The sequence below is a fragment of the Mixophyes fleayi genome, chromosome 1 (genome assembly GCF_038048845.1).
Source record: "Mixophyes fleayi isolate aMixFle1 chromosome 1, aMixFle1.hap1, whole genome shotgun sequence".
Classification (NCBI taxonomy): Eukaryota; Metazoa; Chordata; class Amphibia; order Anura; family Limnodynastidae; genus Mixophyes; species Mixophyes fleayi.
Genome location: NC_134402.1, coordinates 439,291,529 through 439,353,557, shown reverse-complemented (window position 1 = coordinate 439,353,557; position 62,029 = coordinate 439,291,529). Strand labels below are relative to the sequence as shown.

At 38.5% G+C, this 62,029-nt stretch overlaps 1 protein-coding gene across 2 annotated transcripts; it reads left to right on the top strand.

Annotated features, from left to right (window-relative positions):
• The first annotated feature begins 2,751 nt into the window (after positions 1-2,751).
• Positions 2,752-40,535, top strand: ONECUT2 (one cut homeobox 2). Of its 2 annotated transcripts, XM_075184938.1 has the most exons (3): positions 2,752-4,086; positions 30,352-30,381; positions 38,703-40,535. In XM_075184938.1, exons 1-3 carry the CDS (start codon positions 2,985-2,987, stop codon positions 38,987-38,989), a joined length of 1,419 nt encoding a protein of 472 aa, XP_075041039.1. In that variant the 5' UTR covers positions 2,752-2,984; the 3' UTR covers positions 38,990-40,535. The 2 variants fall into 2 exon arrangements, with proteins under 2 accessions (XP_075041039.1, XP_075041048.1); XM_075184947.1 differs by lacking the exon at positions 30,352-30,381.
• The last annotated feature ends 21,494 nt before the right edge of the window (positions 40,536-62,029 follow it).

The following is a 62,029-nucleotide window of genomic DNA, read 5'->3' as shown; positions in this document are numbered from 1 at the left end:
CCTATATTTAATGTCATTGAATCGCCATTGGCTACATTTTAAGCAGTTGAATCAATATCTCTTCCTGCTAGAGACCTCGCTGTATTATTCTGCATTGCAAATTGCATTCATATCACTGTTTTACCAGCTATTTACTTTTGTGTATAAATGAATGCCTTTTACAATACAATTATAAAAACAAGGTGACTGCTGTTTATTTATTTTCCATCTAGAATAAAATCATTAGATTTATAAAATAAAAAGCGATGTAGGGAAAGCCTGGTGTTTGTGTGTATAGATTTACCATTGCACCTTAACAGTGTATTAAATTATTTAAAGCCCTTTTTCTAAGCACACCGTACCATTTAATTAGCCTCCTAAAAGATACAGTAGTTTACCAGTGTGGATATTGTGCAGTACATTGCAGACAGTAGCAGGGACGAGGGGAAAAAAACGCACATAATATGAAAGAAAATGTCTATATATAGCATATAATGAATGCATTGGGATATTGATTAGGATTGCAATTCACCTTTAAACTCGTCATCACGTGACCCTGGATCCTCCAGCTACACTAGTAGATTATCACTGATTAGGTTAGGGAAGAAGTGACTCTAGTAAGGTGGATCTTGTATTCTGAACATCCATTGGAATAAAATACTCGTTTTACGTTGATAACTACTGGATATAAACGGATACTTCCGAATAAGTAAACAGTAACAATATGAGCAATTTCTGTACAATATATATATTTTTATTTGATTTACTTTTTCGTGAGAGAAGTATGGGCACAATCTGCCATATTATAGATATTTACCTAAATTGTCAGGAAAAAATTCTGTATCCCTAAATTTTATATTACATATACTATATTAATAATATAATAATACATATTTGTGTATCGTACAAATGTGTGTGTATCGTACAGCAGAGTATAATATCGTATTGCAGTGTGTGCATGTGCATTTATATAGTAAATTGCTACCATATGTATTTGCAATATGCATGTGTAAATACGATATATACACACACACACACATATATATATATATATATATATATATATATATATATATATATATATATATATGTATGTATATATGTGTGTGTGTGTGCGTGCGTGTATGTATATATACATGTGTGTGTGCTTTCATGTTCGTTCATATATACATGTGTGTGTGTGTGTTTGTATGTAAGTGTGTGCCTGAATGTTTGTGTGTATGTATGTATGTATGTATGTATGTATGTATGTATGTATCTATCTATCTATCTATCTATCTATCTATCTATCTACCTATTCATCCATCTATATGCCTATCTGATTGTGTGTGTGTCTGTGTGTGTGTATATATTATATATATATATATATATATATATATATATATATATATATATATATGTGTGTGTGTGTGTGTGTACATATATACAGTTTATTGCAGATCAATACAGTTTCACCCATAACACATCGTGTAAACAAAGAATCTCCTGACTGATGACACCATGATCACTGGGATTAAGTTCTACCACTCCACTTGATTTGTTCTGCACTATGGCTATTTGATTTTATAACCAGTTTACCAGTGTAACCCTCCGCCAAGCACACAGCCCAGTTAGAAATGGTAATGCTGATAATGGCGTGTGAGGCTTTGACAGTGGTTTGGAGTCCTACAAGCCAGATTTGGTAGTTTCCTTGTTTTCTTACCAAGTTTTCTCTAACAGCTGGAAGTGGTCGGAGAAGGCTGTCTTAAGGAGACCCCCTGCTCTTCCTTTGACAGCTGATCAAAAGAAAATAGGTCACGCTTTTCAAACTTATGTCCACCCTTTGCTTAATTACTGTGCCTTTAAACAAAGGCAACATCTGCGCAACCTCAGCCAGCCCAAATCTTCAGGATGGGGGACACCAACCTGCTCTTGAAGGGTCTGTCACTTCCCTGCCTTAGATACAGAAAATGCCCTATTGTCTCACAATCCCAAACCATTTGCCTGTTCTCTTGCTAAATACACCAATTGCCTGTATGTCTGCATTTACATCCAGAATGGTTATTTTCTACCAAGTGGCGATATTGTTCTCTGACTGCTGAATCTCAGTATATCTCAATTCCAGAAACAATAGATGTTTAAGACATTTCATATATTGTCAATGGACACCAAGTGCAGCATCCACAATAAATAGATTGTCACTCTCACACCTGGTTATTTTTCAAAATGAACCCATTTCACAATTAAATATGTTTTTTTTTCTTTATTTAAGTAAATACAAGTAGATAAACATGTGTGAGATATAACATCAGTACAGCTATGCTATTGACATCACACACGGTGTTTTCTGAGCAGAACTCTAATTTATGCACAGAGACAACGGGAAATATATCGATATTGCGAGCTCGCAAATCGATACCATTTAGCATAAATTAATTCACCAGTTCATATATTAGATAAAAGTCCTTGTGCCACCTAAAAAAGTGCGTGCAGCTAAGGTAAGATATGTTGTGTTAGAGCTGAGGGCTGCACACTTTAAATCCCTGGCTTCAGAAATAAAGGGCTCCTGCATCTTTAACTATTCTTCCCCCCTTGCACTAAGACTGGAGCAATGTGAGCGGACGCGTCAACCAACCTTGAAACGGGGCAGCCCCGCCCCTGCCTATGCTGATTGGGTGGGTGGTTTTGACAACGGGGCAGCTGCGACCCGTGATTGGTGGAGGCGCCTGTCCACAAAGCGGCTTCAGGTCCCACCGGGCTGGGTTAGGTTGCGCTTTCAGCAAACCCATTCTGGACAGCTCCGGCTGGCTACACAGAAGACGTAAGAGGAGGAGAGGGCTAGGACATGGCGAGGAGCAGCACTGGCCCGTCTGATAGAGCTCACTGAGCAGCACAACACGCACTCTGTCCCCCCCCCTGCCCCCAACCCGCACTCAGCACGCACTCTGACACGCACTCACCCTTACACACACTCACCCCTCTAAGAAACCCAGAGGCCTTATAACTGACCCCCATCCATGGACTGAATGAAGACTGCCTATAACGCCTTTAGATGCCTAACCAAAGATCTGGATGCCTGCGCCATGAACCCGGAGATGACAATGGACAGCCTTGGCAGTTTGCATGGTGGAAGCAGCCATGAGCAGGATCTGATGAGCAGCCACAGCCCTCACCACCACCGGAGGATTCACCAGGATCTCATTGCTCCATCTTCTAGGTCCGCTATGGTTTCCAGCATGGCTTCCATCCTGGATGGGTCTGGGGACTACCGGCCGGAGCTGTCCATCCCCTTGCACCACGCCATGAGTATGCCCTGTGACTCTTCACCCCCAGGGATGGGCATGAGCAGCACCTACACCACCTTAACTCCACTCCAGCCCTTGCCCCCTATCTCTACAGTGTCTGACAAATTCCATCACCCCCATCATCATCCCCATCACCACCACCACCACCACCACCAGCGGCTGTCTGGTAATGTCAGTGGCAGCTTCACCCTCATGAGGGATGACAGGGGGATCCCAGCCATGAACAACCTGTACAGTCCCTACAAGGACATGACTGGAATGGGCCAAAGCTTGTCCCCCTTGACAGGCACCCATCTGGGGAATGGTTTGAGCTCTATCCACAACACTCAGCAGAGTCTCCACAACTATGGACCACCTGGCCACGATAAAATGCTCAGTCCAAACTTTGATGCCCACACTGCCATGCTGGCAAGAGGGGAACAGCACCTCTCCAGGGGTCTGGGTACTCCACCTGCTTCCATGATGTCTCACATCAATGGCATGCATCACCCCGGCCATGCTCAATCTCACGGGCCCGTGTTGGCCTCCAGCCGTGACAGGCCGCCCTCCTCCTCGGGATCTCAGCTAAATAACTCTGGACAGTTAGAAGAAATTAACACCAAAGAAGTGGCGCAAAGGATCACTGCAGAACTGAAACGGTACAGCATCCCGCAGGCTATCTTTGCCCAGAGGGTTCTGTGCCGGTCACAGGGTACCCTTTCAGACCTGCTCAGGAACCCCAAACCTTGGAGTAAACTGAAATCTGGGAGGGAGACCTTCAGGAGAATGTGGAAATGGCTGCAGGAGCCTGAGTTTCAGAGAATGTCAGCTCTCAGGCTTGCAGGTGAGTTATTGGACCCAATGCGCTTCTCATCACCAGAACTGTGTCATTTTGTGTGACCTATAACACTGGAGATATCACGTCTATATGTACCGTCTCTGTGGCAATTCTGAAATAATGGGTTTTGTTACCATGTCCTATGGACACAATCTGTCTTTACTTTATACTGAATGCAAAGCAGAGAGTGTATTGTCATTTGGCCAAAGGTGGTGTGAGATTTCCACCCTTTGTGGACATAGAGCTCTACATAAGGACACTATAGGTACATTGTCCCTTAATCAGAGCTATGCAACCTGTTGCTGTCCAGCTGTTTTGGAACTACAAGTACCAGCAGAACTTGTATTTTCACCAAAGCAGGAGATCCACAGGTCTTAGCTTGAATTGTAAGTTATTAACCGTTGGTAGTAGTATAAATACGACTATGTGCATAGTAGATGTTTGCAAGCTTGAGGTAAATCTGCACAGTATATATATATATATATATATATATATATATATATATATATATATATATATATATTTAAGAATTGTTCCATTTTATATTACTATTTTATACCATTTAACCACCACACACTTCAGTTTAAGCTTACACTAAATATTGAGAATTGGGGGCTTGAAGGCACCTGAAAAATCTCAGTGGTAACAATCCATTTTAGACTACTGTACATTGTTCATGTGCATTCCTTGTGGATTTATGTGCCTCCTCTAGTGGTCAGTTTGTGAACTGCGTCCATCTATTGTTCTGGGGTTTGCATCGAGAGTGCTATGGAAAAAAATATATATGAAAGGCATGTAAACACCATGTATTATTAATAATGCTACTGAAAGCGGTTACATTTTACGAACGATGTTTCCCAAGTGCTGCAATATAATTATATGTTGTGCCTGCGATACACAGGTTTGGGTTGTGGAGTTTGCTAATCTGCATATGCATGTATTTGGATTTTAATTCATGATAGTTTTGGACCACTACACTTTCCCAAATGGCACAAATATATATGTCATTAAATTATAGAATGAGAAGCGAGAGTGCAGAATGGCTTCTAAGCTGAACAAAAGAGCCTTATAGAACAATGCATGGTGACATCGATAGAGAATATCTAACAAACCTCTAGAAAATTACATTAAACCATAATCTTAACAAAATAAACAATCTTCAACATGTGTTAACATTACCATGCCGTCTTACTTTCTCACATCGTTCGGCTGTCTGCGTCTGATATTATTATTGGTTATTGATTGAGTACAAAAAAGGGCAGATCAATGAGTTATTTTTAACTCAAGTTGGTACATGGCTTCAGACTGTGCAAAAATGGCTCTGAAGGGTGTTGAGAACTATTTTTACAATTCACATTTTAATGATATGGTGTTTTTGTTGCAGATATGCTCCTATACACAGCTATAATATGCAATTGCTCAGCTCTGTGTATTGTCTATATTATACTTGCAGCAGGCACCCTATAGCTGTACACTTGACAATTAAACGCACAATGTCTTGCCTTTCCTACTTAATTACTAGACTGTAAATGAGGCCTGAATGGCGAAGGGGAGGGAGAGAGAGGGGTCGACCTGTATTCTGGTCACGTAGTAAAGTGACCACAGTATAAGGACTTATTATGTGCTTGTGATATTAATCATTTGTAGCAAATTGTTATTGATATCATATTAAAACTGCATTTTAGGCACTGCTAATGTGTCCCCTGTACATGGCACCCGAGAGAGATATATATGTAGGATCAGGATAGCCTCAAGACCCAATGAGGTGCTGCTTGTACCTTTGCTGTCAGATAGTAAGAGAGCATTGTGGAGGGGTAACAGAAATGAGAGTTTTTATTTGTAGTCGGCCGTCTATTGTCGTCTAATACCAAAGGATTTGGGAGTATAGTGTGAATTAAGAGCGAGAGAGAGAAAGAATAAAAGCCATTATTATTAATTATTGATATGAATCTCAGCTCTGGAAAGAGCAGTGTCTTTTGCTTTGAGAATGGGTTAAACAGGCGAAATCCTGGAGACTAGGGTCTTATACATCAGGGTCGCTGTCCTATGTCTCCTAAGTAAAAGTGAGAGAGCTGAAGGTGGCCCTGTAGTCCTGTATATTCGGCAATCATGAGAAATCTCCTTTGCTGTATCTTTATATCACAGGGAAGATCCGTGCTGCAAAATGTAAAATAACATTGTCAGATGCAGGACTTGGGGTATATATATATACACATATATATATATATATATATATATATATATATATATATATATATATATTATATATATGTGTATATATTGTGTATATACACACACACACACACACGCACAATTGATTGCATTCCATAAATTCCGCTTAGTAGCGCACAGTTAGTATTTTTTGACTGTGTTGTGATTGATTTTTCGTGGATTGCTATATGATCTGTTGAATATGTATTTTGTATCGAGTGGTCCACTTGTAATAATACAATGATGGCCCCTGTTTCGGTGTTCCCTTCTGAATACATTGCCATGATTATCCCAACAAGCGTTATACACACTGTAGTGGTACATCCTGCCCCCAATCGCGGATCAATCTATCCTGTCCAATTTGAAAGGAGTCCACATACATTGATTCTATAGCAGGCCCCTCCTGGCAGCCCCCCACCCCACCCTGAGCCCACCTCTAAATCATGGGAGGTAGGGTGTAAGTTAGGGGAATTCTGATCGCCTATTTCCACCCAGACCAAAAATTGTTCCTATTAATATAACTCACAGTTTATTTCATGTTGCAAAAAATGAAAATATAAAACTAATGACCCCACTTCTTGGAATTCATATCATATAAACCTGTTATTTGTTTCAGGTTAGGATTAAATGTGTGTTCAGTTTATGTATGAAGGCTATTTAGCATGAATTGGATGATAAAGCTATATATAAATGTATTTATTTTTTAGAGGGATTTGTAGCATTGTAATAACAAAAGTTATTTGTTTGGGAAAACTACATTATGCCGATTTTAGAAGTCTCTAGTTTACTATAATGATTGTTGAGCGTTGTGCTTGTATTTCCATACTCCCCTCCCAATTGTACAATTACATTATAATATAAAATATTTTATGAATTAAAAGTGGAACATGTTAGTAATATTAGTAGTAGTAATAGTAGTATTTGTCTTAGTATTAGTAGCATTATATGTTGTTTTATTATCCATATTTTATTTTTTCATTACACAAAATTAACGTGAATACATTTCACATCACATATTTCTGTATAGACAAAATTGTGAATTATTGACTATATGTTAGAAGCTTTGATTGTTTATAATATAAACAGGCTTCGGATATCTGACACCGTTATTCACACAGTTTGTTTGAAGGAGTGAGGGGTCGACGTCCCCCCCCCCCATTAGATTTCATTTATAGACTTCCTATGTCACTATTTCACACAATCGTGTGTATGGTGCCAATCGATCCCTGGGATGTTTGGAAGATTAAAAGAGCATTATTGCTACTAACAGTACACAAATGTGTGGACCCAGTTTTCATTGATCTGGTAAGTGAGCTGCCTTATTTCCAGTAAAGAGTGGAGCTTGTCTTCCCAGCAGACCTCTCACCCCCTCCCCGTTACTGCTCTCTCTTCCCCCCATACTAGGGCGTCCTTATTTCCCCAGCCAAGAAGCGTCCAATATATCTATATATCTATATACCTAAATGTTACCTTATGCAGGTATGACTGGGCTGGACCACTAACCTGGCGAAATTCGGTTGTATGCATTTATGTATGGGTCCTATCGATTTTGCTGTTAGTGGAATAATTAAAATGTAGAGGATGTAGATTAGCTAAATGTGGCTGTAATGGCGGAACAATGACATATGTATTGTAACTATCTATCTATCTATCTATCTATTTATTCATCATCTATCTATCTATCTATTCATCCTATATCTATCTATCTATCTATATATTTATTCATCATCTATCTATCTATCTATCTATCTATCTATCTATCTATCTATTTATTCATCATCTATCTATCTATCTATTCATCCTATATCTATCTATCTATCTATATATTTATTCATCATCTATCTATCTATCTATCTATTTATTCATTATCTATCTATCTATCTATCTATCTATCTATCTATCTATCTATCTATCTCTATCTCTATCTATCTAATATCTCTCTATCTCATGTCTCTCTCTCTCTCTCTTTATCTCTCTCTCTCTCTCTCTCTCTCTCTCTCTCTCTCTCTCTCTCTCTCTCTCTCTCTTTATCTATCCATCTATCTATCTATCTGGCTGTCATCTATCTATCTATCTATCTATATATCTATCTATCTATCTATCTATATGTATATCTTATGTCTCTCTATCTCATCTCTCTCTCTATCTCTATCTATCTAGCTATCTATCTGGCTGTCCTCTATCTATCTATCTATCTATCTATCTATCTATCTATTCATCCTATATCTATCTATCTATCTATCTATCTATCTATCTATCTATCTATCTATTTATTCATCTATCTATCTATCTATCTATCTATCTATCTATCTATCTATCTATCTATATGTATATCTTATGTCTCTCTATCTCATCTCTCAGTCTATCTCTATCTATCTAGCTATCTATCTGGCTGTCCTCTATCTATCTATCTATCTATCTATCTATCTATCTATCTATCTATCTATCTATTCATCCTATATCTATCTATCTATCTATCTATCTATCTATTTATTCATCTATCTATCTATCTATCTATCTATCTAATATCTCTCTATCTATATCTCTCTCTCTTTATCTATCTATCTAATATCTCTCTATCTCATATCTCTCTCTCTCTCTCTCTCTCTCTCTCTCTCTCTCTCTCTCTCTCTCTCTCTCTCTTTATCTATCTATCTGGCTGTCATCTATCTATCTATCTATCTATCTATCTATCTATCTATATGTATATCTTATGTCTCTCTATCTCATCTCTCTCTCTATCTATCTAGCTGTCCTCTATCTATCTATCTATCTATCTATCTATCTATCTATCTATCTATCTATCTATCTATCTATCATATTATCTCTATCTTGCATTTGTCTCTCTTCCATCTATCTCTCTATATTCCTTATACAGATATCGTGCAATATGGTCATTCTAGGGTAACATAGATATGGTCACATGACGCCTTTATAATGTGTATAATGAATGGAGCCCACTGCAGTGTGTGCTAATGCATTGTGTAACGTAATTGGTTAACTGTTCTGCTGTCTAATTAAGTTTCTCAGTGCTGGAAACCTTTCTGATACCACATGAGATGTGGTGGAAATTGATTGTGTTAATGTCATCATGACATCTGTAACTATCCTGTAACCGTGCGAGTTTCTGCTGGGGTGTATTTGCACACAATTATAATGTTAATATCACATTAAAAGAATTATAACTAAATATATATATATATATATATGCACACACAAACGTGTGTTTTACTTTTTTAAATCTTTAATACTATATAAACACGCGCACATTACTATATATTATGAATTGATGTGTGTTATGACATGCAATGCATATTTGATATTATTTAGTATTCTTGGCATGTAGACACTGATACTTTGTATCAATAAATTGTTACATATTATTGTAGTGTATTATAAACTCTTAAAAAAACCAGTTTCTCTATATGCGTACTCAGTTGTCATGGATTTGTATATTTTATATTTTAAGCTGTATTCACACGTGTAGTTTCTGGTCGTGGACTTGTGAATACAGATAGTCTTTGTGTGGGTTATAAAAGACAAACTCCTAAGATAATTTAATCAGGGCAGTGGACTTTGCCTTTTCTAATCAAATATACGTATTTTCTCCTGGGGTTAAAAAGGGAAGGCTAATAATCCAAGTGTTTGGAGGAGTGATAACATTACACTCTGACACTGGAGATATTAACCCTTTCATCCATCTTAAAAAATACTTGATTTTTTTCGGTTTCTTTTTAGAGTGAAATTGGAGTATTTAATTAAATTGTAGCCGTTCTTAGAGATTGCAGTATTGTATTTTTTTTTCTAGCTGCGGGGTGTAGATGGTAAGCTCTTCGGCACAGCCCACAATACTAATCGGGGTCACCTGCTCGTGGTGAGGAATCTTGTAAACATCCATTGATTTGCATTTGTCAGAAGAGAGAGTTAGACCAGTGCAGCCTCCCCATTCTGTGTACGGCGAGGGAAACCTTTTGTATCGATCATATTGATGTTCTCCAGCCTCTCACCAAACCGCATGAATACAGACCCCTGTACTCAATAGATTTCCCTCTCTGTCACTGGTGTGGTGTGGAGGATTGGAGCTTGTCACTGCATCCCTAACACCAAGACAGAGCTAAATATGAGATTAAACAGCACACGAGGCTCCCAATAGATATCTTTAAAGGTGATCAGCCCAGCTTTTGTGGAACTAAAAGTTCCAGCATGCCCACATCACGCCGCCGAGAGCCACCACAATTTGAACTACACTTTTCAAGTTATATTGTGTATATATATATATATATATATATATATATATATATATATATATATATATATTGATATATATATATATGCACATGTGTACATATATATATATATATATATATATATATATATATATATATATATATATATATATACACCTATATATATATATATATATATATATATATATATATATATATATATGTATATATATATATATATATATATATATATATATGTGTGTATATTATACATGTATATATATATATATATATATATATATATATACATATATATATATATATATATATATATATATATATATATATATATTAGCATAGTGTTATTTCTACAATTGTGCTTTAACCCATAACGCAAAATTAGTTGTTCACTGTGCATGCTGAGATTTGTGGTGCCACAAAAGATTTTGGGGCTGCCTGTTTTGGTACTGCAGGGTAATTTCAAAAGACATGCTGAGACTTGTAGTTCCACAGTGATAACGATGGGATTACCTCCTGTAGAAGAAGTTTATATATGTCATGGTAACTGTATATATGTTATGTAAGATACACAGTTGGCGACACACTGACACCGGTTTATCAGTGGTAACATTAGTCAGTTGAGGGAAATGACTCCACGTTGTACTTTTTACGATCCGGGTTATCTCTCATTAGCAGTTAAGTCATTAGACTATTTTGCTACTATAGAAATATGAATCATTAGGTGAGGTTGGGAGTCTGTTTGTTTTACAAGAGACCAAAGAGCAGAGTTCGGAACAGTTTTGTTTGAAGTGTGAACTCACTTTTCTGTGCCTGAGAGGTGTGTGAGTGCTGATTGCATACAGCTACTATTCACTGATGACTTACAGGGTCAGGGATCCAGAGGGTGTATCTAAATAATTGCATTAGTGTACTCTGCTGCAGCGCAGGGGTTAATAGTCTTACATCGTCACCATGCATGTCTGGGGTGGGCAGTATGAACCCATCAAGGTTTATTTTTTTTTTAACTTTGGGAGGGGGTATCACTAATTAAAAGTATATTACTTTGGCTTTATTTTTATCCATTTTATGTACAGGTATGGGATCTCTTATCCGGAAACCTGGTCTCCAGAATGTTCCGAAAACCAGAAAGAAAAAAAAGTAAATAATCTTTGCTTTTCGGTAATAATGACATGATCATTGAGCGTTTACATTTAGCTTCACCGTGAGGAGCGCTGCTCTACATTGTAACGAGCAGGGAGGGGGGGTGCCTGGGATAGTGTGTAAAATAAAACAGGGGTCATTGTTTGGTATATTCTGTACACTGTGCTCCAGAGTACAGACAAGGGGCACCCTGCGCCCATAAACATTAAGCCTAACTGATCTAATATCTGTATTTACTTATGAAGTAAAGTATTACAATTAGTAGCATTTAACAAAAGAGATCAGCTAATAAATTAAGTTCTAGGTACATAGTATGTATGTGTCATGTGGTGATGTATGTATATGCAGTATACACCAAGACATATAATATAGAGGGTCTGGTCATATATATAAAAAAAATAATATATATATATATATATATATATATATATGTATATATATATATATAAACACCCATATGTGATTAAATCACATGCACACACACTTTCTAGTTTATCATTTGAAAACACAGATTCAGAATGACCTGTTTTAATTTTAATAAAGGATCTGTCATTTGAAACACATAATAGAAGGTAGACATTGGTCACATATAAAACGCCTGTAACGGACTTAATTTCATGTGTTCTTGCAAAACATGAGGGTGGGCTATCAGAAATACTGCACTGTCACTCTATGAATACATGAAGGATGGTGATTAAATGGGGTAATATGGCTGGTTAAATGCTATAGTTTATGTATATCCGACAGATCTCAGGCTGATCACATTCTGCAAAGTTTGGTCACTGAGAGGTCAGCAGCACAAGGTATACTGTACAAACAGCGTCTGCAAGGGGAATGACACTACAACTAATCACACTCTTTGTGCTGTGTCCACCGAAAAGATTGCATCAATTATTTACATTTCCACATTGCTGAATCACATTGAGGGGGAGGGGGGATGATTACGCTTGTTAGCAAATGAAAGACATTCATTTGCAATCTGGGGAAATCAGAGGAAGCATATCACCCATAATATGCATGCTCTAGTAATCCATATGACACATTGCTGGAAAAAAAAAAATATATATATCTGTAGAGATGTATTTTGCTTTGGAGGATTGCTGGCAAAGCATGAATGTATCTAGGGAAATGACAAGATCTATCTGAAAATAATGCCCATAGCTCGGCTTGCAGAATGCCTCAGCCTGTCTGTAAGTGGAAGCTTGCTAACAGCGCCACCTACCGACAGCTCCTGCAACGACAGATAATTTCTTTGTGCTCTATCGATCGGGAAAAAACTGAGAAATAACTAGTACTAAGCAGATGTACACGTTTTAGTACAATACTAAACAATATAAAATGAAAGAGGAAATAAGTCAATACAGCAAAAACAGTTTTTTAAAACTATATGAAATTTACACTGGAATGAACTCATTGTACTAGAGGCCCATAAAGCCTCTTTGTCCTGCCCCAAAAAGCTGACACTACCAGCACAGTTAACAGACCCTTCATAAGCTTTATTTACTGTAGGGCACAGATCATGCTGTTTGCATTCTGCATTCTGCACATGCATTGTAAAACAATCAAACGACCTACTATGCAACAGTAACTAGCTGGAACATGGTTTTATATTAATGCTTTTAATGATTAGTTTAGTAATTGTGAGTCCTTTGCATCTGGGATCTTATTTCATTTTGTGTGTCCACTGTCTGTTTCATGTGTTGTACAAGGACAAGCAGACCCCTGAATGTAATATGATGCAAGTTTGTGCGCTGATAAATTGAATATATATATATATATATATATATATATATATATATATATATATATATAAATATATATATATATACATATATATACATACATATATATATATATATATATATATATATATATATATATATATATATCAGATTTGCACCTATTGTGACGTCCCAACCCCACAACCACTGGACAGACACAGGTTGCCTAGCGCTGATAATGTAGCATTTCATAGAACACTTGAGTTCATTTGCAGTAACACAGAAAGTTAAATGGCATTCAGCACCATGGACAGCGAGAACATAGCTAGTGACTGGAAATACAGTACCGAATTCTTATCTCCTATATATCATTGGAATGCAGTGATACAATTTGATCCACTCATATCTATCACAGTCCGGGATTAAAAGAGGGATCTGTGGGTTTTGGCCTCTCTGCTCCAGTGATAATCAACGGCTAAACGATCAAGTGAACTAAGGAGGCTACATGCATTAGCTCCGTTCCCTTTAAGCAAGTGTGTAGAAACCAAGGGCAGTGGCCCCTCCATACATTTTGTTGGGTGGGCAAAGAGTGTGTTTTGCCCCCCCCCGCCCCCATGAACTTCTACACAAAACCCTTCATGCTACTTTCTGAAGTCATGGTATTTGTTCTAAACTTGTGAAACTTTTTTTAAATGATAGATTGTCTTAGTATATAACCAACAAATGTTCTTTAATATAGACTGCCTTAGTATAGATTTAATACAGATTAATTGATTTGTTTATTTAAATAGCGCTATAAGTGTTCAGTTCATAAACATTTAAAAAATGACCTGTATTGATGATGAACTTTACTTTTACCCTGAATTTCATGCAGTGCGTCCAGTAACAAACATGAGATATAGCAATTGAAATTTTTAGCTCAGACCATAACCAGTGAGGCAGTGATTATAGGTTTAAAAATACTCCCAATCTAATGAGATTAGGCTGTCAATGAAATCTGAATAAAAACTAGGTTAATGTCTATGGAAAAATGTACATTTTTTAAGATGAACAATTGAATGTATCTATCTTTCTAACAGCTATTGTACAACTTGGTAGTTAATATTAATAATAATATTTATTTAATGATGTATAAATACATTTATATAGTAAAATAAACAATGAAACTGGGGTTGGCCAACCCCTGAAACACTGACAGAAATGAACATAGGTTTGGGAGCCTTCTATATCTACAGCCACTGTTACAACTGTCATAAAATGAGATAACAAACACGAAAAAAAGGGGTACCAAGCCATATAGTTGTCCTTGGCCTTTTGCCCCCCCCCCATGAAAATTTTTCGATCATACGCCCCTGCCTTTAAGGTCTGGACATTAAAGGGAGAATGTCATAATCTTATCCAAAGTGCATTGATGATCTCCTTTACGCAATGGAATTTTCATCAGACGCTTGGTTGCCTGCGTTATAGTTTCCCCAGAACACAGTTTAAAAGGAACAGTGATCTGTCCACACAGGTATCTGTGTGTGTAGATACATGCAGCCTAGGATTTGGAAGCTGACATTTGCATTTGTGCAAGTGTCCAGGGATTGTAAGACTGTTGATGACAGACTACTGTCTCAGATAACCTGTGGGTCTTCAGTTATTGTCAAAATACAAGACCCAGCATGCCTTGCAAGCGACAACCTGTAGAGTAATTTAGGTTAGTAGAGCATTCTGTGACTTGTAGTACTATGAAGGCAGATGGTGTATCGTCAGCCACAATGACTGATGATACAGAGACTACAATTCCCTTGCTTTCCAAATAACACTATCATAAGGTTCGTATTTATATCATACTGTATACATATGATATATATATAATATGTAATATTTGTATAACAGGAAGGAGAATCAGTTAAAAAATGGTGAGGGACAGTCATGGTTGTCAGCAAATGACTGTTTTAAGAGTTATACAATGACTCGTTGTTTCATATCTACACGTTCCGCTATCCCTCCGTACCACAACACCAGTAAGTGCACAGAAATGCCAGTCACCAAGGGCTGCGTTATGATTGGTGGCTGATAATGCTTCTACCTTACAGTAGCCACGCCCACTTTCCCCGCAAGCAGCTACAATTGTTACTCTGCTACCTAATGTATCGAGTGTTCCGCACATCTCTTAGATTGTAAGCTTATTTGGGAAGGGTCTGATTTAGAGTCGAACGCAAGTCCTTCTGATCAGCGCAAAAAGCACTTTTGGCCAAAGATCCGTCTCAGTTTGTACCCCGACTGAGATGGATCTCCCCATTGCACCTCTTTGCACTTAGAGAGGTGGAACTGGGGAGGTAGTTGGCGAGCCTAGGAATGTAAAGGCGTGTTCATGCACCTTACATGCTATTTTGAGTTGAAAGCATCCGCAGATAGGTCTCAGTTGCAAGATGTGTATTATAAAACAAAGTAAAAGCAAATAATTTTTTTTTTAAAAAAAAGGTGTGCACCCCCTCCCAAACAGCATAACCAACCCTTGCGCTGTTTGGGGGGAAAAGAACAATTTTTATTTATTTTTTACTTTTTTTTTAAATTAAATTATCTGCTTTACAGGGTGCTGAGCATGATACACTCACACGCCGGTCCATAAGGCAGATAAAGAGGTGTGTTTGTACAATTTGTACAGTATTCTAAGGCGCACGGATTTAAAGGTCCGCGCCTCTCTAAATACTGTGTAAATTACGGGATGCAATGTACACTTACGATTTCAGTGTAAAATGCGTTCGACTCTAAATGAGGCCCTGATTGTGTTTATATGTCTAAGAATCAGTCATGGAAACTGAAGAACATTGCAGGGTGCACTGAGACCTTCAACTCCACGGGAGGTTTCCGTACACCCTGAGCTCGGTGAAAAGTCTTAAATGTAAAAAAAAAAAAAGCTGCAAATATAAAATGGGTAGATTATATCACATTTATTTTAACTGCAAATGACAGTAAATGGTTAATATTTGCGCGGCTTCTTCTATTTTTTCATTATTACATTTTTATTTAGATATTTTGTGTTAATTCAGATGTGCTGCACAATATGGATTGTATGAAGCCTGCATGTCACAGTGTGAAATAAAAGAATTGGAGTCACAGCCTTACGTTCAGTCTCACAGTCCACTTCATAATCAATAATTCAGAGGAACTTCACAGCTCTCTAGAAATGATGTTGTTGCCAGTCTGTAATACAATATCTTATAAATGTTGGCATGATGACCTGTCTAAAATAAATTATTCAAAATACCCCCAGTCCCGGCCCCCTCACTCCTGATTTATATTTATCATTCACTTGATCACATCATTAATTGCGTTTATAAGGAACCAGCTCTGTAGCTCTATCGAGGGATTGTAATGAGTGACAAAGCCGGCTTCATTCTGTCTCGGCTCAATGCTGAAGCTCATTTATGCAGCAAATAACAGGCAATGAAGTCATTAACGGAACTAGCTTGCCGGAACATTATTGAGTTTTTGAAGGTTTTTTTTTTTTTTTTTTGCTGTTGCTATTCGGTCACAAATTTATTGATTGGGATAGAAGTCTGTTTGATGAACTGGTTTGAATCTCTAGCAAATTCAAGAGGTGCCTGGTAAATCTGGCTATGATAGATAGTGGACAAGTTTCGTCAAAACAGCGCAGGGAGAATACAAAGAGTGTGGATATTTTTTTACATAGTTGATGAGGTTCAAGAAAGACACAGGTTTAGCAAGTTCAACCATTCATAAATTTTAATTGTGTTGATCCAGAGAAAGGGATAAGAAAAATTGTAGTGCAACAGTTTAGTCACACTGGGGGGGGGGGTTCTTCCTGAACCCAAAAATGGCAACTAAACACCCTGGCTAAATCAACACATAGGGGTATATTTACTAAACTGCGGGTTTGAAAAAGTGGAGATGTTGCCTATAGCAGCCAATCAGATTCTAGCTGTCATTTTGTAGAATGCACTAAATAAATAAAAGCTAGAATCTGATTGGTTGCTATAAGCAACATCTCCACTTTTCCAAACCCGCAGTTTAGTAAATGTAGCCCATAATGTCCTTCGCTAATTATAGCTACAAATACCATGATTTGTAGGAAAGGCACCCAATCCATTTTTAAGTTCTGTTTCATTTGGAAAGGAATTCCACAGCTTAGACACCCTTACAGTAAAGAACCCTTTCCTATGCTGATATTGAAACATGTTTTCTTCCATTCACAACTGATAGCTCATTGTCTTTGGTAAGAAAAATGTTTATTAGACAAATCTTCATATTAACAACTTATATTTTTATATCTATTAATTAGACACCTGTAAGGAAGCATTTTTGCAAAGTAAATAAAATAATTTTTCTAACCTCTCTTCTATTTTTTTTACATTTTAATTAGAGCTATACTTAATATAAATCTGTCCTTCAGTCCCAATATTCAGATCCACTTCAAAGATATCTTCCACATCTGCCCTTCACTAATGACACTACTAAGACATTAATTCATGCTCTCGTAATTTTGCAACGGCTATAAAAACACCCTACTGATTAGCCTTCCATTAACCACATTGGCTCAATCCATCTTCAATACAGCTGCCAGGATTTCCTTACTAATCATTTTACTAATGCTGCCACCCTCCTCCAGTCATTACACTGGTTGTCTGGTTCTTCCAGGATATAATTTCAGATTCTGATTTACAAATCCTTGCACCATCCTACATCTTTTTCTCTTATATGTCTACTATCCTACCTGTGGTAGGCCAATGCCTATCATCCTCCCTTACCCTTGTCTCCAAGACTTCTCCTGTGCTGCACCTAGACTCTGCAATGCTGTCCCTCGGACAGTCAGCCTAACCTCCAACCTTCAAAGCTTTAATCGTACCTTGACATTACATCTCTTCAGAAAAGCTTCTGAAAGACCTGGGTATTAAATCATTCCGTTTATTAGTAGGTAAACCAATCCCCTATCACCTAAACCGGCCTCCACATCTAGTATACTCTTTATTGACAACAGTTAACATGTATCCCTCCTACCTGTGTTATTTCCTCCCCAGCTTCTGTTCTTCAACACACTTTATCTATGTGTTTGTATAGAAACTATCGGTGATCATACACAGCATTATTTTTTATAATATGTGGCTGGATCACTGAAAAACAAAAAGTTCAATCTGACATATTACTATGTTTATTCAAGAAAACTATTAAATGTTTTGTAAATAATAAAACAAACCAAATCAGAGTTTGGGGATATTCACCCTTTGTGTGTCAGGGTAATTGCATTAGAGGGACTTTGGTAAATATTTTCAGACTTTAAGGAGTGCCTGGTAAACACAATGGACCTCATTTAGAGTCGGATGCAAAGAAGTGTAGGAGTGGGAGTGGGCCGCAGCTTGGTAGGGTATTACCAGTGGCATGCAACCCCAGTTGCGTCCTACTCTTAATACCCGATCGAGCTGTGAGCAGTTCCTGCAGCTAGCTAACCGCTTGTACTACCTAATTCCTGCCGCACAGTTTAGCCCTGTTTTGACGTGTGTTGCGTCTGCGCCTCACTGCGACTAGGATGTATTTACATGGTCACGCCTTCACAATTCTGCATTCCTCCCATTCTCTTGTAGTGAGCCGCAAGCTGTCGCAAGTGTTAATTGCGTCCAAGATGCAGGCGGATTTGGAGCTCTCTGCACATGCGTGGTAGTGTTTTTTCTTAGATGCGCCTAAATCGGACTTTGCATTCGACTCTAAATGAGGTCCAATGTGAGTGAAATCCGATTAGAATTTATTCCATACACAGGGGTGGACAGGTTCTTTCAATTATATTTGTAGAGATGTGATGAACGAAATCAGACTGGTTTGGCAGGACATTATCAATAAAACGTGTTAATGGGAAATGACAGAATACTGAAATTACACTAGGAAGCGCTATTTTGTGAAGGTAACAATGTGTTTAAATTAGGCAGAAATGTGTAATATATCCGGTGAGAACAGTGTCCCTTTAATGCAGCCGGTAACATTGTTGGAAACCTAGAAAGGAAACCAGTTAGTTTGTAAAATCTGTAATTGATACATATGGTTGCACTTTCTGTTGTCTGCTGTGCTGGGCCGCTAGCTCGGTGTGTCAGCTTTCATCCTCATTTTGCATGATGGCTGTTCAGTAATGTAATAGTTTCCATGCTTTATTCTCCCCCCCCAAGAATGGGTGAGCGCAATAAGCTGACGGCGTCCGCACTTTACATACCCCGCAAACCACCACTTCTCTCTCCGGCAGAATATTGCTCTAATTGAGCAATCAGATTAGTTTAATTACTCCTCAGTTTTACACAATGGTTGCTATCTAATTGTAATTCCTTTACTGGAATCAATGCAATTAAAGCTATTTTTTTGTCTTCGAGGCAGATCTGTTTCCAGATACGGTAGACTTATTTGTACCTCGCTTCGGTGAACTGTACTGAGGCAGAAAAAACGGCCACATTGGCAATACGAGAATCTGATCTGCTCAGATTTAATTGAAGTTCAGCATTGGAACACTTAGTTTTATTAACCCTTGTGCTGTGTGTATGTATTAATTCTGTTAAACTGTTCTCTAATAATAATAATAATAATAATAATAATAATACAGGGCGTGTACCTGCTTATGAATTTAATCATCATGGGTATATAGCTGAAAGTCTTATAGTACAAACCTTCTAAAAGAGAAAGTGGAGGTGTTGCCCATAACAACCAATCAGATTCTAGCAATCATTTTCTAGAATGTGCTAGATAAATGATAGCTATAATCTGATTGGTTGCTATGGGCAACACTTCCCCTTTTCCTTTTTTTATAATGTTGGACAAATCAGCTCACATATATCTTTGACAGTAGGGTTGGTTGTTATTTGCCGAAAAGGAGCGCACTCTTTTGGCTCTGTCCATTAAAAGCAACTAATCTGAAATTGACCATCTGATTGGCACAATTCGTAGGAAAGCCTTGCAGCAAGATTTACCTCCTAATAATGCAAACCAGCTCAAGATTGATGGCATGATGAACTATTGACAAGAAATCTAGTGGAGCTGGATATGGTTGCAATTTATTTGCTGACATAATTTTGTTACATACTCATAAGAGTCCAGCGGTCGCCCCAGAACTTGCTCCTCCTGCAGGGCACCCCTCTGTAACTCATTTATATCATTACAAATATCAAGCTTGTTCAGCTAAAGGCGATCTAGTGATGTATAGTGACATTCATGCTAGTCAGTGTGAAAGTGTTAGTTCTTCCTGAAAATCTCATCTGATAAGCTAATTATAAGACACTTTACAGGTATTTCCTTTACTTTTTAAAATATATTATAATACTATTCTGTTATTGGTGCAGCACTTCGGCTTTTGACAATGATTATTTTTATACATTAAGCAATGTGCATTATACTTAGATGGCTTTTTTTACAATGATCAACATCAACGTCTATAGGCAGTATGCTGACGATGATATATCATCAGACCATCATTATCAAAATTCACCTATATTCCCGCATGATATGCACACCTTGTTAAACGGCTTGGCAGATTTATGTTCGGCTTCAGAGCAAGGCTGCTTTGTTAAGTGCTTCATAAATTCATTGACCTTTATAGATGGAGCACAAAGTTTTCTTGGCAATGCATCATGGGAAATACCGCAGAAGCCGTCCCCCAAAAAGATATTTAAAGGACCTTTTAAGCCTCAAAACTATCATGGTGAGATATAAAGTAGGAAGGTAAAACACATTGTGCAGTGCATACTTTTTGTTTCCCCAGGGCCATCTTAACAACATTATGGGCCCCCGGGCAAAGCAGTGCACCGGGGCCTCTAGATATAGATATAGATATATAGATGTATACAGATACAGATATAGATATATAGAGATAGAGATAGATAGATGTACTTGCTCAGTGACCCTTGAAGGTTTTTTTTGCAGGTTTTTTTCTTTTGCAGGATTATTTATTCTCATTAAGAGCCGTGCCCGGGGGCCCCCTTGCCCGTGGGGCCCCCGGGCAGCTGCCCATGGTGCCCAATGAAAAGGATGGCCCTGTTTTTCCCCCCCTCTGGGAGATAGCGGAGGGGAGGTCAGTTGGAAAGTGTGGGAGGGTCCTGGTGGAATGCAATGCTACAATTCGCTGCCTTGTACAGCAGCGTGGGTGGGCGGGGTCATTAAGTATATTATAAAAGCTACATTTATCATTGAGACTGGAAGTGTACAAGAGTGGGCGTGACTTGTTTAGTGAGTACATACAGACAGACGGTGTATTGAATATTTTCTCTGGTGCTTTTTAATCTAGTGATGTTTTTTTGCTATTTCCAATACAGTGGCAATATTTGTGGATTTGTAACCGTTATGAATTTATATGTAAAAATTCCCACACCAAGACAAAAATTATCTGCACGATATAGCTGGCCAATAGCTACAGTCCCTTCCTGTCAGTCATTTTGCTGTTTAGCTCTTGGCTATGCTCTTCTAAAAGCTATGAAACCAGAGGTGTGCCCAGGCTGCACAGAAAGGCGCGGAGGATAAAGTCTTAATGAGACTGTGTTACAATTAGTCCCAAATTTATATTGTTATAATTCTATACATTTTATTGTAAAAATCTTTTCACCAATAATCGTGTCATTGACCAGTGTGTACACACACAAAGGATCCCAATCTGATAGACTTGGTATACTGAGTATGTTTTGAAAACGTATCACTTCATGTTGATGTTTCTATCCACCCACACACAGCGATGCCATTTTTATGTTATTATTTCTGAAAGATCTTTGTCAGTAATATCTTTTCATCTAGATCTGTGGGGTGCAACACATGTAGCCTTAATTGTAAGATCTTATGCAATATTATTGCAATGTGTTGAAAGAAAATAAAAAAACACCATTGTGTACGTTCGGGCATTTTAACCTGCATAAAAAGTATGCTTCACTTCCCGTTAGGCTATTTCTTTTTAAATAATTTTACTCTTAGAACAATTCACCAGCCAGCCATCGTGGCTGAAGTGGTGACTTCTACTCGTCTATTAACTAAGCCAATACACCGGCGACGGGCAAATGGTGACCCTAGGGTGGCTTGTGGTCCTCCGAGCCTTCACCTGCGGTCTCCAGCTTTTTGTAGATGCAGCCACGAAGATTACTGTTACACAAAGGTCATACTTGCCTACTTTTGAAAGCAGCTGTCCGGGAGGGGGACCGTCAAGGGGTCGTGGCCCGCCTGGTGCGCCGCTACGCCCCAGTCAACGATGCCGCGTTTAGCCTCGCCCCCACCCACCAACTTCAACAATGGAGATGGCTGGATCCGGGATGTTTGCCTGCTTTCTCGGGAGTCCGGGAGAACTCCCAAAAATTCATGAGTCTCCCGGACATTCCGGGAGAGTAGACAACTATGACAGAGGGTAGGAGATGAACCAGTACAGTTAGTGTTAGTGATAATGGTTAGCTTTACAGCTGTCAGTCTCACATGTTTCTTGAAATGTGATCTTGTATGAATTGCATACTGTGGATCTGAGGCTGAGTTAGGAACAAAGCAAAAAATAAAAAAAGGAGCAAATTTGCACCTGGGCAAAACCATGTTGCGCTGGAGGGTGGAGGTTACATTTAAAACATGCAGAGATATTTATAGTTGGGGTAGGGCATGTCCTAGATCAACTTTACATTTATGTATAAAAAAAAAGCTGTCAAGTATTTGTGTGGTACGAGGAAAAGCAACCAGTATTTTACTTGCGGGCAAAATATTAAATTCATTTACACCCTTTGCATTGTAACGTGGTTTGTCCAGGAGCAAATTTACTCCATTTATTGTTGCTTTACTCCTAACTCAGCAACGGGCCCTATGTCCTATGCAAATATATTTACCAGTAAAATTTAAGATAAGCCATTGTTGGGAGTTAAGCTGGGTACACACTAAACAGTTTTCGTCCAATAATCGGCTCAATCAGCCGACATACGACCACTCATTCAAAAGCCGGGTCAGTGTGTGCAGTGACACGATGGTCAAAAGTCTGCCCAAATGGACGATTGTCGCCTCATTTGGTTGGTCGTACCGTTCAATATTTTCGTTCCAATCTCGTTTCCGCTGTGTAATGTGTATAAACTTCAGACCGATCCACAACAGTGAGTACGAAATTAGTCATTGCTCACGACAACATGGCTGTAAAAAGTCGCTAAAGGGACGTCCGCTCTTTCCCTTTATCGTCCTAAACAAGGCTAGTGTGTATGCAGTCCATGGACCGAGCGATCGGAACATCGATCGCATGTAAAATGGATCGGCATAAAAAGTTGGTGGAAAATTCTGTAGTGTGTACCCAGCTTTACAGTCACTGTAAGGATGTTGTAATTGTCTTACTGTACCAGGCTTATCCGTGTCAGCTGTGAGGTTTGTCATCCATCTCCCATCATCTGATTTGGTGGTTAAGTGGAGAAATCAATTTGTTAAATATCAGGGATATACAGCATGAATCTTCATAGTATTTACCTACTCCAAGCCAGCTGACCAGGTCACAATTTCCAGTGGAACACTCAACCTAAAATACAACTTGTCTTATAAAACATAGTTACTAATTACATTCATGTAGAGATGATAAAAATAGTGGTGACATTTCACGCTAATCATGTTTTGCCGGTTTACAAAGCGATTTGCAGGTTGGAGACAATTTCCGTTGATAAATCTTCAATGCTTTACAGTTAAGGTCAATTTGTAAACAATGGGAAAGCTGCCAATTTAATATTATGGATGAAAAAAAAAATCAAATTAATTTTCGATCCCAAAAATTGCAACTGAATAAATTCCCTGGATCTATCACCCCTATAATGATCTCTGCTAATTATAGCTACAGATACTATTGTGGGAAAGGCATCTAGACCATTTATTAAATCTCTTAGTGGACTTGTCATCACAACCTGATGTGGGAAGGAATCCCACAACTTAACAACCCTAAACCTTAATACACAAATACAATGGGTCTAGCCAGAACTTGATATTGTCGACATTGTAGTCACTATTTGTTACTCGGCTGAATGAAGACTATTGTTATCATATCATTCATTAGAGACAATAATAAGTTCACTGCTCAATTAGTTCAGCACAGATGACTGCAATAGTAAATTCAGTGGAAGGTTCGGAAGAAGAGATTTTTGCAGGGCCGTAAATAGGGTTGTGTGAGAGGGGTAATACTGAAGGGGGTGCAGTTTATAAATATTTTAGGTTAATTTGATTAAAATTGAAGACTAGTGGAGCGACGGCTTTCCTAAAATTTTAAATTACGGCTCTGGATTTTTGTAGCAGATGGATAGGACTATATAGGAGGGTATGTGATTCGCATGTGTGAATATTGCTGCTAGATTATAACACAACTTAATTTTTAGATTTTGCGTCCTGTTAATATTGCCCCCCAGCTACCCCAGTGTAGGTGGGAATGTCCCGATTTTAAGGGACTGTCCCCCTCTCCCGACAGTCAGGTCTTTTGTCCCAATTGCCGGCACTGTTGGGAGGTCTACCGTCCACATGCACATCAGAGAGGGGGGGGGGGCTTTGAAGCAGAGGAGAGGTTGGGGGCTGCCTAGACATGCAACTGTGGAATGTGGAACACCCTAACATCATGTGACCACGCCCACGTCATAGGCAAACCGAGGGGGGTTCCTAGTGCTGGAAACCCCCCTCCAAGCCTGGGGCACTGTATAAGTGAGGTGGCTGGACCCTGCTCCCGCTTCACACGACTCTGCTTGAAAAGGGAGAGCTGCGTGCACCTAACAGTAGTGCCCCGCAGCATTGCGCATGTATATTATGGGGATAGGAAGAGTTGGAGAGCAACCAATCACTGTCTAATATTATAGCCACGCCCCCATACATGCTGGTCACGCCCACTGGTGGCGTGGTGTGGAAACCCCCCTCTGCAAGTCCTGCGTTTGCCTCTGCTCTTTTCAGCAGAGCGCCCACTGTCCCAAGGAAGAATACAGAACAAAGGAAGAGGCGTTGATTAGGGAACAGAGAAAGACTGTAAGGCTGACAAGCTTGGGAAGAACAGCTGGTCTTTACACAACATTTTACATGTCTGTAACAAAGTCAATTAAAGCGTCACTGTTTATGTGGAGTTACACGGGAGTTCGCCTGGTACGACATAAATACACGTTACATAGCCAGCCTTGACAACGTGTTTATTTGCATCCTCAGTCAAATAGCTCCTCGTTACATAATGGTTTTGTACACAGCGGAGTACTTAACCTTATTTCTATTGATCCAAATTGCTCTCAGTTGTGCATACTTAATTCAGAGAGGTAATCAAATTGATTGCAAGGCCCAGTTTTACAGATCATACCAACATACAAATCCACATGCCTTCCCTAACTAAATTACATAGAAGCGATGCACAGGATCCTTCTACGTCTCCCAGCCGCTGCGTGCGTTGCATTGTGCTACAGTCCAGTTTCCTGCTCTGTTGCCTCCAATCCTGCTGACTGAGCGCTTTCCATGCGGTTCACGTGTTTTCTTGTACACACGCTAAGCACACTGCTATCTTATCACTCACATGAAAACCAAAGAAGCTTCTCTTTCGCTCTATGAATACACAGGATGCTTTGATTAATTACCCATTACAGTAACAAAGCTAAATGCTTCGCTGCAAATTCTCCAGGATCTCACAATTCACCTGCGCAGCAGCAAATTGTCCAGGGACATCAAGCTATGAGATTGTTGGCGGCTATGTACAAGGGGATATGTGTTTATGTATATCTATGTCTATCTGTATAACCAAGTTAATTTATAGATGTAAAATAACCAAAGTGTTTATATTTTTTGGTCCATAAAACGCTCCAGTACATAAAATATACCAGAATGTTTAGTGCAAAAAGAAAACACCTTTATTCTTCATAGATAAACATTTAGGGCCTCGTTTAGAGTCGGACGCAAAGTCCGTTTTAGGCGCATAGACCACAAAACCACTATCACGCATGTACAACAAGCACCGTATCCGCCTGCATCTTGAACGCAATTTACACTTGCCACAGCTTGCGGCTCTCTACGAAGGAAAGGGCGGAACGCGGAATTGTAAAGGTGTGAACTTGTATAATATAGACAGAGGGGGTGTGACCCCGTAAGTAAATCTTGGACGCAGTGAGGCGCAGACGCAACACACGTCAAAAAAGGACTAAAAATGTGCGGACGTAGGTGACGCAAGCAGTTAGCTAGCTGCACGAACTGCTCGCAGCTCGGTAGGGTATTACCATTGGGATGCAACTGGGGTTGCATGCCACTTGTAATACCCTACCAAGCTGCGGCACACTCCCACTCCTACACGTCTTAGACGCACATTGCGTCCGACTCTAAATGAGGCCCTTAAAGTGGATCGGTCATGCAGTTCTGAAAAATCTAACATCAATACTATAGTCCAAGTAAAAGCCTAATTGAAATGTACAGTTCTTAACACTATAGTTGGGGGGTAACTTCAGGACCTCCAAGAGAGGAGGGGATTGTCCCACAAGGGCATTTGCCTGCCTGCAAGGTGGGCAGGGACATGTTGTGATGATGAAAATCTACCCCCATACTCGATGGTTGCCAATTTGTTCTCTTCTTCAAATACCCCTCCTGTTTTACCCCAAATGTGTCCTTTGTAGTTGTGGCAAAAAGTAATAATGTTGTTTCATCAGTCCTCAGTATTCTGCATTGAAATGTTTATTTCTTATCGAAGTATTGTATATGTCAGACCATCACTTTAGTGATGAGGTTGTAGGACAGGTTTTCTTGTGAAACGCGCTGGTCTGTGGACCTGGGGACCACTACACCAGTATCCGCTAAACCTTTCTGCAGGTACATTGCAGTGATATATCAGAGAAGTTTGTGGTCTTCTAGATACTGTATTACATTGATTACAGTTTCCCTTAACTTTCATTTCTTAATGATGTATCAGACAGTGGAAATGACAATCAGACAGAAATTAGATGACGTTGCATAGCCTCTCCCAGTTCAGGTTATATTAATTTTCAAGTCCTCAGTGAGTTGCTAAGAGGAGCCCATGGATGCTGAGCTTAAGCACAATTTCCCGACAGATTATAAGGGTTAGAGCATTTATTAAAATCTGGAATTGTCTTCGCCTGCCTTAATTTAAGGTTTTACTGAGGCATTCAAAACAAGTATTACTGGATATATTGGAAGGGTGCCCAAACATTTGAATATGCCACATTCACAGTATTTTTCAATCTGTTAAAAGCAGCAAATTGTAATTGTGAATTATTTACGTGTCAAGAAATAGGTCCTGTTATATATATGTGTGTGTGTGTATTTATTTTTGTATACTTTTCTTTGTTTTCATTTGGTGATCCTGTTTCATAAGCTAGTAGAATATTCAATAGTTTAGTAACTTTCACTATCGCTTAAATGCTACAAAGATTACCGCTGTTATGGGAAGACTCCGGGGCGGCCATGTATCCAGGCTGTAGTTGTGTAGTTGTACGTGATCAATTGTATGTGTGTTCTGTAGTTTTTGCCTTTGACAATGGCTTGATATTTACTTGGCAGTGAGATTATGAATGTCTCTTTTCCCACAGAAGTTTTGTCTGCATCCAGTGACAGAAGTTAGCTACATATGGGACAGAGTTGAGGAGACATGGTTGTAGGGCATTATGCCAAAAGATTGGATTTATATCTAAGTTAGCCACACATTAACACCCCATTAGCCAATCCTGGTCATTCTTTGATCCTGTTCCTATTTTCAGCTGCAGTCAATGGCAGTCAGGATATCTCTCCTAATGGATCAATTATAATCCAGTTGGGTCACATTTAGATCATCTAGACTGCGAGTTTCTGGCGGGTTTGAAAAGTGGAGATGTTGCCTATAGCAACCAATCAGATTCTAGCTATCATTTTGTAGAATGTATTAAATAAATGATAACTAGGGGCCTGATCCTTGAAGGATCTTAACTTAAGAAACCTCTTATTTCATTCTCCTAGACAAAACCATGTTACAATGCAAGGGGTGCAAATTAGTATTCTGTTTTGCACATAAGTTAAATACTGACTGTTTTTTCATGTAGCACACAAATACTTGATAGCTTATTTGTACACTGAAATTTAAAGTTGATATTTGTGTGCTACATGAAAAAACAGTCAGTATTTAACTTATGTGCAAAACAGAATACTAATTTTCACCCCTTGCATTGTACCATGGTTTTGTCTAGGAGACTGAAATAAGAAGTTTCTTAAGTTAAGATCCTTAATGAATCTGATTGGTTGCTATAGGCAACATCTCCACTTTTCAAACCCACCGGAAACTCGCAGCTTGTTCCATTTTCTCCCATGACTGCACTAAGGAGGACGACAAATAGCAGATTCAAGATCTTCTACATTTAATCCAAGGACAAGTAACATTTCAGTTTCAGATAATACAATGTCTTCCTTTAGTTTGAGATGAAATAACAAAGGATGTCTGTGCAAATGTAGATGTAGACCCTCCAGACATTGGAATACCAACATTTTGATTCCTGATCACACTTCTTAAAATACCCGCTTAACTAACTATTAATATTATTATTATTATTAATAATGTAATTATGATCAAAATCAATTTTAATTACTTAATGAATTTGATGGACTCTTTATGATGCAAGCACCTTAAAGTGACACAATCAATGACCAGAAATCCTTTTACTTAAGTGACCGTGGACCCAGAAATCGTTCGCACAGCAGCGGAATGCACTTTGTGTACGCACCATGTGGTAGAATGCTGAGGCAGTCACTTTGCATTTAGCCATGAAAGGATTAAGCTTTCACAATATTCTAAACAGATGTAATAAAGAGGCGCTTGTAGGCCTGAGAGCATTTGCACCACAATAGAGCACACAGCAAGCATAGTGATTTATTAATAGTAATTGCCATCTTCTAACTTGCTCTTCCTGGAAACAGAGTAGTCACTGACGATACACATATTTGACAGCGTACATGGTGTAACATCCCCACCCTCAGTACTTTCACTGTTCCCTCAAAGCTATATATCAATTGCTCGCCAAGTGAGCACTCTCCTTGAATGCATATAAAATAATATGAAACATTGCACTAAAGAGAGACCACCAATGTTGGGATCAATGAAGGATTGCCTTTGCCTAGTTGCAAACATCTCTAAATTCTGGAGACACTCCCGGGTATTAAAGATTTGTCCCAGCAAAATATCCCTATTTATAAATATTGACTAAACTGCACAATACAATCCCTCTTTTTTTTTTTGCTTGTCGGATGCAATTCTCACCCTCTATTCTTATACTAGTTTAATATTTATTGAGTATTTGAGTATTTAAAATATCCCTAAAATATATTATAATCCAATTCAGTAACCCTGACATGATGGAGGTTGTAGTGCTCTACATGAAAATGTCGGCAGCCGTGACTTTGCCCCTGTGTTTTTGTAAAATGTCACTATCAAAGAGAAAAATATCGTTTTCATTTTGTTTTCCTGTAAATGTTCGATAAAACAAATGGAGAACTTTCTAGATGGGAAAAGTTGAGGTGTTGCCCATAGCAACCAATTGAATCCCAGCTATCATGTTGAAGACTGTACTAGATAAATGACAGCTAGAATCTGATTGGTTGCTATGGCAAACACCTCCACTTTTCCTTTTTATGTATAGATATAATTGTATTCACATATTATAAATATTTTCGGTGAGTCTCAATAAAGGCTGTATCGTCATCATCATCATTTATTTATAGAGCGCCAACATATTCCGTAGCGCTTTATCATTGGTGTATCATTTACATATTTTCTTGTGTGGTGTTATTTGCTCCTGATTATGTGTTGATATGGACTCCACAAAAGAATGTTGTTTTATCTTTTGACTGACAATACTTTAATTGATGTTTAATATTCTATTGGAGGGGGAGTAGAATAAATAAATAATCTGTCCTAAACGTAGAATGTAATATATTTACTAAAACACATTAATACACGTTTTAATTATACTTTTTTTTTTCTTTATTTCATATTTACACTTGATGTTACTGCGCAGCTCCTGAGTTCTCCAGTATCTTGAAATCCTGTAAGTGTTTGTTCTTATATCAGGCTATTTCATTTGGGGACATGTTTGGGGGGGAAGATATGACGGGGCACATTGTGCGTATTAGTGTTTGCGCATAGACCCAGTTTTACGTAGTCTATGACAGATCTTAGTATAAATAAGGTTTAGCAAAAATATTGTTATATTGTCTTATTGTTTTAATGGCATCATCTATGTTTTGTAGTCTTTCAATTTTTTTGCGGTCTTAGGTGTGTCCCCTGTTATGCACGTTTTGTCGCTATCCAATAGCGATTCTCGAATCCCGAAGTGTGGTTCCAAAGCACAAAGTAATTTAAAAGTAGCAGAATAACAATGCGTAATAAAACAAGTACAGCCGTTACTTATCGCAGGCGCTCTGGATCCAGTGTGCAGTCATTCAGGTCTGAAGGCTGTGGTCAAGAAGACTGGTCACTAGGTCCAGAGCCCCTGCTTATATGCAGTCAGTGAATACAGTAAAACAATGCAGATTATTCTTGCTTCTATTGGTCCAGGCTTCAGGAAGGTCCAGGGTACTGCAGGTCCAGGGTACTGCAGGTCAAAGGCCAGTTCAAACCATAATATCCAAAGGTGGGGGTCGACTCTCCAGGGCATGTGCTCCGACTTTTCCGCCAAGAATCCACTTTCAACTAGTCTATTTGCATTATACAGTCGGTATCACTTTAAACATTTATTCCCTAACATCGCTAACTAGAGTATGCAATGTGCGATCTCTTCGGCGAATGAACCGGACAACTGCAGATGAATAGGGGATTAAAATGATACTAAACATGACATAGTTCCTGCAACCTGAACCTTTGATTTCACTAATATACATATAACTTATAATGCTAAACATAAATACTGCTATATTTCGACGTAAATAACTATGTGTTGCAACTACAATTAATGTTTACTAATTACAAATGTGTATGTTCGTGTGAATGTGTATAAAAGTGTAAAACCTGTTATTTCCGCGTGTTGCGGCTGGATACGCCCTTCCACGCCGTAGCGTGCTCTACGCAAAATTTCAGACAAAGACAACCAAGTTTGCTCAATATTAAGTGAAATGACTTTATCCAATTTGCTGACTTCGACACCCCTTTGGAATTCCCTCCTAATCAAACATGCCACCCCCCCTTCCTCCATGGAAAGGGGGGGGTCTTCTTGCGGGAATACTTGCGCCACAGCTATTGACGCTGAAGACTCAGTTCAATGGAGCTCAGTGGAAGCTATTGAAGAGCTAATTACGGCTCAGAGTGCATTCATCTTCCCAGCAGCGTTGGGGGGCATGTTTGCTTAAGGAGGGGTTGTCTAGCTAAAACGTAAGGGTCATACAGACCTCTGTCCTCTTGGCTTATGACTTAGAATGCAAATGAGATGCTCTGTCGGCACTAGTGGACTTTACTGTTGGGCTGTTACCTGATCTAGCAATTAATGAGGGACACTTGGACAAAATTAGAATCAATGCAAATTGAATGCAATCGATGCACCATTGGTAAACGCTTTTTTTTTTTGCGTACGTGTCTCTCGTTTACAAGTTGATCCGGTTAGTCCAACAGGTTGTATTCCCCTTACTGACCAGTAAGATGACAGCTGTCACAGGGAGATCTTAGAGGAAATATGTGTAACCACATCAGATGCACTTTACGTTCATCTCAAGGCAAAACATTTTGCACACACTTGTAGATATGTCGTGTTTATAGCTTCTGATCTGTCATTATTCGATTTATTTAAAAAAGTCTGTTTAGGCATTTATATATTTATTATCTATTTTCTAAGTAGATAGATGATTTTGCAGACGATACGCACAAAATCAGCAGACACGGTCCTTAATGACTCGTCCAATGATGTGTTTATGTGTGTTTTCGTATGTACACAACGTCTGATTTCTGGGGGAGGGGGGTTGTTATAACGCAAAATTAAAATAAAATCTGATAAAAAATGGAGAAGAGACTTCTTAAATATGCCTACGCCCTAAGTCATATTTGCCAACTCTCCCGGAATGTCCGGGAGACTCCCGCATTTTGCGAGAGTCTCACGGACTCCCGGGAGAGTGTGGCAATCTCCCGGATCTGCCCACTTCACTAGGAAGTGCCCACTTGGGCAGAATTATGCGAATCACGGCGTTTGTCCCCGTCCCCGCTGTCAAATGACGCGTTTGCGTCATTACGTCATGGGGGCGGGTCCAAATGATGAGCATTTTGGAGCCCCCCCCCCCTCCCCGTCACGTCCACCTCTTCCGCAGACTCCCGGAATAAAGAAGAATAAAGTTGGTAAGTATGCCCTAAGTTGGTTCACAGGGACCATTTGAAACCTGCAATAGCTCCTTCTCCTAGAAAAATACATATTTTCTTCTTTACCAAATATAGTACAAAAATAATTAATTTTGTCCCCTGCAGCAAATAAGAGAACATCATTCTTATCGATATTCTTCTTTCCTTTAAATTTCCAATGCTGATGAGATCAATGATATGACAGGTGTGATCATTGCTCGGTGTTCTCCCAAGACCTGCGTTCCAAAAGTCTCCTAACTTGCAGAGAAAATATTTCAATAGCACCATGATAAACCGTCATTTCCTTTACTCAAAAAGTTAGAGGATTTTTTTGTACTAAACGTCTTAGCGGTCTATTTATGAGGCTGCAATAGGCTGAAAACCTGGAGAAAATGTTTGTTTTCTCTGGAGAATGGCTGTTGTATCTCTTCTCTCAATTCATCAAGGGGTTAAAACGGGATTGATCGGAGATTTTCTGCTATGCTTTCCATCACCAGCATCTAAAAACTAGCGCCACCTCAGCGCTTACCTTTTTATTGGCGACCAGCACCTCCGGAGAGGCTTGGTTGAATCACTTGTCAGGTCCCATCACTGTGCTATAGCCACGTGTGCACTTACTTCTTTCGCCGTCAATGTTAGGCTGCCAGAAAAAACGTTTTCTGCTATCATTTAGGAGTTTTCTCCAATGAGCCCTGGCTTGATAAATAGTGGCGGTACTACATTTTGTATTGCTACCATATGCAGTGGTACAGAATGATAGATATTGAAGCCCCCAAGCCACCAGTGGTAAATTGACCCCTCATTCTGCTACAAAAGGGAGGGGGGGTATTTTTTGGGTAAACCAATTCATACTTGCCAACTTTTCCTTGTTGGCTTCAGGAAGATCCCGTGGGAGGTGGGCATGCGGGGCCGGTGCTTAATGAATTGTATCATTTTGATCCCACCCCCTGAATGATTGACACAATATTTGCGTCATTAAGCCCCGCCCCCACCACTTATCTATTGCGGGGGGCGAGAAACGGGAGGTTGCCCTGCTCTCCCGGGAGCCCGGAAGCTCTCCCAGAAATGCGGGAGTCTCCTGGACAGTCCGGGAGAGTAGGCAACTATGCGTTAGAAGAAAAAGAAGCTAATGAATCTCTAGAGTCTTTTACATTTCTGTCTCCATTACCGAAGTCATGTTGTCTTACCTGTCAGTCTTTGATTAAATCTTGGTCTCCATGAAAATGGCCACCTCCACAGGCATCAATACATGGACATAGGACACAATTTCTGAACTGTGTCATCCTGCCACAGATGGCGAAGCCAACCACGTCTAGTACTGGCTCAGCATCAGGGAGAATGCCAGACTCTTCAGGGAGTGAGGGAGATCACCCCTATTTCAGGGAGTCTCCCTGACATTCAGGGAGAGTTGGCGAGTATGGCAATGTTTATGGTAATGCAGCCTATTGATTTATTGGGGGGAAAAAAAGCTTTGTCCACTGGCAACAGGTAGACTTTATCATTTTTAAGCCAGCGGTGGGCAACAAGCGGTTGACTGAGCTTTGACCTGTGCCTCCTCCAGCCTTCTGCTCCCGATCTAAAGAATGGGGGCAGCTGACTTCTGCATCACATGACCTCCTCTGCACAGTGCAGGGAGGTCACGCTGCATGCCCAGAAGAGGAGGCAGTGCGATGGGCTCTCCTCCCTCCCCCTGTGCGACCTTCCACCTTTCTCATGTTGCCCCTCAATACTTTATGCCACATAACAGTGGCTCACAGCTGTAGTCCTGGATTGCGGACTAGCAGTGAAAGTATACAGCCAGGACTATGGCAGCAATGACAGTTACCGATTCTCCTTTCATTCCAATGTGAACCTTTTATGGTCAGAAACGAGTCCATTAGTTATTAGATCTCCTTGGTCTATATATATTTATGCTTTATATATCATATATTTCTAGGACGAGAGATCCGCTAAGAGCCTTAAAGAGCATTTGTAAGCAAGTACAGAGACGAGCCTGAAAGCTCTACCGTCTCTGTGTTATAGCTGAATTATAGCAATTCCAGTGAAAAATAAATGTGTACCAAGGTCAACGGGACTGGAAACAGGATTTCCTATGTGCATTTACATTTTCTTGAAAATAGAATATATTGGTATTTTAATGGGCTTAAAATTACTAAATTGATAATGCAGGACCATTTGTAGGACTTTAGAAGCCTTCTGCAAAATATTTTACAGGGGCAACAATAGATTTTGGGAATCCCAATGGTTGAAAGTGACATTTTTTGTGCAATTTGTAATGTTATGTCTACTTTTATTGTATATAACCCCTTGTGACCACACCCATGACATTATCATACCAGCAAATAATCAGCATATCATGCAGACCTAAATGTCCAGCATTTACTAAAACTTCATGTCTTGTGTATAATACGTCCACATCACTAGTATGTATTACAGCCTCTTGCCCAGTATATAATAAAGGTAGATGTCAAACATAGAAATAGCCCTGTTATCAGTCAATACAGTAATTCAACACTATGTGCTGTATACAATACAGCCCCATGCTCAATATAAACACGTCCACATGCCCATTATATGGTATAGCCCCATAACACTATACAATAGATCAGACCCATGCCGGTGTATAGTAAAATACTCATTTCATTATAACAGTATAGCGCCACGTTCAGTACATAATATAACGCAGTATAGCGCCACGTTCAGTACATAATATAACGCAGTATAGCACCACGTTCAGTACATAATATAAAGCAGTATAGCGCCACGTTCAGTACATAATATAACACAGTGTAGCACCACGTTCAGTACATAATATAACGCAGTATAGCGCCACGTTCAGTACATAATATAACGCAGTATAGCGCCACGTTCAGTACATAATATAACGCAGTATAGTGCCACGTTCAGTACATAATATAACGCAGTATAGCGCCACGTTCAGTACATAATATAACGCGGTATAGCGCCACGTTCAATACATAATATAAAACAGTATAGCGCCACGTTCAGTACATAATATAACACAGTGTAGCACCACGTTCAGTACATAATATAAAGCAGTATAGCGCCACGTTCAGTACATAATATAACACAGTGTAGCACCACGTTCAGTACATAATATAAAGCAGTATAGCGCCACGTTCAGTACATAATATAATGCAGTATAGCGCCACGTTCAGTACATAATATAACGCAGTATAGCGCCACGTTCAGTACATAATATAACGCAGTATATCACCACGTTCAGTACATAATATAACGCAGTATAGCGCCACGTTCAGTACATAATATAATGCAGTATATCACCACGTTCAGTACATAATATAACGCAGTATAGCGCCACGTTCAGTACATAATATAAAGCAGTATAGCACCACGTTCAGTACATAATATAACACAGTGTAGCACCACGTTCAGTACATAATATAATGCAGTATAGCACCACGTTCAGTACATAATATAACGCAGTGTAGCACCACGTTTAGTACATAATATAACGCAGTGTAGCACCACGTTTAGTACATAATATAACGCAGTATAGCGCCACGTTCAGTACATAATATAAAGCAGTATAGCACCACGTTCAGTACATAATATAATGCAGTATAGCACCACGTTCAGTACATAATATAACGCAGTGTAGCACCACGTTCAGTACATAATATAACGCAGTATAGCACCACGTTCAGTACATAATATAACGCAGTATAGCACCACGTTCAGTACATAATATAATGCAGTGTAGCACCACGTTCAGTACATAATATAACGCAGTATAGCACCACGTTCAGTACATAATATAACGCAGTATAGCACCACGTTCAGTACATAATATAACACAGTGTAGCACCACGTTCAGTACATAATATAATGCAGTGTAGCACCACGTTCAGTACATAATATAACGCAGTATAGCACCACGTTCAGTACATAATATAGCGCAATTTAGCGCTACGTTCAATACATAATATAACGCAGTATAGCGCCACGTTCAGTACATAATATAACGCAATTTAGCACCACGTTCAGTACATAATATAACGCAGTATAGCGCCACGTTCAGTACATAATATAACGCAGTATAGCACCACGTTCAGTACATAATATAACGCAATTTAGCGCTACGTTCAATACATAATATAACGCAGTATAGCACCACGTTCAATACATAATATAATGCAGTATAGCACCACGTTCAATACATAATATAATGCAGTATAGCGCTACGTTCAGTACATAATATAACGCAATTTAGCGCTACATTCAGTACATAATATAACGCAATTTAGCGCCACGTTCAGTACATAATATAACGCAGTATAGCGCCACGTTCAGTACATAATATAACGCAGTATAGCCCCCATGCCTGCAAATAATACAAAGCTCATGCCCTGTATAAAGAATAATTATTATGGTAACATACAATACATCCTCAAGTCCAATTATAGTAATATTTAAGCCACTGCTATTCAGTGGATTCCCCATTAAATTTTTTGCCACTTAGCTTAATTAACATATAGTGCCTGTGGAACTCTAGGTAAATTAAGGGAAGTGTGTCATAAGTGTTACCTAATATGCCGATATGCCAAGCAGAGGGAGATATTGCAGTCTAATGTATAGTGTGTATGTGTGTAATGTTGTATTTAAAGTATTTTATTAGTAATATTGCATACAGAACAGTACCTGATATATTTAGCAGTGTAGTTGGTCAAGATAAAAAAAAGTAGGGTTTTCCAAGGATAGCATTTCCAGGGATAAAACTTCGAAACCTTAGATGTAAGGGGTAGTTGGCAACTATGACGTTACCTAACCTTCAGGCGCATCGCGTGTTATGTGATGCAGCCACCTGTGCGCTAACGCGGCTGTATCCCGTGTCATGAGATGCGGCCGCCGGTTAAAATCAGGAGATTTTGCAACCGAGGGGTTAGCAGCGCTGAAACTGAGCGGCCCGGGGGACCGATGCCCCCCTGCCACCCGGGCCAGCCCGACCCTGCTAAACTTGATATTTACATACCTACGATACACCTTGAAATCATATGTAGTTTGTTAACAGAGCTGTTTCTGGTAGTTGCATAACTAGGTGAAGAGTTTGAAAGAGCTCTATAGCTGAATCATCCATCAGGCAAGCTAGGCTCTCACCTAGGGCCCATTGGGCATTGAGGGGCCCAGATTACTTTAACCCATTTTTATGTTGCGTTTCTTTGCCAATTGGAGATTGGAAGGGGCCCAAACCAGTGCTCTCATGGTTTGGGCACAACCATATATATTGAACGATATTTCTTGGGGATCATTGCAATTTAAGAGAATGAATAACAAGTAGGTTATTTCCATTTCTATAAAATACATAATTACAAAGTATTTATGTCTTATTTAAACTTTATAACTGCATGCACTACCCCTCTTACCCAGCAGCTGGCGCTATATGGAGATTTACGTTTTGCTCACCATCTAAAAGCTCTAGGGATATAGACTACAGCGCCACTAAGGGGTGTGGAGAAGCATTACATCAGTAAAGTTTCGAACATACAATGACATGGCGTGAAGGTGTGAATTGATGTACGTGCTAATCTTTTGTTTAAGATAACCCTCTTCAGACATATTATTTTTACTACACTTAATCTCTTTATTAGGTTTTGGCCAAGACATAAAATCTGAAAACTTATTTGCAAATGATAATTAAGCAAGAGACTAGTAAGATAACATTGGTAATACAAGATCATATGTATAATACATTCTCTCAAAAAACATAGCCTTGTGTCATCTTTCTTTTTTATTTCATTAAAAAGCTAAAAACAAAAAGAAAGTATTCTAAAACATAATTTTGTAAATTAAAATAGTAAAAAAAACAACTACTATTAAGGTATAATGAGGAATATTGCACCAATTTCTTTGAAATATCAAGATATTAGAAGTAACCTTGGGTAAAGTGACATCAAAACTCATTGCTGAATGTGGTGCATCCATATGTTGTATTTTACCCATCGATTAAATGGAAGATTTCCGCAATACTAACGTCTTGATTTTTTTTCTTTCCTTCTGTCTTTATCAAAGCATGCAAACGCAAAGAACAAGAACCGAACAAAGACCGAAACAACAGCCAGAAGAAATCCCGTCTTGTTTTCACAGATCTCCAACGCAGAACACTTTTTGCCATCTTCAAAGAAAACAAGCGCCCGTCCAAAGAGATGCAAATCACCATTTCCCAGCAGCTGGGCTTGGAACTCACCACAGTCAGTAATTTCTTCATGAACGCCAGGAGGCGGAGCCTAGAGAAATGGCAGGACGATTTAAGTACAGGGGGAAGTTCATCAAACTCCAGCACTTGTACCAAAGCATGAGGGGGAAGGCTTCTAACTGGGGCACAACTCTACTGTAACCAAAAATAAGAAGAAAGGATATATATAAATATATTTTTTTGTTGTTGTTGGCGGGGCCATTCACTGGTAGTTCTATCTGCATAATGTTCTACAGGGCTCAAGTGGAATAAATTTCAAGTGGGATTGCTTTGCTGCAATTAGCAACCCCTCGTCTGCCATTCGGTCAGAGAGGACGATTCAGCTGGTCAGCAAATTACTTTCACACACCAAGCAGTCGACATCTTGGAAGTTCTTGAGAAGCCTACGTCAAGTCATTGCAACGGTCCTCGCTGTAACAACGCCTGGTCAGACCACGGCATCCGGTTTAACATCTAAACCAGCAAAATGCATCGTAGTGTTCCGTTCAAACTCCGTCCATAGCACAAGACAGATTGCATCCTCGATCCATACTACAACTACACACAAGGCCATACTTGAGCACAATGTCAAAGCTGCAAAAATCCAAAGATATTTTATTTTCTTCTTTTCTTTTTTCTTTTTATATAGATCTATTTTACAGTCTTTACCTTTTCAATGGATGCTCACAAACCACACAAAGTACCCTTTTAAAAAAAAAAAGTACAGTATTAAGCACAAAAGGATATCAGTTTTATATATATATTCAAGAGATAGCAATCTGCTATAGTTTATTTATTAACTAACCTTATCTCCTTAAATAATGACGTACATGTTTCATGGCTTTTTAACGTAAAATCGGTACTCAGGAGACCATTTTAACCGCACATTAGGGAACCATAATATTTTTTACTTCTGCCAAATCCAACACACTATATATTTATCTATTCATCTACGAAAGATAGACATATAGGTATAGGTATAATGTATGTATAGTATTTTAATTTCTCTGACACTGCTCACCGAACTGTGCCGGGTCTGTGTACAAGACTTGACTTCAGCAAAGCCTATAACGTATCTATACCCGATCTGCAAAACATACAGCACACCAAAGAACCAAAACACTACTAACCAAAGAAAAGTAAAACTACTAGTTTTACCGCCTATACATACTGTGATCACGTCAGAAAACCAAATAGTTTACAACCTTCCTTTAAATGTTACTTCGTAAGTTTATTTTCTGGAAATAAAAAAAAATAATATATATACAGTGTATCTGTGAACATCCCACTATGCCTGAGAGAATCAGCATTCTTCACCGCGAAACCAAATATCGTTCATTTCTGTTGCCGCTTTACCAGTGGATGGCCCCTTCCTCGAACAGTCGTGTTCAAAAGCAAAAGTCAAAGGCTGTAATAATCCTTTAAATACACTTGAGACTCTTTTTTTTAATGTACTACTAAATCGAAACCAAAGAAACGATTTTTTTCTGCACCTACTTCTTCTGCAACAAACTGTTCCATTGATAGGAAGGAAGCACGTCAGGAAAACTATCAACACACTGTGTCAGGACAGACATCGTACACGTCTTAGGAAGCAGGTCTATGGGATTAGGAGTAACAAGGGTTGAAAACGAAATTGCGACCGGAAAAAAATAAAAATCAGCAGTATGTGCTCGCTGCTTCATTTGACAACTTACTTAGTTCTCTTAAAGTTGAAGATTGTCTTTAATTTGTGCCTATGCAGTTTATTCAAAGAACAAGGAATTGACCGACCTGAACCTCAATAGCTGCAATACCAAAGATAAGGAGTTCTCACGACTTTTTTGTTTAGTTTTGTTTTGTTTTCAGTACATAATTCTGTTCTTGCATGGTTAAATCGCTTAGGGTACCGTCATTCATCTGTGTTAACAATACTTTTGTCTCCTTGAACAAAGAAAAATGAGAGTGGTCTGTTTCACTGTATACAATTTATATTCCTACTTGGAATACTTCATGATAGGGTACCGCAGACAATAGGCCTAAGATGTTGGGATAGCTAGAGAACAGATTGTGCTCTGTGTCTAAGTGAAAAATAGACACGTTGCCTAAACAAAGCCATTTCATAGGCTGAACCAATATTCATGACAAGGCAGCCTATCAAATCACTAGTTTCTGGTGACATCACAGGAGTGCAGTGTTTGTGCTTCAGTGATGTCAGCAGTTCCATTCATTGGATAGGCTGCTTGATTATGAATTTATTTTTACGTACCTCCCAACTTTTCAGTTGGAGAATTGGCGACATGTGAAGGGGCGTGGTTATGCATTAAGGGGCGTGGTTACTCCTCCTGGGGGCGTTTCTTTGCCGCTTCAAACACTGAACTAAACAATCTTTTAAATTAATTCTAGAGTCTATATTTCAAGATAAAACTTCATGGGCAAAATGTCTGCTTGTGTTGGCTCCATATGTATCAAGAAAAAAATATTCGGTTTTCGTTGTCCTGCTTACCTATGAAACTTGCAGATAACTTGCTTTCATAAGTATCAGTGATTATTTACAAGTATTTAAAAATCCCCTACGATTCTTAACATTTTCTCTAAATTTGGTCATTATAAATTGACAGTAATTTTACACCCAGGTATTTTGTATGTAATAATTATAATTTTAAAGCAAAATCTCAAATTGCCACAGATGTGACCAATCCTGACACTCAAGCATGACCTGCTTGTTGATAAGCCTCTGGAAAATTTAAGGTGTCAACTCTTGCACGACCTACAGTATCCCAACATCTTATGCTAAGCTTGGCAGTTTATATCATGGGCACAAGCAAGATGAGTTCAACTTTCAAGAAACCTTGGATATTGTTTAACCATCCATGAAAGAACAAAAAAGAATGTGTTTATTTACAACGGTTGAATAGCTTTATTTAAATCTCTCTTAACGAAAGCTAAATCCAAAGATCTGACAACAATAACTAAATCAGCAGAAAGGAATGCTTGAACCTGCTTATGGTATAGAGATCTATAATACTTTCACCAATAGTGACAAAAGGCATTTGGGGTTCCGAAGGGCCCCCTGCTATGACAAAAATAATATGTTATTTGCCTGTCAGAGAAATTTTAGTATTTTTTAGGTTGTGGAATTAATTTTATTGGTTACATTGGCTGATGTTTATTATAACAATTGATATAAAATTATTTATAATTTAAAGTAAATAATCCAATGTTTTTAACCTAATCTTCCCTTACCCCCCACCCCACACCTATCCTACCTTTTTGGTTTTAAATCCAAGGTACAATTAATTTATTACAATCGGTTTTAGGGAAATGTATTACTGTTTTATTTTCTGTAATAATTTTATGTGATTTTTATTTTTTAATTTAAAATTTTAAGTGACTGCTTATTATCAAGGTGAAAGGATTTGCAGCATCAGAGATGCTTTTCTACGCCCTATTTCAGTTTTGCTTTACCAAGCAGTCAAATTCTGTTACATACAAGGGACGATGCAGGTTACAAAAAAAGCTTTTTCCAAAAAATCGTATTTAATTTTACAATGTCTTTTTTTATGATCTGTAATTAAATTATTTAAGTTATCCTCCCATTTTGTGAGAAAATGGAGAGAGAAAAAAATATTTTTGGCATTTTATGTCATAGGGCAACTTATTTATTTAATTTATTCAGCATCTATGGAGAAGGTGCGCTTGTATAGTTTATATTTTTTATTTAAAACAACTTAAGCACTAAATTATTTTGCTGATCAGAACAACGGAGCGAAGTTTGTGGACAAGCAATGGATCTTGACTCGAAAGTTGTACATCCGGGAATATAATATTATGACACTGCTGTATTTGTTCGCCAAAGATTTTTTTTTTTTTTCCAGAAACTTTATATTTTTCCGGCTTCTTCTATAAGCTTGAGGAAAAAAAAAAAAAACTACAACAATGACATTCCAAACCAAAAATAAAGAGAGAAAGAGAGAGAAAGAGACCCTTACACTAGCTGCTTCCAAGAATGAACTGTGTGTGTAATAAAAAATAAAAATAAAAAAAATTTCTATTCCTAGTGAGAACCAAAAATAGGCTACCTCACTGACTTTTTTTCCTTTTGTAATTTAAATCGTGTTGATGATACCAAAGATACCAAAGATTTGTTTCACTTGTGTGGTCTACTGCTAGCATCTGCTCTGTTTTCAATTATCTAATCTCATTTGGTTGAAGACATGTTTATAAGACATGGCAGAATATTGTATTGTTCCCATTCTTCCACCAAATGAGTTCAACTCCTACATATATATATATATATATATATATATATATATATATATATATATACAGCTGTAGCTTGGACACCCCAAAGAAAAGCCTTTGTGTTATCCGCTTATTAAATAAAAGAAAATATTTTCTGTATATTGCCCACAGGGAGCAAGTGAAGGTGTTGCATGCAACATGCTGGTTTTCTCATCTTGAAAATAATTGAACTTGAAAAATATAGACGCAGCCAATGTTTCACCCCAGATAAGGAGAACGTGTAAGAGGTCTGCCTTGGAAGGTTTTTATATCTTTCATCTGACCATAATCTTATTTTAGTCTAGACTGTTATTTATCAATTTATTTAAAGTATTTAATTGACTTCTCAGTAGACAAATGCGCAAATTTACCCATGGATTATGGTCAAATTACATGAGATATTGGAACAAGTGTTCGATTTTTACCAAATTCGTTCACAAATATTTTGTTGCTGTTTGGAACAGAAAAAAAAGTTTGAATTTTTTTTTATTTTATTCTTGAAATATAGACATAATAAACCAAACATATATTTTGTTTTAAATGTAACATGTGACTTTTTTGAAGCAGTTTTACTTATCAAATTATCCCCAATGAATGCACTTATTGTGATTCAGCAAATTGATTAAAAATGGACAAAATATGACCCATTCTGAAATATTGGCCATTAATAATCCCTATAGAATAAAACTAGGAATTAATCTACACTTATCAGAAATTAGACAGACTGAACCCCGTGTTGTCCTTTAAAGAATCACAATGATATAGACTGCATCTGTATTTTTTAGTGTATATTTTTCTCACTATGAGCAAACTAGCTAAATGAAAATTTTATTTTTCATTGCTAACTTTCTTTAATGTGTATTGATTTACCAGTTATGAATTCACTTAATTCACCTGGTTTCCCTGTCCCACTGTTAATGATCACAAGGACGTAACGTAAGTCTTTGGGCACTCTTTACGAGGGACTGATTATATCCCAGGCAATTTACAACACAAATATGTGGTAACATTGCAATGTCTTTGTTTCTAAAACTTTAGCCATGGCTGCATTCAGTGTTTGATCAGTCGGTGTGGATAACGGTACCCTAACTGAAATGTGCCCTGATTTAGAGGTTTGGCATGCAATATGCTCAAAGCACTTCATGCCATGGCAAATTTATCTTTGATTAGTGAGAAAAAAAGGAAAAACATTCTAATTATAGTGGGCTTCAAAAAAATAGTCCGGGATTTTTGCAACTGTAGATGAGGAGTTTCACTACACCTATCTTCAGGAAGTAGAAACAGAATTCAGAAACATTGGAGGTGGATTTTCTAACTATTAACATGCATTCTCATAGCATCCTATCAGCAATAACTTTTAATCCGTTCACGGCAAAGTAGGCTGATGAAAGTAACGATGTGATTCGGGGCTATGAGTTCTTGTATTTTTACACCATGATAAAAAATGACCCCCTAAATTGCCCCACACCACTGGAGGAGGGCTTTGCTTGAGCCAAATCAATACTTTAGTCAACACTACACTTTCACCCCAGCACTGCTCTTTCACAATGATCATCTACCTGGATTCTTTTTAAATTAAAATTTATTTCACCTCCCTGCAAAGGACAATATACAGAAAATAAAAACAAAACACCAAAGTTTCCCCCCTTCCTAGCCCCCCTCAACTTCCGCTACTATGTGAAGATTTTGTACTTTTACGGTTTCAGAGCTTTAAAATGAAAATAGGCAGCGATGTCACGCAGGTGGCCGCACGAATTCCTTACCGAATTTTCTCAGATATACCTCATAGATAATAGTGTTTAGAGTAATGTTATTATAGCGTATGTACTAAATGGTTCACTGTTTCTTTTAGTAAATGTGAGTTAAAGATAAAAAAAAGCTTTATACGGTCTAGGTTGTGCTTTTGTAATAGTCGAGAAGGTGCGCTTAATCATGAAATAATGTATGTCGTCTCATTGTCTTTTTTTTATTTTATTTGTTTTTTATTTTGAATTGGGGAAGAGTTGCGGAAAGAGGGCCCAAACGTTTACAGTTTTTCACATTTTGCTAAAGAAACAATCTGTGTTAAGCCCTTTGACGGGCTAGCAACCTGAGCTTGTATTGCTGAGCAATGCACTCCGGCCTGGAAAGGGTTAATTTTGTTTTTGTTGACGTAAAAAAAAAAAGAGTAATGTTTTCAACATCTGTGCTACTTGGTTTCAAGGCCGTTCTTCATCGCTGTGTTATATTAATAAGACTAGCAGACGGCAGTGAAGGCTACCGATTTAAAGTGTACCCAGTGCCTCGGGCAGCCATTTTATTTGTGGGCTGGACCAGTATTCGTGAGAATTTAAACCTGTCAACTCCCATGGTACTTGTGACATCTCTGTTTTATGTGTCTGTGACGTCACCGATTCCTGATGAGTTAATAGGCTGAACGTTGCTTCCTCCCTAACAAAATGGCTGCTTCCACCGTGGGTAGGGGTACACTTAAATGCATGACAGAGGACAAGAATCGTAATAATGTATTACATTGTGATTCCATCATTTCTGTATTTGAATCATCTTTTTTCTCTTTTTAGTTTGATATCAATGGTGCAGCATTTGTAGATATATTATTAATAAGTATTTATATTATTTGTAAACACTTCCACAGCACCCAACCGTAGAGATCATTTTAGACACCCATTCTGCATAAAGTTATATTAATTTAAACATTACCATTCAATATCAGGCCAACGATTGTCTATACTAATAAAGTTTTTCATACAATGTAAGGTCCATTTAACCCTACACCATAAAGCTGATATCCATGATGTTTTTGTTCTAGGAGTCCCTACTGTTGAGTCCCTACTGTTGAGTCCCTTTATTTTTTAAAGGCATATAGGAAATTCAGGATACTTTTGGCCAATTCATTGGATTACACAATATACAACATAATAATTCCAGATTTGGTTATTACCATTTGCCCTCTTGGTAGATTATAAAAGTTATAATTGCTTCCACTGTGATTGACGTCAGGGGCAACTGACTCAATCCTCAGTACTGTACGTTGATCCAAAATCGAGTACGACTGTTATCGCCAATGTATCAAGCTGGCACTTTTACACTTTTCTGGTTCTTCAGTTCATGTTCAATAAGCGCTTGTTATATCTTACTATGCTGTGTTACTAATTGCATAAATCCTATATAATCACTTTTATTTTTATTTATTTCAACTCATTTCCCACTTTGCCCTTTTGGCACTTAAAGCCCCGTGACCACAGTTGGTAAGACCGGACTTTGGTGCATAAAACAAATGCACACATCGTGATAATAATAACGATTTATACTTAACACATAATAAGGCTTACTGAATATGCGGCCCGTAGCAACCAATCAGATTCTAGCTGTCATTTTTTCTAACAAAGTTTAGAAAACAAAGCTAACATCTGATTGGGTGCTACGAGCTACAACACGTTTGTCTTACGTTGTACCATTTTATTGAGTAAGCTCACTAGTTGATTTCTACTACTGTTCAATCTATTAACTTAACTTCAACTGCTCAACAGTTTAATACCAAAGACTAGTTTAATATGGTAAATGCATAGTGTTCCCAGAAAGAACAGTGATGGAATGATGGACCAATCACAGCTCTGTTCTCACTCAGATTTCTGAGACGTTTCAAGGCTTCTCGATGATACAACATATTCTTACAGGTTAGGGTTATAGAGAAGGGGGTTAAATAAGACTACAACCTCCCCTCCCCCAGTATAATTATTGCAGTAAGATCCTACTTATAGCAAGAGAACCAAAGAGTGCAGGATTAACCCTGGGAATTCTAGGTATGTAAATTGCTCTGTTAGAATATATTTGCACCTTGCTTGTTCTGTTTTTTGCATGTCTGTGCAGCCATTTTCCTCCACTCCTCACAACTCCATTATTTCTTCCTTTAAAAGTTCAGTTTTGTACAGAAATGTATTTTTCACCACTCGTACAATGCCGCAATACGAATGGGGCACTCAAATCAACAGCTAAAAATACCAAAGGTTCATGTGCTTTCCGTATTACAATGAAAGTTCTTATTTTGTGTCATGTTAATATATGTGTATGTGCGTTTTTAATGTATATGTCATTTTTGCCAAAGAAATAAATGAAAACAGATGTATACATTTGCATTTTGCCGTGAGCTCTCTGAGAATCTTAGCAGTGTTCCACAATCCTTATTACCCATCTCCTTCCATAATAGCTGTTTGCGTTCTCCAAGCCACATAATCACGTGGTTTTATGTACAATGTCTACAAGTATGGTCCAAAAACAGACACCTAAGTTTGCCAAAGAAAACTGTTATTTGTGACACTTAAGTTTATGTTTGTGAGTGTTAAACAAGTGATACTGTATTGCTTTTACGCTTGTAATATACTATTTGTGTTGCAACTGTTGCTTTCAGTATTCAAAACAATAGATTAAATGCAAAACCGGGGTTTACAGACAATTTTGTCTCTGCTTTTGCCAAAGAAACCCATTATTTTTGCCAAAAGTAAGTCAAAGACATCTGTTGTCTAAGAGGAGACTGAGCAAATTGTCTGAATTAATTTTTTTCCCCATGATACACATTGAGCGAGGCTTTGTCCAAAGTGACCATTTTTTTTTTTTATTTGAGACAAATATTTCTAATTCCTTCTTCCATGTTTTTGCTTTTACTTTTACCAAAATGGGAATTTAACTTGTTTACTTAAAACATATGTCTATGTTTGTGAAATCTGATCTTTTCCTTTTTTTAATTTTCCAAATATAGAGTGTAGCAAATTATTTGCATGTATTGTTATGGTTCCGTTGCCAAATCTTGCATCAGATTTCATTTAAAGATATATTTTGTGCCTAATTACCCTCATGTAATTGCATTTTTTTGTTCTAATTCACCATGTATTGCTGTTATCTTTTTGTTCCAAAGTGCCATTTGTAAACCATGGGATAAAAACGATACTTAAGTCATGCTTAATCTCATTCGATTTCACCTCCAGGGTACGTTCTGCATTGTCAATTGTTCCACCTGTGCATAAGCAGTGAAGCTATGTAAGTTGTACATTAGGGCTTGTTAACGCAGCAGGATAGATTTATCAAACATTCTAAAAAGGAAAAATGGAAGTGTTGCCCATAGCAACCAATCAGATTCTAGCTCTCATTTTGTAGAATGTACCAGATGGAATCATAGGATCTTATTGGTTGCTATAGGCAACAACTGCACTTTTCCTTTTTAGAAAGTTTGATAAATGTACCCCACAGTGAGGTTTACCAGCGGCGTCGCTCCGTGTGTGCTCATCCACACATTGTGGGGGCGAGGGGTGTTCATACATGAAAAATGCTTTAAACCCTTGTAAAATCTGCAACATTTTTCATTCAGACTTTGTACAAAAATACTGCATGTATTATTTGAACCAACTGCATGTTACTGTACGAGTGGGTATCCATTGACGTCCATTTTTTTTAAAAATGAGTTGCTTAGGTGTTTTTACACGTGAGTAATCCCTATAAAACCTATATGTAAAACTCTCATGTGTGAATAATTCCTAAGAAGTTGTGAAGGTATTTACACAATTTATATGTATCTTGTTAATGGAATACACTGCCTCCAACATGTTGCAAAACAATTAAACTAATCGAGTTTAACTGTTGCTAAAAGTCAGGTTTCTTCTACATAAGAGAGAATTCTTTGGTGTCCATAAAATATTTATGCAACTTAATTTTATATTACTTATCAGCACACACTAATATTTATAAAACAACATCTTTGAGGATGTTGTCTTGCTGAGTAAAAGGATGTTACTCCCAAGCTTGAGAAATGTTTGGTGTACAGTGTGTATTGCTTCATAAAACCAAGGAAGGATTCTAAATCCCATAATGCTTTGCTGCTGGGGGCACTGGTCTTTTGAAATGTGCTGTTAGCACTTAATATTACATCTTAGACCATGGCAGCTTATCTTATATTAATAAATACAAATAGATAAACAAGCACCCCCCTTGCAGAACGACACACTTATGTCGCACTGATAATGTATAGGAAAAAACTTAAATAAACTCTTAATTATAATAGGGCACATTTTGCCTTTATTTGCAAGCAATTATGCTTTGAAATCCCGAGTGACGTGTAAGTGCAACCTCCTTCTGTGTCTTACAGCAGTCTTCCAAACAAAGGCCAATGAAAGAAACTGAAGGGGAATTGTTCTACAAAACAACAGATAAAAAAAAGTAAGATGAAAAAAATTTCCCCATGAAACTAAGCAAGGACAGGTTTAAACATCTTAAATAACTGAAGAATTCAACCCAAAACTTAAAATGTCGTTTTGGGTTGAGTTCTCTAAAATACAGAGTTTTACTTACCGGGTGGGGTCCCGAATGCCTGAAAATGGGTTTGGTGTTGCTCTCATGCATCAGTTTTGCAATGTCTTCTCCTGTGAACTACACATTTGCATAAATGGGAAATTCACAGAAGAGGGGCATCAATGAAATACAGGCCAGTTTTTACAGCAGCACAGAGCAGATCAGCAACAGAAGCAACAAATGACCTGCTAGTTGGAGGAAACACCACACCCCAGATGAGTAAAAATCTATATTTTTATCTTGACACGGTGAACGCCATAAAAAAAAGACACATAAGTTCTATCTAGGAAGGCGTACATATATATTTAAAAGTGTTGCAAAGTTCTTTTTTATGTAGAAGAAATCTGAATTTAGCTAATGTTATACAGACTTAATATCAAATTTAAGGTAATTATGTCATAAATAGTAGCAATTCGTGTGAAATATTTTTTTTGTGCCAACGAGGCTTTAGTTTATCTAGTTTTATAATGGGACATTGCTAATTAACATGAAAAAAACCTCTTTTCATTCACTTGCTAAGTGTTTTTATTTTTGCTCAGACATTTTATGACGTAGCATTTGCTTTTGTTTGGATGTTTAGGTTATATTTGTATCGATTGTAACTGGGCCTATTACATCTCTTTACTGCACTGAATTAAGATGGATATTTTGGTAGCCAACGACATATTGGGGCACTTTAAATCCTTAGCTGAACCCCAGAGTTCTTCGTGGAATTCAGAAAAGTGTTGAAATAATAAAATGATTTTGTATTTTGCTATTTTTTATTTATTTTCTTGACATGATGCCATCGTTCTTACACATGAATGTTTTTGTCTGCAATGTTGCTTCAATTGGTTTCTTTATTATTTAATTCCTATCATTAAATGGTAGTGCTGTAAATTCTGCAATTAATGTCAAATAAACAGCTTTAATTCACTTGTATTGATGGCGTTATCTTCTTAAAATACGTTAATGAGTGTTTGCATTGATATACTGTTTGATCAGCTTATTATTAGTAAAGAAGAAAAGGTGTGAATTTGGGGATTTTTAACCCGTCCTAAAATGCACAAAAATGGTTTGCAAACAAATTGCAACCATCTCTGCCCCTCTCAAGCATTTGGTATAGCAATCACTTTTTCCACAACACTACAAATTACAATAATGATTACAGTGTACCAGTCATAGAGCTGTGAAAATGATAAAGATTATATACTAAGTAATAGCCTATCTACTATATAAAAGCCTAGTGGCGTGTGTTAGTCTGTGTGTGTGTGAAAAAAAAAAAACCAAGCTGCAGCGCCACCTGCTGGGCGGAGTTATACACTGACCTACTAAATTCTTAGTGTGTGTGGAAAAAAAAACCTCAGAAAGGGCTGAAATTTGGTATACTAAGATGTTTTTAATTTGTTAATTTAATTTGTTAATTGTTAAAAGTGTTTATAAAGATTTTTAAAAAAAATATATATATTTCTTGAAGGAGAAGTGACAGTTGGGAGTGGTTGGTGGTTGCCGGGGGTGACAGTGGAGCATGGTTGGTGGTTGCCGGGGGTGACAGTGGGGAAGGGTTGGTGGTTGCCGGGGGTGACAGTTGGGAGTGGTTGGTGGTTGCCGGGGGTAACAGTAGGAAGTGGTTGGTGGTTGCCGGGGGTGACAGTAGGGAGTGGTTGGTGGTTGCCGGGGGTGACAGAGCGAGAGGAGTGTGATACTCAGGACCGCTGAGAGAGATCCCTGTGTCTGGATAGACATCTGGATAGATATGGCGATAAAGATGAAGGATGAGGTGATAGAGAAGAATGATGAGGTGGTGACATGTGGACAAAACCACGTTAAAAAAGGGCGCTTGCGTCGGGAAGTAGCGCTCTTCCCTTGAGGAGCCCTGGGCTAGCCCCAAATGCATGACAAGAACCTTTTTAACACCTTAAGTAGCTTGATTTGACTAGAATGCATGAGTATCATGCACGGGTTAACTTGTTTGTAATATAGTTAGTAAGTATCACGTATACTATTCTTAAGAAAAGTTAGCTATAAATCTGTGCAGGTGAATGAACACGAAAACTCCCTCTCTCCGCTCTTTGTCATTAATGTTTTCAGTATGTTATAATTGTACAAATCTAAGTTTCCATTAGTTTATCATAATGTCTGTTATGGGAGAATGTCACCATATGTAGTAATTGTTTTAATGGATCATGTTACCCTTCATTTGTCACACACCAGTTAAGGAAGGACATTGGCTACTTCTTAAAGGCTCCACCGCAAATTAAGTTTACACTTTTGCCCCTACCCAGCAGTGAGGTATTCAAAGGCAGAAAGTGCAGGCACAAGTTTGTTGCCTACAGTCTCTCAGATAAAACAGCTTATGGATATTTGGAGAAGTTTCAATCCCTTAGCGAAAAATGCTACTGATTATCCCCCTTCTCACGCTACATGCTGAAGATTCTGTTTGTTAAACATTATTACTTACACTTAGCACAAGATGCTCAGATACAAAACATGGCTTAAATGGGGTACCCACCGCGGTAACTTCCCACAAACACCAAAAGGTGAATGAACACGAAAAACTCATTTTCTCTCTGCTTTCACATGCCATAATAAAATACAAATAGCAAAGGAAATGACTCAATTCATTCAAGAGGTCACTTCTTCAGAGGCGACTTCCACACCCACAATAGAGACACCTAACGTGTGTGATAAGGGGCTCGATAATTATTATAGGGATGTTAGCCAAAAAAGTTACAGAATATAGGATTTGGAGATCATGTAGAAATACAACATTAATAAAACAATGAGTTTGAGATTGGCTAAAGACACACTGTATTTAGACTGTGTGACCGTGTATTAATTCTGTTGGAACGTGATATTTTTCAAAGTAAATAACATATATCGAAGACTTTTAGTAAGGCCTTTAAAACCCAAATTCAAACAAAAAACAAATGTAAAAACAATATTGAGAATAACATACATCTTTACTCTTTGGATTCCGATAAATCCGATGCACTTAAACAAAATAGAACATACAGTATATGTGAGTAACACCTGTCACTTCTATTTCTTACTCAAATAATGGCTTCTCTGCAACTCATTACAAGATGCTCAAAATTATATTAATGTAGGAGTATCTTAATATAACAAATGGTATTTAGTATGATTAAATAATTTCTCGAGTCCTGGTCCTTTCCATATATTGCATGGTTTGGATGTGCAAATGTAATTAGGATAAAGGTATTGTCCTGGTTTATGTATCTGTACCAAACTGTCCCCATTTTTGTTCCTAACCCCCCCCCCCTCCTTCCTCAATATTCACAACAAGTTATAATTAGGTGGGTAAAACACCCCGGTTAAAATAATTTATTTTATCAGCTTCAAAGAAATAAAGATGGTTTACACACCATAAATGTATAATTGTATCTTTATATATTTTATATTACCCTTTTTGGTATATTTTAAAAAATGTCTTATTTATACTTATTATGTTTTTTTAGGTTTAGTTCATCCTGTTTTTATATATTTGCTTTATTGTTTGTTGCCATGTTAAAATACCGATCATGTGATCATTCAGAGCCAATGTACTGAAAGCTGTCAGCTTGATGATGTCACAGAAGAGGACAGGCCCCTGCCTGTAAATTGATTATTCAATTTCCCATTATACTTAATAATGAATATTCATAGCTGCCCAGAAGATGGCTAACTTCATGCAAACAAGTCAAAAGGTGAAAAGAGAAAAAACATTTGCACCAATGTGCAAACACAAGATTTGGTTTTGCGGGATATGATTATTTGAATGAGGCGAAGGCATGGAGAGGACATAGTTACCTGAGCGTATTCTTCTTTGTGGGAGTTCACAAAATCTTCATCTTCCTGCAAAATGATTTAATTTTCCCAGCACCTCAGATGAAGATCGGGGATGCTATTTTTCATTTTCCATCTTTCAGTTGCATTTCTGTGAGAAACTTCCTAGGTGCACATTGTCCAATGTAATGAAAACACACAATAGAGCCACATACAATAAAGACCGTCCTGATGTCCCCTCTCATAATTAGGCTAAGTCATGCAGTAGTTTAAGAGAAAACCGAAAAGTTATTAATAAGGGATAGTTCTAAATTAGGTCAGACTTTAATGTACGTTTTTTACGGTTTCCACCATGAGTTTTCCCAGAGTTTCCACCAATCCGCTAATGTAGGCGCAGTTTGATCTTACATGGGGCATTGCTATATATATATATAAGTAAACTGGCAAATTGAAATACACTAAGTGGACAATTAGGTGCTCTTGAGCACAATAATGGAGAATTGCTGCTCCACACTTATCGTTGTAAATGAGCCCTTTCTGTCTTGATATTTTTGTTTTGTTAGACCATTTTATTTAGTGTGGGTATGCCGAACACTCAAACCACAAGTGAAGAGCCAGGGCTTAGTCTTTTATGTGTCCTGTGTACAGTAACACCTTCCCTTCAGGAGGAGCTCCCCTGATATTCAGCTGCTGCCAGGTTTTATTACACAAAGCCCCTGAGACTCCACATCAGCAAGCAGTTGTGCAGCTAAAAGGGCTGATCCAAAATCTGAGCCTAGGGTCACCATTCACCATACCCTGACACCCGTCATTATATAATACACCTATTTTATATATATATATATATATATATACATTTCTATATATATATACACTTTCTGCTTTGAGATACACAGTAAAGTGAGACCAAGTAAATTACACAGTTATTGTTATTATTGTTTATAGCACTTCTGCCTCACAGCACTGGGGTCATGAGTTCAATTCCCGACCATGGGCTTATCTGTGTGGAGTTTGTATGTTCTCCCCATGTTTGCGTGGGTTTCCTCCGGGTGCTCCGGTTTTCTCCCACACTCCAAAAACATACTAGTAGGTTAATTGGCTGCTATCAAAATTGACCCTAGTCTCTGTGTGTGTGTGTGTGTGTGTGTGTGTGTGTGTGTGTATGTTAGGGGATTTAGACTGTAAGCTCCAATGGGTCAGGGACTGATGTGAGTGAGTTCTCTGTACAGCGCTGCGGAATTAGTGGCGCTATGTAAGTAACTGATGATGATGATACAGCACAGATCATTTTACGCTGCGCTGTACAGAGAACCCACTCACACCAGTCCCTGCCTCATCAGAGCTTACATTGTAAATTCCCTAACACACACACACAGACTAAGGTTTATTATTTCAGTAGACAATTAACCTACTGGTATATTTTGTACTGTGAGAAGAAATCAGAGAACACATACAAACTCCACACAGATAGGGCTATGGTCGGAATCAGGTGCTCTCCAAATTCATCCAATCCCCTTAAGTAAATTGTCTAAACGACCCAATACTAATATAATGTTACACATACAAAACTACTAAAGAATTTCAAGATTTTGAGTTCCTCAGAGTTCAGATAACCAGCACGTGTGAAATAAATGTTCTGGAACGTGGCCTAGTTACGAGAACCAGTGACTTCTGTCGGACCAGTACCGAAGAACATTTCACAGTAACCTTAAGAATCTTCAATGTGAGACAAGATCTCAGGCTTTCTATACAATTCTTGATTAAATGGGTCTCCTTGGCTCCCATCTTCTCTACTATCATTAGTACCTATTCCAGACACATAAACATCAACAGGGAAAGTGGAATATCTAAATATTAATGGAGAACAAAATGCTTCATCAAAAAAAAAAATGATACATGATCACGAGAATCATCTTCATATACAAAGGACTATAAGATAAGATTGGTGGTTTTCAGAGAAAACTAGACATTTGTTCTAACATAGTGGAATATTGTCTCTATTTAGTATAACTCAATGAGTAACATGTAATTAACTAGAGAGGACCAGTCACCTTCATTTATTACTCATATTCTTTGTAAGCACATTCATGTTCAAACAAGAGCTAATGTGTACATTGTTTAATGATTCCCATACTAAAAATGATTCTTCTAGGTTTTCAAAGATAACATTAGCACATTAAGATTAGCAGAAATAAAAGTCATTATTATTATTTTTATTATTAATACTAACATTTACTTATAAGGTCCGCAGCGCCGTACAGAGGGCAAACAACAAGACAGTACATGGTATAACAGTACAATACAGTAAACAAATAACACTACAACTCACAACACAGCTACTGGGATACAAGGGGTATATTCAGAGCAGGCTGAAACCTGTGCCCATTAGTGTGGGCGCAACTAACAGGTTTAGAGCCACTGAAAGAGGTGCGAAGACAATGGAGGAGTGGAGCCAATGGACAGAAAGCCCAAGGAGGAGGTGCGCAGTGTAGCTGGTGAGCAGAGGTTATAGGTAATGAGATCAGGAGGGAAGAGAGCACGGTGGCGTAGTGGTTTGCACTTCTGCCTCACAGCACTGGGGTCATGAGTTCAATTCCCGACCATGGCATTATCTGTGAGGAGTGTGTATGTTCTCCCCGTGTTTGTGTGGGTTTCCTCCGGATGCTCTGGTTTCCTCCCACAATCCAAAAACATACTGGTAGGTTAATTGGCTGTTAACAAATTGACCCTAGTCTCTGTGTATGTGTGTGTGTTAGTTAATTTAGACTGTAAGCCCTATTGGGGCAGGGACTGATGTGAATGAGTTCTCTGTACAGCACTGCGGAATTAGTGGCGCTATATAAATAAATGGTGATGATGAGGATGATGCTCACTAGAGCTTACAATCTAAACTGAAAGATTGACAAATGGGGGGTGAGCCAATGTAAGGAGATCAGAGGGCAAGAGTGGGAGAGAGATGGAGGATAATAGAGGGTGAGATGTACTACATGGTGACATGTTTAAGCAGAGGACTGGTAGGCCTTTCTAAACAGGTAGGTTTTAACTGACCATTTGAAGCTATACAAGCTAGGGAATAGCCTGATAGAACAAGGGAGATCGTTCCAGTGATGGGGGAGCATGGGCGACATCTTGGATAAGGGAGTGTGTTGTGGTTAAGAGAGGAGGAAAGGCGAACGGTCACTGGCCGACCGGAGATGGAGGGAAGGACTATGTACGGAGATGAAGTTGGAGATGTAAGGAGCAGTGGAGTTGGAGAGGTCCTTGTAGGTGAGGGTGAGAAGTTTGAAGAGGATTCTGTAGGGGAAGGGGAGCCACTGTAAGATTTGGCAGATAGGGGAGGCGGATGTGGAGCAGCGAGAGAAGAAGATAAGTCTAGCTGCAACATTAAGTATAGATCGGCGCAGAGTGAGATGGGAGCGGGGGAGGCCAGTAAGGAGAAGGTTGCAGTAGCCAAGATAAGAAATGACCAGTGTGTGGATAAGAATTTTGGTTGCATCCTGAGAGAGGAAGGGTCTGATACGAGCATAATAATAATATACATAACTCGCTTCTCACTCCAGATCTGGGACTAGAGCGCTCGTGCATTCCATTTGATAGCCAATTCGGAAATTATGTTTCCGCTGTGGAGTAACCCAGCCTTCCCCCCTGGGCAACGACAGTATTTCTCCCAGCACTGGTTTTGTTGCGGACTTTGGTTTCTGACAGACATAACACCTATGCAAATTTTTCCTGAATTTGCGGACCTACAGCGGCAGCATGATATTCCCCATAAGCGCTTCTATCAATATCACCAATTAAGACATTTATATCACTCAAACCCAGCGTTTAAAACTTTTACCAACTCACACCTTTTAAACCTTTTTGTCAAAATGAACCTGCCTCTACTGGCTTAATTTCTACATTCTATAGACTTTTGGTGGCAATTCGTCAACCTGTTATGAGCTAAAATGAGAAGAAGACCATGGAGTGGAGCTGGAAATTGATGATTGGGTCGAGATCAGGACTCGAATCGCCAAGAGTTCTATTTGCGTGCCGACCAAAGAGCTACTATATAGGTGGTATTTGGTCCCCACCCGTCTAAAAGCTATATTCCTTGACACTTTCAGTTGTTACTGGAGATCCTGTGGACAAGAGGGTTCGTTCTTGCATATTTGGTGGTCATGCACCAAGATGGTCAGATTCTGGCAAAAGGTACATAAACTAATAATTACAGTTACTTTGCGACAAATTCCTCCATGTCCTTTCTATTCACTCCTGCACAGACCAATACCTGATACTGGCAAACATGAAACAGCACTTGTGAGCCATATCCTTAACGCTGCCAAATGCGCGATAGCGGCAAGTTGGAAACAACTAGAACCCCCTGCGCTGCCTGAAATAATCAATAGAATTTGGCAGACCTCCCGCTGTGAGCATATCACGAGTATACTTAATGACCGACCCAATAAATTCCAAAATATCTGGCAACCTTGGCTTACTTCTTACAGAGCAGAACAATCAAGTACCTCTTGAAGCAGATACTGACATCACGGACTAAGCACCAAATCGCATACTAAATATCTGACATTTATTAAGACACCAGGTTGGGCTTCCTTCCTCTTTCCTTGTCCTCTGTTATCCCTTCATTCCTTTTCTCCCCCCCTATTACTGTTCTTTTGGCTTCTCTCTCTCTTTTCTCCCAAACTGTTTTGCTTCCCCCTTCCTCATCCCCAACTTGTGCTTCACTCTCCCACCATTTTCATCGTTGTTGTTTTTTTACTATAACAAAGTACTTAATAACCTTCTATGCCAATTGTTTGATTTATGTCCTAACCTGTATGATGTTAAAACTTAAAAAAACTTCTATTGAAATATGTTTAAAAAAATAAAATAATAATAAACATAATAAAAATGCTTGCATTAAAAAGTAATTTTAAAGCAGGTCCCAAATAGTATGATGTGTCCAATTTAGTTACACTTGTAAATGGCCAAATAGAACGGTGCCCAGTAGGAGTAGCCAGACCTCGTCCGGCGTTCTGGTGCCTGTTAGCGCAGTTAGATGTCCGTTCCGGGTGATAGCGGTGGTCCACGGTCATCTTCCAATCGGATTTACCAAAATGTCTTTGATCTGATTATTATAGGGAATGGGGGTTATTTTGGAACTAACACAGGTTGCGATATCAGGACACTTGCCATATATTGTAGCAGTGTGTCTGCCCAGCATCGGGGGAGGAAGAGCGCTTCCATATTGTAGCAGTGTGTCTGCCCAGCATCGGGGGAGGAAGAGCGCTTCCATATTGTAGCAGTGTGTCTGCCCAGCATCGGGGGAGGAAGAACGCTTCCATATTGTAGCAGTGTGTCTGCCCAGCATCGGGGGAGGAAGAGCGCTTCCATATTGTAGCAGTGTGTCTGCCCAGCATCGGGGGAGGAAGAGCGCTTCCATATTGTAGCAGTGTGTCTGCCCAGCATCGGGGGAGGAAGAGCGCTTCCATATTGTAGCAGTGTGTCTGCCCAGCATCGGGGGAGGAAGAGTACTTCCATAGTGTAGCAGTGTGTCTGCCCAGCATCGGGGGAGGAAGAGCGCTTCCATATTGTAGCAGTGTGTCTGCCCAGCATCGGGGGAGGAAGAGCGCTTCCATATTGTAGCAGTGCGTCTGCCCAGCATCGGGGGAGGAAGAGCGCTTCTTCTTGGTGTCTCTTTCTTTATTGTTCCGTTACAGTCATGTAGACTTGTAAACTTTTTGTAACACTTGCCTACATTAAAGGTTAAAATTAGCCTGCAATTAAATATTAATGCTAAAAACATCGAAAGCCTGGAGACGAGTATTGACTAATTAATTTAAACTATGAAGTTCATTTTAAATGAATATCTATTGATCCATGCTTCAAAGTTTACATCTTGGGTTAGGTGTTAGAATAATGATGTTTGCTTTATATATAAATAAATAATGTATAACAGAATCAGTTACAGATTCAGCAATGGTGCTCTAAGACATAAGGGGGTAAATTTACTAAGGTGGGGTTTTGTGCCTGTTTTCAACACATTGCCAACTTTTTCAGCTCCAAATCACAGGAGTTAGTTCCCAGTGGTTTGGAGGGTGAAGGCTCAAACCTCTGGCAATGTTCGGCGGTTGCGGACACTTATCATAATAAATATTTAATATTGCCCGCTTAGGATAACTTATTGCCCAATAGTACCCCTTAGTATAATAATTAATAGTGCCCACTTAGGATAAAAACTAATTAATATTTTAATATTTTTGCCCCTACTATTTTGCATCAAAGGCCGTGCCCCTAAAAAAACACTTACCTGAAACCTTCTTATTTTCTATGTTTAAGAGAGGGTTAGACAAATTTTTAGCGGAAAAGTGTATCCAGGGATACGACCGTTAATCAAATGAAGGATAGTACTGGATATAGGGTAAAAATAGGACTGCAATATTGGGTCTGGGGGATTTTCACAGTAGAAACAGTTTGGCGGTTGGATCAATTTCAAATATAAGTGAGGGACCACAGGAGATCCAAATAGGTTGAACTTGATGGACTGGTGTCTTTTTTCAACCTCATCAACTATGTTACTATGTTATGTTCTTGCTCCAATGTAATCCATTTGGGAATTTAAAAAACAAATCACGTACGCGAAATGGACCGTTCACAAGCTCCTCCCAATGCAAAATGAGTTAATCTCTGGGGAGCCTGGCTGCAAGCACGGTAGCCAATCTGGAGCAGTCTCTTACACCACTCAGCCAATCTCAGATAAGAGACGCTTGCAAAGAGATTTCCTGCTATTCTCCCCCTTCCTGAAGTTTTATTGTTTTTGTTTGACTCCAACTATAATTAATTCTTCATTCTCAATATTTTGACGGTCTAGCCTAGCTAACTAGGAGGAATGGTGGCGTCAACCAGCACGGTGGAAGGTAAATTGAAAAAAAGTTGTATTGACATCCCCTTCAAAACAGCTGCAAGCTAAAAATATCAGAGACACAATTACAATCAAGTCTTGCTATGGCATGGGAATCTTATATAATGTTACATCTCATAACTTTATTGTATTGTTATTTTTTTAAACAGTTTGTTGTTGTTGTACGTACAATGTTAGTCCTATACACTACGGGACTTCTGCATTAAGGCAGCTATACTGAGCGCAACCCACGTTTAGTATTATAGTTTAGGTTAGTATTATACGCACGTATTTCGGCTTTGCGTACTCCTGAATTCATCAAGGCAGGGATCTCAAGATAAATCTACTACACAAGACACAGCAGGATATGTACAATACCTATGTGGAATATAAATTTGCAAATAGAACGCACAAGACAAAAAAGATATCAAATTAAAACAGTTAAAAAAAAGTTTGTTTTTTCCCATGAAATACATTTCTCAGGATGATCTTAATGTCTACTAAATGTAAAATACATTTTTACAGTTGCTCCTGATTGCAAACACATGTTATAGCATGTATATGAGACTGTTATCACTACTGATCAGGACTTAGACTAGCTCTGTAGCTGGAGCAAGAGGTACGGCAGAAAAACTAGTGCCTTAGAGATGCTCAGAGCTGGATTCACTCGTGGCTGCGCACGCTTGAGTTTGGCACTCCCCTACTGTACATTGACTACGGCAAAACACCCCTTCCCTGCCCTGTTCACTCCCAGAAATTGTGGGCTGCAGCAAGTCTCCATTGTGGCCGTCATCGCAGCGGTCATGGCTGCATTCACGGACCTTTGCCCCAATCCTGGGCATGCGCAAAGTGATTTTTACATGACTAACACATGAATTACTGTTGTGTATTGAAGACTTGCAGTAACCGACAACAAAAACCTCCTTCCAATATACAATACTGCTGGGGTCATGAGTTCGATTCCCGGCCATGGCCTTATCTGTGTGGAGACTGTCTTCTCTCTCCGTGTTTGCGTGGGTTTCCTCCGGGTGCTCCGGTTTCCTCCCACACTCCAAAAAACATACTGGTAGGTTAATTGGCTGCTAACAAATTGACCCTAGTCTGTGTGTATGTATATTAGGAAATTTAGACTGTAAGCCCCCTGTAAGGATATTAGAGGCATCACTAAAAAGAGATGATGAAAAATAGCCGTCTTAGCTGCGTTGCTCAGGTGACTGAGCAGCGTAAAGCTCCAATTAAAGCATACCAATGATAGTTATAATATCAAATGGTATGTCCTCCATTGAATAAACTTTTCTCATAAAATGAAAACCATTTTCTTATATAATAATATTATATAATATTCCCCAGCAAATATTTCTGTCCTACAGATCAGTTTTCTCTGGTAACCATGTGTGCTTTTCATATGGGCACCGCAGGGTGGACAAAGCCATAAAATGTTTACAAAAACATCTAGAAGACCAATTAGTATTAATTTTATAGATAACTATATTTTATCACAAATTCATCCCTGCTGGCAAACAACCCCACGGTACAACCTATAATTTTGTTTGAATGACAGAGTACACTTTGGTTGTCTTGAAATCATACCCTACACTGAGCAGTTCTTAGAGACTGTCACATGTTGACATATTGGCATTTATGTGGATCCTCTAAACCTCCAGCATCGCTGGTTATAGAGAGACATTGCATTTCCCGTTTACCCTTTGGCAACAAACACCTGATAGAATGACTGGGTACACACTACAGGTTTTCAGGTGATTATCGGGCCAATCACACGATAAACGACCATTTGGCCCGATGTAGCATTAGTGTGTACACTCCAACGATGAACGATTATTGTTCCAAAGCACATCGTATTGTTTGACTTGATTTTTAATCGTATTCAACGATGGAACAATGCCGTTCCAATTCTGC

Bases quoted from the DNA above. Each gene is read 5' to 3' on its own strand.
- ONECUT2 (XM_075184938.1), top strand. From the start codon at position 2,985: ATGAAGACTGCCTATAACGCCTTTAGATGCCTAACCAAAGATCTGGAT. The intron at 4,087-30,351 runs GTGAGTTATTGG...GTTACTGCGCAG, and splicing joins GTCAGCTCTCAGGCTTGCAG to CTCCTGAGTTCTCCAGTATC. The intron at 30,382-38,702 runs GTAAGTGTTTGT...TCTTTATCAAAG, and splicing joins CTCCAGTATCTTGAAATCCT to CATGCAAACGCAAAGAACAA.